At 37.7% G+C, this 72,089-nt stretch overlaps 3 protein-coding genes and 1 pseudogene across 3 annotated transcripts; 3 read left to right on the top strand and 1 right to left on the bottom strand.

The window, feature by feature from the left end:
- Positions 1-4,124: 4,124 nt before the first annotated feature.
- Positions 4,125-7,717, bottom strand: RH1 (RNA helicase 1). Its single transcript, XM_079032160.1, has 9 exons — positions 7,497-7,717; positions 7,136-7,370; positions 6,799-7,053; positions 6,012-6,151; positions 5,553-5,730; positions 5,281-5,468; positions 4,632-4,836; positions 4,431-4,536; positions 4,125-4,343 (listed from the first exon to the last, which is right to left on the bottom strand). Exons 1-9 carry the CDS (start codon positions 7,625-7,627, stop codon positions 4,252-4,254), a joined length of 1,530 nt encoding a protein of 509 aa, XP_078888286.1. The 5' UTR covers positions 7,628-7,717; the 3' UTR covers positions 4,125-4,251.
- A 3,709-nt stretch (positions 7,718-11,426) lies between these two features.
- On the top strand, positions 11,427-13,716 carry LOC145093917 (uncharacterized). The gene is made up of 5 exons (XM_079032162.1): positions 11,427-11,628; positions 12,181-12,295; positions 12,706-12,795; positions 12,871-12,969; positions 13,390-13,716. Exons 1-5 carry the CDS (start codon positions 11,561-11,563, stop codon positions 13,489-13,491), a joined length of 474 nt encoding a protein of 157 aa, XP_078888288.1. The 5' UTR covers positions 11,427-11,560; the 3' UTR covers positions 13,492-13,716.
- Positions 13,717-18,239: 4,523 nt separating this feature from the next.
- Positions 18,240-19,165, top strand: LOC145093918 (enoyl-CoA delta isomerase 2, peroxisomal pseudogene; annotated as a pseudogene).
- Positions 19,166-24,237: 5,072 nt separating this feature from the next.
- LOC145096198 (protein FAR1-RELATED SEQUENCE 5-like) lies at positions 24,238-27,530 on the top strand. The gene is made up of 5 exons (XM_079033960.1): positions 24,238-24,448; positions 24,844-25,684; positions 25,789-25,972; positions 26,188-26,757; positions 26,919-27,530. The coding sequence occupies exons 1-5, from the start codon at positions 24,238-24,240 to the stop codon at positions 27,528-27,530; spliced, it is 2,418 nt and encodes an 805-aa protein (XP_078890086.1).
- Positions 27,531-72,089: the final 44,559 nt, after the last annotated feature.

Genomic DNA, 72,089 nt, shown 5'->3' on the forward strand with positions numbered 1-72,089 from the left:
ACAAGAGAAAGGAGGAGGTAAGATTCAAGCAGATCCAGAGTCTAGAGGCTTCATTTTGAGTTAATAGTTCGAACCTCCTTTAGTTTTAGGGTTGATCTTTAGAGTTAGGGTTTCCTAACCCCTTTGGAGAGTGATTATGTGAAGCAAATAGTCGCTAATCAAGTTTGTGCCTTGGATCTGGACTCAAAGAGGTCCAAAGACCTTAACCCTTGGAGCTTTTTGGGTTAGTATGGAGTTATTGGACTTAGGTTGTCATTTTTGGGACCAAATCTCCTTTTTATGCCTTGTTGTGGTTATACAAGCATCAAGTTTCGAACTTTACGTGACATTCATGCTTAGGAAGGCCAGATCTATGGTTTGGGGAAACAGATCTGACCTCAGGAGGTCAATAGAGTTTATGCATGGCATGAACTCGCCGAGTTGTTCTTGAGACTCGGCGAGTAGGGTTTGGGTTTCACGTAAATTGTTCAGCGAGTAGACTCGCCGGGTTGGGGGATGACCCAGTGAGTCAGGGAGAGTCAAAGGGGGGCTGAGTCAAGCCGGAACTCGCCGAGTTGTTCTTGAGACTCGGCGAGTTAAGTCGTGGTGGCCCCGTGATTCATGCCAGGTGGAACTCGTCGAGTTAGGGAAGTACTCGACGTGTCAAGAGAGGATCCAAGGGAGTCAGTGAACACGTATAGACTCGCCGAGTTGCTCTAGTGCACTCGCCGAGTCCGGTCAAAGTTGAACGTTGACCATTGACCAGATTTGACCAGTGTTGACTTGATAGGGTTAGTCAACCTTAGTTGTGAAAGTGTTAATTAGAGATATATTGTGTTATAGGAGGACTATAGCTCGGGAGATCGAGCGCTAGTGATTTCAGGGATTTGCGAGTTATTGAGATACACGAGGTGAGTCTTCTCACTATACTTTACCTTGAGTAGGTAATCAGAGTTATGTGATAGAGTATTTGTATGCTATATGTATGTTATGTGTTGTACTGCATTATTTCTATGTGATTTATTGTGTGCATGCTTATAGAGTTGGAACCGGAAGGTTCACAGAGTTAGAACCAGAGGGTTCACAAAGTAGGGTCTACGGACCCACAGAGTTATAGCCTCGAGTGGCTAATATGTGCTATGTCTGGTATTTTGGGGAAACTCACTAAGCTTTGTGCTTATAGTGTTTGGTGTTATTTGTTTCAGGTACTAGTGATGACCGTGGGAAGGTGCCGGCTTGATCAGTACACACACGGGATTTTTATGTTATGAGATCTTGGGATTTTTATATGTCAGGTATTGAGTTTCAAACATTGATGTTTTTATGAATGTTAAAATGAATTATGTTTTTATAAAAAGCGAAAAATTGTTTTGAAATTTACGGTGTTACAAGTACGCGCAACGTACTCTTCAGTACACGCAGTGTACTCTTCAGTACGCCCAGCGTACTCAATTGCCATACTTTTTCCTTTAGGGGCTAAACTTGACAACTTGATAAAGAAGAAGTGTTAAAGAGATGCACCTGAATTTCAGAATGTTACAGATGTGTAGTTAAGTATTTTTTCATGTACAGACACATTTTTTCCGCATGAATAAATATAATATGAGAAAAACAAAAAAATATTTAAGATAAAAATGTAAAAGATTTATAAAATTAAGGGTTTTTCTAGCAAAATTTATGTCATAGTAACGTACAAACCTATGATAGCAGTTAGCAAGGGCAAAAGTAGTAAAAAAAACTTGTAAAGTTCTAACTTTAACTAATAAAAAAATGATGTTTAACTAATAAAAAAATGATGTTAAGGTAAGATTGTTATATTTTGCTTTTTTTTCTTTGAAAAACTTAAGTGTTCTTATATCAATATTCATTTCAAGAAAAATGTACTACCTAGATATCTAGATGACTCACTCACTTATTGGTCATCATAATGTTTGAGCATTGGCTGAGGAATGTTCAGACCTATATAGTGTTAGGGTGTCCCGTAACATTTAGGCTCGTAGCATAAAAAAATGTTTTTCTTTTAGGTACAACGCTTTTAAAATATGAGTGTCATTATTTTTTAGTGTCATCATTATTCAAATGTTCTACGTCCTATATTGTATTTGAGACTATTTATCTAAAATTTTATTAGTATACTATGAATTAGTAACACGAATAAGCTAACCCTTTGTTGCAAAAAATAGTTTGGGCTACCTAGTTTGGGCTTCTTGTGGTTTGATATTTTAATTGATAGTTTTGAATTAGCTGTTTCATTTTAATATTTTAATATGTTACTTTATTGGAGTTTGTCACAGATTGCACCTTATATAACTTCTTTGAAAACAAATTGGTGAACGACTTAGGAGGGTAATAAGGTTTTAACTTTGTCCATATTAAGTCGTTAATTTTTTTTTGTGAATATTATACCAACGTGGTTGTTATAACCGTTTAAAAAGGATAATAATGTTTTAATATTGTCCATATTAGGTCTTTAAGGTTTTTTTTTTACATATTACCACCAACATGGTTGTTATAACCGTTTAAAGAGGGGGTAATAAGGTTTTAATTTTGTCCATATTAGGTCCCTATTTTTAATATTTTGATCATTTCATCTAACTCTTTTACAATTTATATTAGTATTTAATTAGATGTCATTTCATCTTATCATTTTAGTTTCCATTCACCACAACCATACATTCAATTGAAAGGTTACATAACAATTTATTTTGTCATTAAAAAAAAAACTAATAATAATCAAAGTCATAATGATTAAGGTTATGTTTAGCACGCCACAATTAGCTGATAAGCTAGTTTATTTTACGATTTTTTTAAAGTTATAATGTTTGGCACGCAAAAAAGCTAGTTCACTAGTTTTTTAAAAGATTTTTTTTTAATTTTCCAACTATACCCCTTAATTAATTAAGAAAACATACTTTTTAAATGTCATTTTATGTCATTATATACATTTAGATAGCTTATAAGCCAGTGGCAGAGCCATTGTCAAAGCAAAAGAGTATCCCGACAGTAATGGGGTAGCCCCGATACGCTATTACTTATTGGGAATACCTCATTACTTGTTAGGGATACTTTTTTACTTTGACCCTGGCTCCGCCACTGGCTTATAAACTATCTGAAATTTATATAATGACATAAAAGAACATTTAAAAAATATGTTTTCTTAATTAATTAAGGGGTATATTTGAAAAAAATTTAAAATAACTTTTAAAAAACTCGTTTAAATAGCTTTTTAAAACGCTAGCTTATAAGCTACTTTTTGGTTTGCCGAATATAACAACTTAAAAAATATCGAAAAATAAACTAGCATATCAGCTAGCTATGGCGGACCAAACATAGCTTTACTCATTAAGACTTTGATTATTATTAGTTTTTCTTTTCTTTTTTTTTTCGTAAAAATGACAAAAAAAATTGTTATGTAACCTTTCAATTGAAACCGTGGTTGTGGCGAATAGGCGACTAAAATGAGAAGATGAAATGATCAAGACATCTAACTAGATACTAATATAAATTATAAAAGATTTAGATGAAATGATAAAATTATTAAAAATAAGGTTCTAACGTAGACAAAATTAAAACCTTATTACCCTTTTCAAACGGTTATAACAACCATGTTGGTGCAATATTCAAAAAAAAAAAATAAATAAATAAAAAAAAATAAAAAAAACACCTAATATGGACAAAATTAAAACCTTAATATTAACAACTTACAAGTTTATTTGTTTTGGTACCGCATATGGTTAATCAATACAACTTTTTCTTAAATAAATTGTTTTATAATATAAATAAATTATTTATTGTTAAGCGGCCGTTGTGTAAAACCGGATTTCAATTGTTTAATGTTTGGCGATGATCACTTTTAATTCCACTTCTTCCACTTTCTAATCTTGATTGGGTTCACATTGTGTGCAAAATACAGTACCATTTTTTATGTTTTCATTACACGTAGAATATCTAAAAATGGAAAATGTTTTAACTTTCTTCGGTTTCTTAGGGTAGATAATGCGGAAGATCTTAATTGCAAAGTTGTGTTAAATAGGGATTGGAAACTATAACATGTTTATGTATATATGAATCAAACATATTCGTCCAAAAGAACAAAATATTCATCATGGAGAACCTTAAGGGGTGAAAGTAATATGCAAATGTAGTTGAGGTAAAAAATCAATTAAAGATGATGAAACAACTGTTGCTACAAAAATCAAAATTTCCTTTAAAAAAAAACATAATAATAATAATAATAATAATAATACAACACTATATATTTTTAAGCATAAATCAGCGTTTTTTCATCTTGCTTGAAGACTTGAATCCAAGCTTACGTTTCTTAAATGCTTCCATTTCAACGTTCTCTTTTAGTTTCTCCAAAGCTTCACACACAAAAACACAACACCAAACTTAAAGCTAAAGAAACAAAGTATAGGATTCAACAAACGAGGGCAAATTCGTAAAATTACCAGCATCATAGGTGGATCTTAGGGATTCAATCGAATCAGATGGAAGTGTATGAACAGGACAAGAATCAATGTCGGCTTTCTTCAAAAGCTTCTTGAATTGCTTCACCTGAAACAATAAGTACAATAACAGAATTAATCTCTCAAATGAATTGAACCAAGGGTATTTTGGTCTTTTTGATTAAATAAAAAAAAAAAAAGTACTTCGTCTTGGTGTAACAAGGTGAAGCAACGGCCTGAATTCCCAGCTCTTGCAGTTCTCCCAGCACGATGAATATATGTCTTGATGTATGGCGGCTTATCATAATTAATTACATTTCTAACCCCTTCCACATCCATGCCACGTGTCATTGCATCAGACGACACCACCACTTGTACTCCACCTTCCCTAAATGCCCTCAATGTCTTGCTATATATAAAAAAAACAATATTTTAATAAGATGAATTAATAATTGAGAAATAAATAAAACTTAGAGTAAATTACACGAATGGTCCCTATGGTTTGGGGTAATTTGCGCGTTTGATCCCTAACATATTTTTTTAACTCGGAAGGTCCCTACTGTTTGTTTTTGTTACGCGTTTGGTCCCTGTCTTACCCAAAACGACTATTATTTAAATAGGAAAAAATGATGGGGCAGGTAAGGTAAGGTGAGAGGGGTGGGGTTGGGGGTGTGTTTATTTAAATAGATTAAAAAATCAAGGGTAAAATAGTCTTTTTATGTATGACAGGGACCAAGCACGTAACAAAAACCAACAATAGGGACCTTCCGAGTTAAAAATATAAACTAGGGACCAAATGCACAAATTACCCTAAACCATAGGGACCATTCGTGTAATTTACTCTAAAACTTACCTTCTCAAGGTTTGATGTTGATGACCCGAATATTCCTTGATTTTAATTCCCAAATCTCCAAAAAACTTAAGCAAAGTGCAAAGTCGGTGAGTCGACTCAACTGAAGAAGTGAAAACAATACACTTTTCCCCTTGTAAATTTTTCAAAAGGGAAACAAGGTAAAGAGGCTTCATCTGTTGTTCACATATCTTCACAATAGAACAAAAAAAACAAATTTAAATTTGTAAAATTATTATTAAAATCTTAACCCATAAAATATTATTATTATATACCAATTTGAAGGAGTGGAGATGTTCTGGAAGCTTATATCGTATGTGTCCGGTTGTCAAGAACAAAGGATGATGCAATTGAAGTTGAGAAAGTTTGGTTGGATCTTGAGTTAATGTTGCGGATAAAACCATCTTCATAAGCCTTGGGTAAGCTTTGTTCTTGAATCCCCTTTCTACACCACTGAAATTACAAGTTTCGTCCTTGTATTATTAAATATTTGTAGAAATGGTCCCTGCTTCCTAATATGTTATTAAATTATTACTGAAATGATGGTGAAATGGAGTTATGGACCCTTCTGAATTAGAAAATAATACAGAAATGGTCTGTGTGATCCTTGCTTAATACAAAATTTACGGAAATTGTCACTATGTTTCACAAAGTTACTAGAAATAGTCCATGTAGTTTAAAAAACTACGGAAATGGTCCCTGGTTAATTGAAAAGTATAAGAATTGCCACTTACATTCTCCTTACAGTCTTCAAGGAACCAAATGTAGAAGGATTGGAAAAAAAGGCATCAACAGTAGAGTTGGTGCATTGAAGAACCATAGGAAGCCATGACTGATATGATTCCCTAAGCAATCTATCCGTTTCATCAACTACCTGAAATATAATGAGGGCATTTACGTCTTTTACATATATGAGAGATATGATTACCTAAGCAATCTATCTTGTCATCATCAAATTACCAATAAAAAATGTCCACTTCACAAGCTTTCTAGACCTATTTTCAATGATAAGGGCGTTTACGTCTTTTACACACACAAGAGATAAAATGGTAATTTTTGTCCCATTGACATCAATGTCAATCCAATATTCCAATGCATATCAAACGCAATACAACTTGTTCTGTTTTGTTTTGTCATGTAACAAAAAGCGCCTAAATTACATGTTTACCCCTCAAGGATAGTCGAATTACCAACACAACATGAATTTTTAACAAAAACTCAAGCAGAAAAATAAGTACATGCAAAAAAAAATGTTCCTTGAAGTCTGGACAAGCTTTCTAGAGCTATTTTCAATGATGAAAATGAGGAGGGCATTAACGTCTTTTACACAGACAAGAGCTCAAGATCCACTTTTTAGGTAGGAAAAGGATAATTTGTCCCACTAACATCAGTGTCAATCCAATACATACCAAACACAGTACAATCTGTTCTGTCAAGTCATGTGATAGTATCGTACATAAGATATGGGGTCTAAATGACAAATTTACCCCTCAAGGGTACTGAAATTACTAAAAAACTTACCAAAAAACGAAGATGCTCGAGTGTAAAACCTTTGGTGTTGTTAATATGATCCATTAGTCTTCCAGGTGTTGCTACTAATATATCAACAGCACTTTGTAACTCAATGGGATGATGATGTGGATCATAACATATACCTGCTTCAAGTTTTGGTCTCTCAATAAGCATTGAGATTTCTTCTGATATTGAAGATTGCCCTACTGCCAAACCAACAGATAACCCCACTGCAGGGGCAATTGTGGCAAAAACATCCCTCACCTAACAAATAAATTTGATCTTCTTTACATTGATTCACTTATGAAAGCATTTTATGTAAATCTGAAGGAAGGATATGTCTAACCTGCAACGCTAAATCACGAGTGGGTAAAACCACTAAAGCTCGAAGACATTTGACAGAACGAGATGAAAGCGTTTGTACAATTGGCAATGCGTAGGCTAATGTTTTCCCACTTCCTGTAGGTGAATTCACACAAAGGTCTCTCTCAAAGGAACCAGGGCCCATGGTTTCTTGCCAAACCGCTACTTGAACAGGAAAAAGCGAATCGATTCCACTATTGCACAAAGCCGCCTCCAGCCTAATTCAATATTCGGAGAAACAGGAATGAAGAAACAATTTTGGACATATTTCGTCGATTGAAAAGTATTTGATAAGCGGCATAAACAAAAGCGTAAAGTAATCGAATGAGAGAGATGTTTGTTACCTTGGATTGAGAAATGGAAGCTGAGTAAGGGGGCAGTTTTCAAACGAACTAACATCAACTGGACTTCGCATCCATGGCAACACTGCTACTTTCTTTCTCGCAATCTGCTGCTCTTTTGCTTCTTCCTCCATGGTTGCAAAAGAGAAGCTGATGAAGCTCTTCGAACCTTGATGGTTTTGAGGTTGCAGTTTACAGAGTTACAGTGGCCGGATGCCCTGAGATCGCTAACATAACCGAGTAAAGCGGCCCTGCCTGCCCTGGTCGTATCCCAGTTTTTGGGCCAGTACCCCGGAGCCCAAAGTGGTTGGGCCTGTAATTTTACTTTAAGGACTATATTTTTGTAAATTTATTAAAAGAATATTTTAAAAGATATTCATCAAATACCATATATATATATATATATATATATATATATATATATATATATATATATATATATATGTGTGTGTGTGTGTGTGTGTGAGAGACAAAAATTGTTTAGAAAACTTTGAAAATATAGATTTTCGAATAATGTCATAAAAAGTCTTAAGTTTGATCGAAAATGTCGGTTTTATCTTCTGACAGATTTTTTGTTTGTTTATATCGCAAACTTGTCATTTTTTGTTATTGGTTTTGTCTTTTTTTTTTATTTGTAATAGCAAGTTTCCAAATTACCATTAAATATTATTTGTGAAAAAAACCCTTTATTTTATAAATATTTTGCAGAAAAGTCCTTAAAATTATTAGCATATGAAATATAAATATATATTCAAAATTCGATAAAACTAAATAGTTTTTTAAAATTTATATATAAAAAGTTTATATCAAATCAATATAAATTTTACCGTACTTATAAAACCAAAAAAAAAAACATATTTTTACCTTTAAGTATGGTAAATTTTATATTAGTTAGATATAAATTTTTGATATTTAAATTTTAAAAGTTATGTATCTAAACCCTAGTTTATTCTTATTTTCGATAGTGATAGTTGCTTCCTAGGGTTTATTGTATTTGTGTTCAATACTTGCATGCCTAATAGTGAAAACATAAATCCTACAAACTAGGGTTGCATACACACATTTGGATTGTATGTTATGCTCAAAACCCTTCAAAAGTAGATCCTTTCAACGCTTCAACCACAGACAAACTAGCACCCGATAGCTGAGGTGCTCGATCCGAAGAGATGATCACACAAGGATAGCCATGACCAATCAGGTCGCTGTTATCCCATAACTACCGGTCCTGTCAGTTCTTTCGAGGAGCCCTCTGGTTAACAAGAAACGAATGAGTATCGTGCCGCTGAGAGGAAGTATGTACGACAGACTGGGTGGACGAGTTAAAGAAGAACTGGGACACCCGGAGTTGAGGAAGTACACCTAAGGTTCGACAGGCCAAATCAAACCCGTCAATCTTGTTAACGACATTAGGAGTGAGATCATCCACAAAGAATCCATACTCACGTATAACCTCATCAAAGAAATCCGATATTGGCAGCCAAAGACTCGCTTCGAAAATCAACACAATGACTCCAACCTTTTCTGTTGGAGGCTGGTTAAAAATAGCCCCTTTCTTTGGAAATTACACTCCGTGTTCAGGCATAAACCCAAACCAAAACTGAAGAGACTCGAACTCTTCTGGTGTCGGGTCACTCCTAAATCGCAAGAACATCATTATAAATCTCGAACAGAAAACAGTTAGAAAAGAATGTCACACAGAATAAGACTAAGACAATTGAATCATATGAGGTACAAAGATCAAAACTTATCCTAGTAAAGGGGAATTTTAAATACAAAGCGGAATAATCAGTTGGTTGTCCCAGTAAAAACCGTCTGCGCAACCGACCCCGTTACGTCAGTAGACGTACTCAAAACCATCCTTGCCGATGTGCCTTGATCTAAGTTAGAACAACTTAGCTACCCAAGGCTAACGCTAACGTTTACTAGCCTATGGGACTTATTAATATATCCCTCTAAGAATACGTTAAAGATAATGGGACGATTATCTAAAGGAAGACCTAGCTAACAGTCGCTACCTAGCTTAAGTACTAGGTCGGGCCCTCGCCCTCGCAACCTCTTACTTAGGCCCTAGAGTTCTAACGCCAAGGTCCGACTCATAACTATTGGCTCCAGTCCATAACAAGCTAAAACAGTACCAACCACTCCCCAGAGTGACACGTGGAGTGCTCAGAGCGCTACTCTTCGGCGGTTCTGCACCAATAGCAGGTAAACGCTAGCGGTGTACGATCAGCCAATGGGATGGCTCTACGCCTTGGCAGTCTAGACAAGACAAAAAGTATTATCGGGGACATGCTCCCCCGATGACAGGTATAGAGGAAGCCCTTCTTCTCCAGAAGAAGGGAACACCTCTCTCTCTCTCTCTATCTTTATCTCAAACTAAACCCTAATTCCCCCCATACAACTATCGACTAGACCGTCAGAGTCTCGTTCCGGGACCCCATCCCCAACGACGAATAATGTTAGTTCTTTCTTTTTTGTGTTCTCAGGCTTAACTCAGGCAAAACCACAACAGACGACGTTAAGCTCGAAGACATATCACAACACTAGTGATCGAAACCTGAGAGAGAGAGAGAGAGAGAGAGAGAGAGAGAAACCAATTTAAGGAGAGAGAGAGAGGTGTGAGGATTTTATGGAGGGGCTCTCCTCTATTCATAGTAAATGGCATCGGTCCAAAATCAACCTAGCTTTCAACCTTATCCAGTCCTGGCGACATGATTTCGTGAAAATTTGAGAGGCGACATATTCGTTAATAAAATCAAATACTAGACGTTTCTCTAAGAAAACGGTTCGATTTCCATTCGCGAAGAAATAGCGTAGCTATCTTAACGAAGCGTTTGAAAGTATTTTTCAGACATTATCCGTTTATAGTCATGAACTTTCACTTCGTAAAAGGGTCGATATGACACGTGACAGAAAAGTTAGCTCTTGAATCAAATACCACATCAAAACCTGATTCGTAATTTATAACTAATTTTTCGATATAGATCGTACGGAGATTACTTAAGGAAGAAGGCGAACCTTAGCCGTTCAATCCTATCCTTAACAACTCGAGGTATTTTCGGGCATAAAAAGTTAAGAACATGGTAATTTCCTAAACTGAATGAGACTCATGAGAAAAGTGACATGGAATAAAAATTCATTTCCTAAGATGCCCCCTTTGCATCTAAAGTCGAGTTTTGACATCTATCAGGCGGTGAACTATTACCTGGTTGTTCATATTTTAAACTAGTCGTATTTTTTGCATATGGACTTCGTTTTCAACATTCTTTATGTTCAAATTTTCATATTTTAATGGACTAGGTGGCGAGCCTATTGATACCCCATAATAATGTCTAATACATATATCTTTTTCAATCGTATGTATTAACTCATTCCTTATGTATACTGAAACTGTTCGTTTATTAGAGATTTATATCAATCCAAGACTTGATTGATATTTTGGATGTATTTCATAGTTTAAAACCCTATAAACAACAAAACCATATTTTTATTACACATTTAGGTCTATTACAACAGTGATTAGGTTAACACTATTCGTTTAACGATAACATAATTTCCACACTTTTCACACATGTGCTTGTGAAGTATGAAAGAAGATCAAATTTGAGTGACACTCAATAAATACTTTAGATAAATAGTGTTAGTTCTCTTTCCATCAAACTCTATCATCGTTCCAAACACAATTTTAATTTACAATGGTTCATTATTTAACGAATTATGCAGCATTCATCTATTGAATGGCGAACAATTTTAAGTCGACTACAAGATTATTATTATTATTATTATTATTATTATTATTATTATTATTATTATTATTTTGGCTAAAGAAATCATATGAAAAATGGTGGAGGGAGGGGTATTTGTGTAAAAAAATCATTTTTAGAGTTCCAAATTCCAATTAGATCAAACCAGTGTCATAAATAGGCTCCTCGCAACTCTGAAAGAACCCAACCACTTTGATTTCTTCTCTTTCATCGGGTTCCGAGCAAGCAGCAGCAGCCTCCCAGATTTTCCCTGAGGCACCCATACACAAACACAACTACAGATTCAAAAACTCAAACACGATAATGGGTTTCTTTTCCTTCCTCGGAAGGCTCCTCTTTGCCTCTCTATTCATCCTCTCCGCTTGGCAAATGTACGTAATCTCTCTTTAGATCTACATCAACCTTTTTCATTCTTAATCTGATCCAATCGCTTGCTACCATCATAATGTACCAAACTATGCGTTGTTGGATCCGCCATCACCATGATTACCGACGAAGTTTTGCGAATTTCATGTTAATTTTGCAAATACAAACACAAATCTAATTCGTTTTTGTGAATGTTATCGTTTCCTGTTATTTAGGATTCGTTACCCCTTTTCGTAAAAACCATTGCTTGTATCGTCTGGCTGTTATTTTGATATATGAATGAATGATTTCCGACGTTTGATTTCGTGTTTAATCGCCATGAAAGGGGCGATCCAGGTGCATAAACTGCTCATCGGCTGCTTCGTTAAGAACACTAATACCTTCAAATTCTTCATTACCCTTTCTAACTTTTCATGATTATAAAACGCTTCTGAAGGGATAGAGTATAGATCATTTTAGAAACTGAAATTGTTTAAGATAGTTCCGTTCCTTAAATGCTTTTGAATGCTCTCTGTTTTATTCAAATCTCTTTAATTTGTGTACCTGTTTTTGAACAGGTTTAATGATTTTGGCGACCATGGTGGACCTGCTGCAGAGGAACTAGCTCCAAAAGTTGCTTCTATTCAGAGATTTCTAGCCTCCAAAATTGGAAATGGAGTGCCAAAAATTGATGTGAGACTCTAATTGCTTATCATCGATTAACTTAAAGTCGTAAACCAAATCAAAGAAAATGCTAAATAAACACCCCACTTAGGTGATGTTTCCATTTTCCTATTTGTTTGCTTATAAATAATGATGTTTGAAAAATCTATCAAGTTATAGCAATTTCATCCAAATTCAAAACAAGTGTAGTTGATACAAGTTCTTAGTAGATTTTTCAATATTGCTACATAAGATTTCTTTTTGAAAGTATGATGCTTTCATAGGGTAAAAAATTTAAGACACAAAGCCTTGAAAAGTTGAAAGGACAATGTAGTTATAGAAAGAATTAAATGAATGTAAAATACTATAATACACAAATAAATGATTGTGTGAAAAATTAAATAAGTTGATTAAAAATTTGAAGATATATATTGATACAGGTTAAGCATGTGGTTTTGGCTTCAATGGCTCTTAAAGGTGTTGGTGGGATTTTATTTGTATTTGGCAGCAGGACTGGTGCCTATTTGCTGGTAATAAATAAATATAATTAATTATTTTTATTAATTTTTCTTTGTTAAATCTTTTTCTTCATTTGCATTTTGCAGATGTATTACATCTTATTTATGACTCCATTGCTACATGACTTCTACGACTATGAAACCGATGATCCAAAATTCCATGTTCTTCTTCCAGAATTCGTGCAGGTTTCTTTAATTTATATATAATATTTTCTATAAGTAGAAGGACATTTTCGTCTTTTGCACATACGAGAAATCAAGAGCAAATCACTCTCTTACCTTTTTGGGTGGGGATGTGAATTGTGATATTTTCATTATGTTTTTGATTCTCCACTTAAAATAAATGTGTTTTGACTTTAATACCCATTGTTTTAATTGAAGAGAGAGAAACACAACAAGGGGTATAAAAGTCAAAACATTTTTTTTAGTAGATGAATCAAAAACCGTAAGTGGAAATATCATTTCCCTTTTGGGTGAGACAAAATTGTACTTTTTGTTCTATTGACATCAGTCCAATACACATCAAACACAGTAAAGCTTGTTTTGTTTTATCGTGTTTTGTGTAACAATAAAGTTATATTGATTTTGCTTTTTTTTTTTTGGCAGAGTCTTGCATTACTAGGGGCACTTTTGTTTTTTCTTGGAATGAAAACAGTGCTTCCAAGGAAGTTAATAAAGAAGAAGGCTATAAAAACAAAGACAATTTAGATTCATGGACAAAATGATTTGGTACTCTTATTATTTTTTGTTTCTAGAATGTGCTTCCAAGGTTCGGATTTTTTGAAGCTCATGTTGTGTAAGCCTTTCTAGAACGTTTTTGGTTCGATGATTTTCGTTGTAATTCTCTTTTGTTCGATGTAATTTCAATTTTATTTATTGCCAAACGTTAATTGGATATTTTTCTTAATGTGGGAAAGGTATTCTTTAGATGGATTTTTTTGTTTTTTGGTTTTGATTCTTTTAAGCTTCTTACAAGTGATTGTGGTTTTAGTTGATGTAAAACCTTGATATGCTACTTTTATTTGGAGTAAATTACACGAATGGTCCCTATGGTTTACGGTAATTTGCGTGTTTGATCTCTAATTTATTTTTTTAACTCAGAAGTTTTCTACTGTTTGTTTTTGTTACACGTTTGGTCTTTGTCTTACTTAAAAAGACAATTTTGACCTTGATTTTTTAATTTATTTTAATAAACACACCTCCAACCCTACCTTTCTCATCTTACCTTACCACCCCATCAATTTATCCAATTTAAATAATAGTTTTTTTAAGTAAGACAGAGACCAATCGTGTAACAAAAACAAACAATAGAGATCAAACGTATAATAAAAACAAACAGTAGAGACTTTTTGAGTTAAAAAAAATAAGTTATGGACCAAATGTACAAATTGCCCCAAACTATAGGGACCATTTGTGTAATTTACTCTTTTATTTGCAATCAAATCTGTTTTTGACATTGCTAAAAAAGTATGTTGTTGTCTAGTCTAATGTGTAATGTCTAAGATAGCATTTGGTATGCAGTTATCAAAAAAATGAACGGAATGGAGCATTATGAAAAAAATCTTAGTTTGATTTTCTTAGACTGATTTTCATTTGGTAAGGAGGTTTTTTATTCATTCATTTGGGAAAAGGAAATGACTATGACCTGTAATAGTCAGTCAAAATGATAGGATTATGATGAACACAAATAATAAGTTTGATGATATGTTACGTACAAAAAAAAAGAACCAAATGTAAACAAAATCAACAGTTGGTTATCTTTTTGTGATATCCAAAAAGTTATGATGAACACAAATAACAAGTTTGATGGTATATTGCGCACAAAAAAAAAACCAAATATGAATAAAATCTACAATTGGTTAATTTTCAGTTATTTTCCCTTGGTCTTGTAACAATTTATTACTCTAGAGTTTTTTGGCGCTCTTGCAAGACACCATTTTATAAAATAGTTATGGTTTTCTGTGTGATTTTATTGGGCTATTTATAATTACTTGTAGAACTTTATTGCAAAAATTCTATAATAATAATAATAATAATAATTTATTAAATAAATATGAAACCCCAAGTATATGATCAATCGGTCCGTTTGATCAAATCAAATGACCTTTTGGTATGAAAATAAACTAGATTATAGCCCGCGTTAAACGCGGGAAACGCATAAAAAAATATATAATCGTTTATAGATATTGTATAATTATTATAAAAAAATATATGGTTATTGGTATTATTGAAATGTATAGAAAATACATTGAAAACGATAAATATATATAATCATTGAAAGATCTCTTTGTAGACATCATTTTTTATTTTATTAGTTGAACGGCTTTCCTCGTCTCATATAGTTATGATATTTATATATTTATAAGCATTTTAATTAGACGTTCCTTGCATAATAATGTTACCTAATTTAAACATATATTGACAACCAATATACCGTTTTTTCTATTTCATTAAATATTGACAACTATTTCATTTATTCAAATAAAGTTATGTAATATAATTTATAAAATGTTAAATGTTATATAGATTTAATTTTAGTATATCATCAATGGAGATTCTTTTCTAAATCATGATTGGTTTATTTTAAATTGATTATAAATATAAATGCTATAATAATATTACAAAATTTGAAATATCTATATTTGTTGTGTAAATTAATAAATTTTATTGTTACTATACAAAGATAAAAAAGTATGTTGATATGATATACAAAAACATAATAATTTCAATGATATTTTAAAATCATACCAAAATTAACCGGATTCTTATGACATAAAAATTAAAAAAAAATCATAATCATCTCTAATATATAAAAGTAACATTTTCGTAATTAATGTTAGTTCCCAAGATAGTTAATTTTTGTTTTGTTAAAGGTACCTAATATCTTTTCATGTTTATTTGAAAAGTTTCAGAAAAGTATATTTCATGTAATTTGTGACAAAGAAAATCGAAATATATGAATACATACATTTGATATAGGAACAAAAAATAATCGAAAAAAATATAAAAAGCGAAAGAAGTTACGGAACTTCTAGCGCACAAGAGCGAATGTTTATAGCAGAGAATGATGATGTAAGTTATAAACAATATTAACGATGTTGTAGGAGAAGGTTTGAAGAAAAGAAACGATTGAAAATAAATGTGAGTCGCGGATTCAATGATGAATCGTATATGTATGTGATAATTTGAATATGATTTTTCGGTATTAATGATTTCCTAATAAAAAAGATTTTATATTAATGGTTTACTAATATAAGCGGATTTATATTAATGGTTGATATTAAGGCCTTGATTGAAATGATTTGTTAGTAATATATTTTTAACATTAACCATATTAAAATCTTAATAACTGGAAATTCAAGATGTAAAATATGGAAAACTTTTATTGGAATTAAATACATTCAATTTCAACGAATGTAAGTTATTGATTGATGATTGGAAAGCATTTATTGGAATTAAATACATTCCATATGGGGAAGATGATGTCAGCAATTTGATCTAAGGGTGAAAAAAATAAGATTAAAAAACAATCAATGGTCCAGATTATTTAAGATGATGTCATAAGGTTTCTCTTTTAGTAATATTTAAGATTTAATAAAATTCAATTGACAAAAACAATTCATATGGGTAACTAAAATGACGAGTTCAAATCAAATGACTTTTTCGTATGAAAATAAATTTAATAAAATTTAATTGACAAAACCGACTCATATGGGTAACTAAAATGACGAAATTGAATTTAAGTAAGTTTAATTAGTTCTAACTTTTGACGACAACCTCTAGACATATATATACTAGGGGTGTTCGCGGTGCGGTTTATCCTCAAACCGCAAACCGTACCGCATATGCGGTTTGTTATTTACGGGAATCGCAGACCGCACCACAAAGGTAATAAACCGCGTTATGCGGTGCGGTTTTGTGCGGACGGTTTTGCAGTTTTTGTGCGGTTTCATAAACATAAATATTAAATTTAGTTTTAAACATAATAAACGTGTGATGCTTTATATTCTATGAAGAAAAGATTAATTGTCTGTATAAGCATCTTCTTTATCTATAACATCAAAATATTTTATAATATTTTAAAATTATAATATAAACTTATGGTACTGTAAAGTGTAAACACATATTTTTGATATAGTTGGTTTCCCAATTTGGCTCATGTTTATCAATCGAAATCTCATAAACATTATTAAGGGTATTAAAAGTGGTAGACATCTAGCGTGTTGTATGTGTGTTTGTGTATGTATATATATATATATATATATATATATATATATGTGTGTGTGTGTGTGTATGTATGTGTATGTAGAAATCTCATATATATATATATATATATATATATATATATATATATATATATATATATATATATATATATATATATATATATATATATATATATATATATGGTATTTTGCAGTGCGGTTTGAACCGCAGTTTGGTAGCTATAAACCGCACCACGAGCGTCCAAAACCGCATTATGCAGTGCGATGTGGTGCGGTGCGGGCGGTTTATGCGGTTTGTGCGATTAGATGTACACTCCTAATATATACCAAAAAAATTTAAGGTATCACCATTACAAAGTATCAAACAAAACTACATGGTTTTCACCTGGTTTAAATTTTAATAAATAAATAAGAAAAATAAGTAAATTTCATTCATATCCTTACAAACTTTTAATATTACATTAATATCAAACTATAAAAATTACATTGTATCCAAACTCATATTTTAATTAGGATTAAACTAATTTAATATTAAAAATATTATCTAAAAATCAAAATATTATATGATATTACCAAACTATCATTTCCAAATCTTTTTTAAAATATTAACCACTCGACCCATGAAGTAAACATCACCGACATCGGAAAACTTCCTAAGTGTTCCATTGTTATCGAATTTGAGTTCTTCATTGTATTTATTTGAAAATATAGTTTCTTCTTGGGTTTGGGGCAATGCATGTGATTTTCAAACTGTCAATCCCTACATATTTTTGCTGAATTGCTTCCTTTATTTTATTTTATTCTAAGTCTAATTAATCTCTCCGTCTACCTCATTTCTGTAAAATGTTATCTTTTTTGAGCTTACACACAATTTATTTATTTTGTAATATAAATTAAGTGTTTGCTTTTATTGTTCTTTTAAGATTTTTTTGGGTGGGGTTTAGTGTAATAGGTTTGTACACCATCGAAATAATATGTGTGCGGACAGAACAAAATTTTCAAGAACTAGTACGACAAATTTTGTAAGAGAAGAACAATTAGGATTTTCTTTCAGATGATTACTAGTTTAAAAAAGAGATATAAGGATATTTTAATAATATCATATGGTATTTTGATTTTTCAAATAAGTTTTTTAGTATTAAATTGATTTAATATTAATTAAAATACGAGTATATGAATTTATAGTTTTAGAATGACGTAATTTTAAAATTTGTAAGGATATAAATGAAATTAATATACACTATCACCATTGAACCGGGTGCAAAAAAAACAACAGATCTAAATTCCGGCCGGCGATATGTGCACTCTAGATAAGAGAGGCAACATCTTCATCCTCACTTTAACCGGCGACGGCGGCGATGAACATCGTCTGAACCCTACTCTCATCGCCTCCATCCGATCCGCTCTTTCCGAAGCCAAGTCTCAATCCACTCGCGGCACCGCCCTTATCACCGTCGCCGAAGGTAAATTCTTCTCCAACGGTTTCGATCTCGCCTGGGCCAAATCCGCCTCAGGAGGATCTCCTTCGGAAGCAGTTAACCTCCTCCGTCACATGGTGGAACTCTTCAAGGATGTAGTCGCCGACTTCATCTCCCTCCCTATGCCAACAATCGCCGTCGTCACTGGCCACGCCGCCGCTGCAGGGCTGATGCTCGCGATGAGCCACGACTACGTCTTGATGCGTCGCGATCGGGGGATTTTGTACATGAGTGAGGTCGATATAGGGATGACTTTACCTGGGTATTTCACGGCGTTGATGAAATCGAAGGTTGCGAGGCCGGATGTCCGGCGGGATGTATTGTTGCGTGGGGTGAGGGTCAAGGCGGAGGAAGCGGTGGCAAAGGGTTTAATTGATTCGGCGTATGATAACGGGGAGAAGGCGGTGGAGGCTGGTGTGCATATGGCGGAGGAGTTGACTAAGAGGAAGTGGGACGGCGAGGTTTACGCCGAGATACGGAAGTCGTTGTACCCGGAGCTGTGTGGCGTGCTCAGCTTGGTTAGCCGGGATCTCGTAAAAGCTCGGCTTTAAGTTTGGGGGTGGAAATAGAAGGGTGGAATTGTTATTTTTATTTTTGTAAGGTTATTTCTGTTGTTGGTGGATACTTGAAGGGATGTAACTGTATAATCTTCTAATAAAAGTATATCGCGTTTTAATCCTTTTTTTTTTTTTTTTTGTTTGCAAGTGGTTAGAGATGAAGATGATAATATTTCATATTTTCATTATCCTTTTTGGAGAAACTCATTGTGAGAGCACTTGCATATATCCTATGAATGATCATATCTTCTCACTTGTTAGGTAGATCATGCAATATATGGGTAATATTAGTAGTCATGTTCATGGCCTTAAGGAGTAGAGGTCACAAATGTGTTGTCTCCATGCGGGTTGAAATAATTTGACTTTAATTGAGACCCGTTTAATTATCATGTTTCGTATTAATGTTTATTTTCTGTTAGGGTTTTGGCGTTGTAAATATATCGTGTTGTATTAGATTGAAAAACTAAATATATTGGAATGGTAGGATCGAGGTAGAAAAAAAAGTGAAAAAATGAGAATGAGTAGTAGTTTGGGAAGCAAATGATCAAAATTCACAATAAGTTTAAAGAATTAGATGATAAAGTCACTTTGAAGGGGAAGTGTGGGAGTGAGGTTATGGATTATAGATGAACTTTTTAGCAGAAAACCGGTTCTTGGTTCCCGAATCTATCAATTTTGGTTTTCTGTTTTTTCGGTTTCAGTCATGTTCGGGTCGGTTTTGCTACCGAATACCTTCTTAGATAACAAATTTCCTACTACAACCGAACTGAAAGCAGTTAGTGGTATTCGGTTCAGTTCTCGGTTTCCCATTCACTCTTTAACTAGTTTTCAGTTAGTCTGGATCCGGAACAACTTACATCCTTATTATCGAATATGCAATTAATTAACGGCTTTCACATTATAGAACGATCCTATCCAAAAAATAATAATTTACATTTGGTTTTGGTTTTAAGCATTCTTAGTTTACCTAAAAGATTTAAAAAAAGCTGCAAATAAACAGATCATTTCTTGTTTTAAGGTTTGAACCACAACTTTACCAATTCTAATTTTGGTTTCGTGTCGTGTCAACTTATCATTAAACAAACTGAAATCTTTGACTTATAGTACCAGTTTGGTGCTTTATGTCAATTTTTTTTTGAAAAAAAAATATCACACAAAATAGTTTACATTTTAAGAATGGTTTGTGGGAAAATATGGATTCGTACAAGATTCTGGATATATATATATATATATATATATATATATATATATATATATATATATATATATATATATATATATATATATATATTCAAGTATTCTAACTAATTATTGTGCGGATATCGTATCCTATGAGAATTACTAAGAGAATAAGTTGTTTAGCAATGCAAATATGTTCAACCTTATAAAAATATCGTCATGTTCATGCATTCTCGATAATTATTATTTATTTTTGTTCCTACACATCGTTTTTCACTCATTTTTATTCTGACAGAATACGACCCAATAAACATTCTGACAAACATTCTAACAGAAATGAGAATAATAATAATAAGTGTATAATAACCTTATAGACGATTTAATTAGTGATAATGTGTGTTAATGACAATAGTTATGTAAGATTAAACGTATTCGCATTGCTAAACAACTTATTATCTTAGTAATTCTCATAGCATATAATATCCGCACAATAATTAGTTAAAATAGAATAACCTAAGTGTGTGTGTGTGTGTATATATATATATATATATATATATATATATATATATATATATATATATGGGTTAGGTTATAATGTGGATGGTAAATATTGTGTGGATGTATGGTTAAAACTTAAATGTGAGCCAATAACTTATCTTATAATTGGAAAGTGTGGTATCTACTCTAATAAATGAAAGTTTTTTTTTGCCACATGTCATCTTCTCTTTCATTTGGACACATGACATTTTCTAGAATTTTTAAATTTTCTATTTTCCACTTGTCATTTTATTGTTTTTTTCATTTTATTAATTAGAATTTCATATTTAATATGTAAGGTAATATATATGTAAGTTATTTATTACAAATGATTTATATGTGTAATGTATTCAATACATTAAAGCCTCATTAATTTTAATAATTCAAGTTTTTTCTTATTTTTCTTATAAATTCAAAATTTTCAAATTGTTAAATTTTCATATTTAATTTTTTTTTCAATTAAACCCATGTAATACATGGGTCTCACACCTAGTTAATATTATTATATTAAAAAAAAACGTTCTAATAGGAATAAACGGTTGCCAAAGGCTATTAATGTAATTTTACATGTGCATTAAACAAGGTAACACCGAATATATTGGGAAAAGCTGATTGCATTCTCCATTAATAACGCACCTAGTAACAAAGTGTGAAGGATGTACCGGTGAAGAAATCAGAGCAAAATTGTTCAAAATTAGGGGTCGATAAAGAAGAATTAATAATCATAGTACATTATAAACAAGAATTCAAGATGTGAGGATACAAAGTGTGTGGTAATTACATACAACAGATTGAAAATATTTTTAAAGAATGACGAGTCGAAGATCAAGTTCAATATTCGATAAGGAATTCAAGTCGAAATACAAGAATACACCCGACACTGCTTTGAATTTAGACGATGTTGATTCGTTGCACCTCCTCAAGGTACTTTTTTTTAGATTTTACAACAACAAAAAGAGTTTGGGTTTTTTTTAGTTTTTCTGTCTGTTCTTAGTTTGGGGTTTGTTATGCATAATTTTCTGGAACTTTAGGTGTGTTTAATATCCCATGTAAGCAATAAAATGTAGTTTATTATTTATGATTAAAAGTTTTGTTTTTTCGTTTTTTAAAACTTCATGAATTTTGTTTTTGTGTCAAAATTCTACTGGAATATAGTAGATTCTGAAAGAATTGATTTTTAAGATTGTTTGTTTTGAGGTCTGATATAATATGTAGAGGATGGTTTATGATTTAAAGTATTTTTTTTAATATTCGTGAAGCATGTGTTGTATGAGAATTCTGGTGGAATTGAACTGATTCATAAAGAATAGTTCATCACAAATGTATTTCAGTATGAACTCTAATGTGAAAAATGTTGGCTTTTTTTTGGTACAGAGTAATTGGTGTATAATGTGATGTAGCTATGTGTTATGGTAGAATGAATGTGCGTTATGATTTTATTGCATAGTTAGTGTGCTGATAATCTGGTAGAATATGTATACTCTATGTCTTATAAAAAAACTAATATTATTGGATGCAAAAAAGAATAAATTTTTTTAACATACTAAATTGCATTGTGCTTTCAGATATGTTAATTTGTTGTGCCTAAATTAATGATTATCTTAACTTCTTTCTGTGTAGGGGCAACCAATGTTCCACCACAATCTACGATAGTGGAAATGGTGCAACAACAAGAAATACATTAAGTTGATGAAACATAAAACGAACAGCCAGTATATCAAATAATTATTCTAATACGAGTGTTAAAAACAATAAGATAAAATATTATGCAATAGCAACACCAGATAAGAAAAAGCCAAAACCATTAAATATATTAATAAAAGAAATGGTTCTTAGGTCCAATAAGAAAGTTGACAAGGTTCAAGCGGTGTTAGAGCAGAAAAAGAATAAAGGAAATGATTGCTTGGAAACTACAATACCTTGAAACAGTTGAAACTCATTCGATTATTCTATATGATTCTGAAGGGATGATTGTTCCAATAAAAATAAAAATAAAAATATCCGATCCTAATTCTTTCATAATTCTAAATGATCAAAATCTGTAAATAAAAATTGAATACAACAAAATTTATTACATATCTGAACGAACTCGTGTTGAGTATCATCCATGTCAATTGCAATGAAAAAAGACCTGGAACCTATTTTGATTAGAAATATATTTGAATCCTTAACATATATATTTGAATAAATCAAAGGATAATAAAATTAATTCACTATTTGAATAACCTTAGAAAAGGGATATTATTATGAATAATATATATTATAATTTATTAACTTCATTAATGAACTAAATTAAATTACTAATGCACCCTTCTTACCCTTTTATATATATATATATATATATATATATATATATATATAATATCTATTATAATTTATTAACTTCATTAATGAACTAAATTAAATTACTAATGCACCCCTCTTACCCTTATATATATATATATATATATATATATATATATATATATATATATATATATATATATATATATATATGAGTAGGATCAAATGAGAACACCTAAAAGGTTGAGAACGCGAGAACACTTATCAGCCAATCATTTTATTAGGGTATTTAAGTAAATTTGTATTTAATGTAATTTTTAATTAATATAATACAATTAATAATAAGGGATGATTGTTCCAATAAAAATAAAAATAAAAATATCCGATCCTAATTCTTTCATAATTCTAAATGATCAAAATCTGTAAATAAAAATTGAATACAACAAAATTTATTACATATCTGAACGAACTGGTGTTGAGTATCATCCATGTCAATTGCAATGAAAAAAGACCTGGAACCTATTTTGATTAGAAATATATTTGAATCCTTAACATATATATTTGAATAAATCAAAGGATAATAAAATTAATTCACTATTTGAATAACCTTAGAAAAGGGATATTATTATGAATAATATATATTATAATTTATTAACTTCATTAATGAACTAAATTAAATTACTAATGCACCCCTCTTACCCTTTTATTTATATATATATATATATATATATATATATATATATATATATATATATATATAAAATATCTATTATAATTTATTAACTTCATTAATGAACTAAATTAAATTACTAATGCACCCCTCTTACCCTTATATATATATATATATATATATATATATATATATATATATATATATATATATATATATGAGTAGGATCAAATGAGAACACCTAAAAGGTTGAGAACGCGAGAACACTTATCAGCCAATCATTTTATTAGGGTATTTAAGTAAATTTGTATTTAATGTAATTTTTAATTAATATAATACAATTAATAATCAATATATTATCCATTATTATTTATCTATAATTAAGGGATATTCCATAGTTATCGTTGAATTGAATATACGATTTCCAGTATACCATTCGTGATTTAGTCAATCGAAATTTGTATCTCTAACATCATTTATGGTTGAAGATAACAACGTAGGAATTTGTTAACAAAGCAATATCGATGTCGGACTGTTTTGATTACAGTAGCGATGATACCGAACATGATGATCAATATGGCGACGAAGCATTCAACAATAATCAATATGATGAAGACGATTTCTATCATTTGGATGATCAATACAGCGGAAGAATTCAATTATCTGATTATGCGAGTGAAGGTAACAATTCAACATCTTTTAAAGACAGATCGTGTATTACAATCAGTATTGAATGTATGTATATGATGAATAAGACGTGTCATTTATTCAGTACATATTTGTATACGATTAATCATATATGTTTTATGGATTAATTAGTTAATGCTGGTGTATATCACAAATCGTTGTACATTGTTTTGTAAGTTTAATACAATGTTTCTTAAGTTTGATAAGCATTGGTGATTATGCGACAACACAATTATATATGATAATGATTTAGATCTTTTGACATAGTTATGTGTATTTTAAAATGAGTAAAAACTTCAACTTTGATTACTGTTTCACACATGTTGATTATGATTAGAAAATTGTTTAGTTTACGGGGACTCCTAGTTTATGAATATGTAATTGATCTAAATTTATATCATGTCTCTCATGTCGCATTATTGTTTTTTGTTGTCTAAAAAAAGGTACAAATCGAACTGATTCTGAAGAGGAATCATTCAATAGTAATGTTGTTGACTCGCCCGATGAGAAAACCAAGTTGTGGAAACCTATTGTTCCTAAAGAATTTATGCCAGATGTAGATGCTACTTATCAATCATTAGAGGAGGCGGTTGAAATGTATAAATTATATGCAGATAAAGCAGGTTTTGGTGTCAGGTTAAATACAGTAACGAGTTTTGGTGACAAAACCATTAAAAAAAGGTATGTAGTGTGCAACAAAATGGGTAAAATACCTAACAGATCAACTGACACTTTGGATCCTGAGGGAACTGGAAGGAATAAACGAAACTCAAACTTCAGAATCAAGGACTGCAAGGCATTGATAAAGTTTGAAAGGTTACATATGCGAACTAATGCTTGTAAAATATATGAGTTTGAAGAGAAGCACAACCACCCCCTAGAAACTAAAGAAGAAAGATGTTATTCCAAACGTGCACGACGACTTAGTTATAAAGACAAGGAGTTTATAGTGCGTTCTTTGCGTTCTTCAACATCTAACATTGGTGCAACAAAGGCACATAAGTTACAAGCTAGTTTGCAAGGAGATTATGAAAACGTTGGCCCTGAAGCAATTGATTATAAAAATTTTAGAAGGAAGATGGGAAACATTATAGGAGACAAGGATGCACAGCTGGTTGTTGACAAAATGAACATGAGGAAAGATGAGTTACCTAACTACACATTTGAGTATAAATGTGTTGATAGTGTGTTAAACGCAGTGTTTTGGGCGGATGAAACCGATAAGTTATATTACAAGGAGTTTGGAGATGTGATCTCATTTGATGCTACATTCCGAACAAATAAGTATGCTCTTATAGTTATCTATTTTTTTCTTTAAATATGAATATTGATGTTTTTTGAGTTTATAATCAATGTTCAATTTGTTTTTAATTACCTTTTTAATACAGGTATGGAATGATTTTTGTGCTGTTTACAGCCATTGATAACCACAAACGTTCAATAAACATTGGAGCAGGTTTGTTAAGCAACGCGTCAATAGAATCTTATCGTTGGTTGCTCGAAGCTTTTTTGAAAGCACATGGAAAACACCCTCAATTATTGTTAACAGACCAAGATCCAGAAATTCTACAGGTCGTTGAAGCAATATTTCCTAGTTTTAATCATTGTTTATGTATGTGGCACATTATGAAAAAAACTACAAGCTAAGGTGTGTATATTTTGGTTAAAGTTAACACGCAACATGTTTTATTCAGCAATGATTTACACAGTTTACGTATTTTTAAAAATGATTAGCATAAATATTGTTTATTTATAGATAATCTTATAAAATTCTAATGTTTTTTTAGGTTTCAGCCGATTTTTTGAAAAACACTGATTTTCGAAAGCGTTTTACTAAGCTTGTTTGGAATGTCTACATCGAGCCTGAAGTCTTTGAATCAAGGTTGAAACTGCTTATGAGAAAATTCAAACTACATGACAAAAGATGGTTCAAATACATGTACAGGGATCAAAAGCTTTGGATTCTAGACTATTTTAAAGACATGCCACTACACGGTCTGATGAAAACTACCTCAAGGTCTGAAAGCGTCAACTCATTTTTTAGTAAATACTCTAACTCTGGTAATTTGCTTATCTATTTCATGATGAACTACGACACTGCAATTGGAAAGAAACGGAATGGTCAACAAAAACTAGAACATGATACAAAAAATGCAAAGCATGAAATGACGCTTCCAAGTGGATTACTAGAACATACAGCTACGGTTTACACTAAAACCGTTTTCTATGAGGTCAAAAAGGAAATATTTAAAGCAGTCTGGTACTGTTCTATTGACAATGTTAAAATGATTGATGGGTGGCAAGTTGTTATGATTACACAAACGGATAAGAGCAAACAGTTGAAGATAAAATGCAAGGTTATATTCATCGTTTAAACGCTATTCATTAGTGATCATACAAGTATATTATATCATTGTTTCTAAATTACATATACTTGTTTCAATATTATGCAATAACCACCAATAATATGTTAATTCAGTCAGTTACTAACATACACTATTTTTATTATACAATGTAGGTTGAACTAAAGTTGACTGAAAAAGAAGTTAAATGTTCATGCAATCACTTCATACGTACTGGCATTTTGTGTCGTCATATTTTTGTTGTATTGAAAAACAACCATGTTGAAGAGATTACAGAGCAGTATATTCTCAGAAGATGGAGAAGGGATGCAATTTCCATCCATTTGCTTGCCATGAAACATGTTGCCATGGAAACAGAAGATGACACCTTTAAACTTCTAACTGAGGCATACAACAATATTGAATACTGCTTGGATCATTTCAAAAGAAGCAAGGAGAAATTTTTGGAATTTGTTGAAAAAACACGTAACTTGAAGCAGGCAGCAATGGAGTTTGGCAGTTCAAACCAAACATCATCTGATAATGATGAAGAAGAAATTATTCAAATGCTTGGAATATGCAGCATTCCTGATGAAATAAATATCCATCCACCTTCATCTATACGTACAAAAGGTAGTGGAACTAAGAAAATAATGGTTAGTGCTATTGAGAAAGTTGTTGCAGCTGCAAAGAAAAAAACCAGAATGTGCACAGGTTGCAATCAATATGTTAACCATAATTGGAGGACTTGCAAAGTCAGACTTGCACGAGAGTCAAAACAACCTTAAAATGGCCCATTCGTTTGCCCATTAAATTTTACTTTTCTATTAGATTTATGAATAAGAATATGTTTCTATGATTTAGTATGTCATTTTATCTTAAAACACCTTCATTATTTTAAACGTTTTGTTTTATTCAACAATTAATAATAGCATAAACAAATCTGGTAATCCTAACAGATTAATGATATTAATAGGCATTTAAACCTATGTTATTTGATTAAAATAGTTTGCACTTAGAATAGATATATTTTTCCTTTGTTGAAATTATAAAAACATCAATCATTATAGACTACAGTCCTATACAATTCAAGCTGTATTCATAGTCTATTGTATGTTGTTAGTAGTATATCATAGTAGACTTTAAACCCTTTTTTATAGTCAATAATGAATAATATCATAAATACATTAATTACTTTCAACATATTAATGATATGAAATTTGTGAAATACTCTTCTGTTAAGTTAAAACAATTTGCATTTACAGTATAATATGTTATGAATAATTAATGTATTTATGCTATTATTCAATATTGAATAACAACATACTTTAAGATATAAAAACAGCAACAATCATTATAGAATATAGATATATTCATTTAAATTATTAAAAGTTATGATTGTATGGTCATAGTAGTATAGCATATTAACAATTGTTTGTTAGTAAGAATCATTGGTGAATATACATTAAAATTATACCAGTCATGTTAATCATCGTTTTTTGACATAATTTAATTTTTCAAAAGTTAATGTAAAATTATAACTATTAAAATATAACCATTCCATTACTAAAAGTACCAAACCAAACGAACTATTGTACGTTTTGCAACCCAAGTTAATATCCTTAGCATACAAAACCATTGTTTTAAAACTATCCAAAAGAAACCATCGAAGTCATAACTAAAATAACTTTTTTAACATAACTAACTAAAATCATCCAATCTCGTGTGAATTTGTTCCTTTGCAATGGCCAACAATTGAGAACGTTGTCTTGAAGGAATCTTGTGGAATTCATCAACCTTTTGGAGCATATAATCTTTTTGCACATTATATTCATGAGTGACGATTTTGTATAAATACTTTGTCCTCAGTTTAACAAGTTGATCATCTTGTGCAGAAGGCTCGTTCTTGAACCCAGCTTTAAACTCATTCATACTTCCACCCATATGCGTTTCCATGTGACGCATCGTAAACACACCACAATCAATGTGGTTGTTTATTGTTCTCCAAGGCATTTCCAGTCTATGTGGCATCACATGTGAAAACATCTCAACTTTTGGATGATTCTGAGATTTTAAGTAATCAACTATGTACTCTTTCTGAAAATGGAAAAAAGATTGTCAACACATATGAAATTTTATTAACTATTTAATGTAACTTTTATTAATCACTTACAATGATTTGGGGCAACTGACCATATCTATCATCAATATGATCATCAACTTTGTTGTTGTCAATGATTACAAATTCTGGGTGTTGTAGATTGATCACAAAAAGGAAAATGTGGAAGGAACGGATGACTGGTAGGAAAAGTTGCAACGTTTATTCATTTACATGTATTCACTTTATTCAATATTCATATTTTATCAATGATAAATAAACACATAAGTAAACTGTTCAGATATATCTCTTACCAATCCAACGTAACGTAGGCTTGCGTCCATATCTTCAATAGAAAGCACCAGATTCTGAATGAATTTATCTTTACATTGACTTTCTATTAAATCACTTTCAAGATATGAATTATGTAATCCATTTTTAAAAACTCATTAGCTTATTTATATGTTGTATTTAAAAAATAGTATAATCAACATTGATCAATATTAAATTATACCGTCACATCTGTCTTGCAATAAACTATAAGAGGCGATTCAGGTGCACGCTTACTTTCATCAAGATTCAACACTTGACTCCAACAATCAATCACATGACCAAGTAGTTCACATGTTGGAAAAAAAACTTTCCATGTGAAATCTCTCAGCAGAAAAACCATCCAAAGTGTGGAAAACTATATCATTGCAAAAGACGTGACCAATTAATACTAATTTTAATAAGCAACCAACAAAATTAAGTAATTTTAAACATATTTTAAATGCAACTTACTTTGGCTCTCCATGGAGAGAGAATATCCATTCTGCTACACTGTAACACCCAAAAATTTCAAACCAATTTAAAATTTTTATACATATCAAGTTCATTAAAAACATTACAACTTTGTTTTCAAATATTAGTTATCAGAGTTTTTCCTAGAAACATAAGTATAATAGGAGGAGCTATACGATCACGCCTTCGCCTTGCCGCGATCCTCTAATGTACCTGAAACAATAAACTGAAACTGTAAGCTCGAAAGCTTGGTGAGTTACCCCCAAAATACTGATACACATATAGTCCACATAGCAATATCAACCTTAACATATCATATCAATAACACATAACAACACGTAACGGGTCCACATCTTTACAGACTGGAATACCCTTGGGCCCACAGTGTGAGTCTGGAATGCCAGCCGAGCCCTCAACTCACAACTGGATTGCCACCAAGCCCTCTGTACGAGTCTGGAATGCCGACCGAGGCCTCAGCTCATATCTGGAATGATCCCGAGTCCTCAATATGAGTCTGGAATGCTTACCGAGCCCTCAGCTCATATCTGGCTTACTCCCGAGTCCTCAATATGAGTCTGGAATGCCTACCGGGCCCTCAGCGCATATCTAGCATACTCTCGAGTCCTCAGTATGAGTCTGGAATGCCTACCGGGCCCTCAACTCATATCTGGAGTACTCTAGGGTTTGTTGGCTACCGCATGGAGCAGTACAACCTCAACCTAACCCACATAACATATAACATAACTACTGAGCATGCAATAATCATATAACACCACAAGTAGTCCTACAGGTCTACCTAACTGGCATAACCACTAGCATGTAACACTAACTCATACTCAACATTTAACACTACTAGGATAACATATCCAATGGGCCGGCCTTGGTGCCTTAGACCCCTTAGTATAGTGAGGATAACTCACCTGCAACTGCCGACTTGAAGAAATAAGACCACGCTGCTCCGAGCACGAACTCCACCATTGATCATCACTAAATAAACAAACCAATAAACACCAATAATTACCAAAAAACCCTTGGAAGTCAAACTGGTCAACCCTTGGTCAAAGTCAAAGTCAAAGTCAACCTTCCTGGTTGACTCTACTCGCCGAGTCACCCCTTCGACTCGCCGAGTTCCCTTATCCAGAAAACTCTCATAACACACTTAACTCGTCGAGTCGCCCCAAGACTCGCCGAGCCCAATGATCAATGAGTTCCATTCTGACCAACTCACTGGGTCCCCAACCGAAGCACTAATCCAAGGCTTTAACAGAAAGGGATCGGGGTTCTACGACCCGTCGCCGAGTCCAAGAACAGACTCGCCGAGTCCAAGACAATCTTCATCTGACTTGTCGAGTTGTTCTTCCAACTCATCGAGTTCCTGCCCATCTTCATACAACTCGCCGAGTCTACCCGTGTGACTCACCGATTTACTATGCAACTCAAGTCTGATATCAAGCCCAACTCGCCGAGTCATCTCCCAGACTAGCCGAGTCCACACGTAACATCTTCGTTCAGACGATTTTAGGCTATTTCATTGCTTCCAATACATAGATCTGGACTCCTAGGTCCAAATTCACATGTAAAGTTTCCAACTTTACGTGCATGCAAGGCTCAACAAGCTCCAATCAAGCTATAAGGAGGTTTTTGGGACAAAGATACTCTAAATCAAACCCCATGGCTGATGCTTTAAGATTTCATAGTTCACTATTAACCTAGATATGAAGTTGCAACTTCAGCTCTAATCTCTAAACCCGAAATGGGTTCCAATCAAGCTAAAATTCCCAGAACAACAACCAAGAATGGATCTAGAAGGAGAAAACTCAAGGTAACGACTTGTTACCTCAAAAATGTGCCCAAGAAAGAGTAGATTTCGGATCTACAATGGCCTCCGAATGCTAGCCTCTTGATCTTCTAACTTTCTCCTCTTAAATTCTTCTTCCAAGCTCAAACTTCAACAATGGAGGCTCACACACACTAACTAGGGCTTCTGGAACTCAAATGGGTAGCAAAGAGGCTGAGGGTGGCTATAATGGGCTTTATATATAGCATAAACCCCAAATTAGGGTTTTTCTCCCTTCAGCACCAACTCGCCGAGTCCAGCTGCCGAGTCGCCGAGTTGGTCACTTAACATGCGTCCAGAATCGCGACCCGACTCGCCGAGTCGACCTTCCATACTTTCACTTAGAGCCCTGAACTTGTACTTATGAACTCAGGGTGTTACAATTCTCCCCCACTTAAATTAGGCTTCATCCTCGAAGCCTGCTGTGGTACACCATCCAGATAACCCTCCCACAATGCAACTTCTGATCTCGAACCGAACCAGATTCTTCCAACAACTACTACCGAAACCCTAACAACCCAACTCTTCTCTTGCAGTGTCCTGACCACTGCCTCAAGCCGACTACCAGTTTCTTTCTCTGATAACAACATTTATCAACCACTGATCACCCGATGATATTTCTATCATTCCCAATCACAACCAACGCTTGAGTCATACAAAGCTAGATATCACCTTGGACCACCGGGTCTTGACCCAGTATTATCCTGCTATCTCTCGTCTATCTGATGCCACTTCTCTCAACTTGCACCGATGGACTCTCATCCTGTTTCCTCCCTGAATCCAACTCTTCTCTTTCCGTGCTGACAGGATGACTCATCCTTCAGCTCTTGCGCTACTCCCACTCACACTTCCCTATCACGGTTTCTTGGTCCTTGACCTACGACTGTAATATCCTCATACAGTCCTCAGCACCGGTTTAGACTACTCCCAAGTCTGTTAACCTGCTGTCTTACCTTCCTCTATCCCAATCCCCAATCTGGGACCACTATCCTCCTCCTCTTCCAAGGAGACTAAAAAAAACATGCCTACGCATTATCCAACATTGCCACAACCTCAACGGGCATCCTACCCATAAGTGCTTTCATATATCTGGTACAACCCCAATGCTTACTATCAATAACTGAAGTACTTTCGATCATCCATTTACACTATTGCTTTCCTTTCAGAGGACCAACACTCCTTCCGGAGCTACATACCTTCCCTTTCCAGGAAATCTACTCCCCAACCCTTACCGCACTTATAAGTGCCACTGAGCTAAACTCCACTCTACACTATCTATGTAGAGCAACTGTTATTCCTGAACTCCCATATATTCCGAATCCGATCACATACCAACTAGGCCCACGCATGGCCTCCAGCCAACACCATCATCATGATCAATACTTGGGGCCAGACCATCTCGATTACCATTGCATGGAGACATATTCACTCATTCTCCTCATATTGATCCACTAACACATACCGAGTCTTTAGCATGACTGGACCACCTTTCCAGGCCTTCAGCTTATCTGGACCACTCTCAGAACCTTCAACATGTCTGGACCGTTCCCCGAGATCATAATACCACTATATATGAAATTATGGTCTAAACTCATAACTTGAAGCTCAAGGAACTACCCTTGTATTTCACACAAATCTTGTGATTCCTTGCAGCCGATTACGGCTCGCCCGAACCTCAATAATGTTTCCATTCCGAAAGCGCTCCAACAGAAGAATGAACTACTAGGATCACTAGGCCCACAACCTATGACTGGAATACCCCTACAAGGCCCTCAACATAGGTCTGGATTGCCTCTGAGCCCGCAGCATGAGTCTGGTATACCCCACCTGGCCCTCAGCTCATGACTGGATGCTCCTGATTAACTATCAACCTTATCCAAAAGAGAACCTAGCCAACGTCCTTTACAACGCCAACCTGTGCTACCATGTTCAAATCCCACTATGCATGATCCACCTATAGATCAAGTTGCTTATCCAAGCAAAATCCTGCAACCCTTGGTCGCACTCGACCCCAAAATAGAATGATAGACGAACTTTAGATCCAACTTGCAGACTATAACCCAGACCTGATCACACGTACATTGAATCGACTCTAATCCCATCATAAATACCTTCCATTACACATGAAGAGCGACTACCATGAACATTATTGGGAGTCCTTAACTTCACATTTACTCGCCACAAAGCCCATACTGGATCGAGACTGATCCGATTCTACCAATACAGACTAGTCTGAGAAGACTTCCACAATTATCCCGAAGGTTACCGCAACACGAGTCTAATACAAATCAAAATTCTATTTCACCATTGGGGAGAAACATACCCCAAAGACTCTGGAAGCATAAACACACTGCATAAGGGAATGGGTGGCACGGTCCAAGCTTCGCAACTGTCGCCTCTTGAATCCCATTTGGAGAATTCCTGCTCCCTGAGAATTACCAATTCTCCCCCACTTAGGACACTAACCACCACCCACTGGTGTGAAGCCCAACATAACTTAGCTGACAGTCCCTGAGGCTTGAAAGATCCCACTCTCAAATCTTGAAGTCCAAAGATAGATGCTCTACTAATACTTCAACAACAAGCTACATCCCTTGGCGCTCTCATACGCCAATTAATAACGACTACTAAAAACCATTGAATCTTGACAACGTCGAATAACTATTCCATAGGACTCTGTCCGCAACCTCCCACATAATACCCTTTTTCCCAAAGTGCTCCGACAAGTCTCCCACCCTCGGCTCTAGAAATACTATCATTTAGGGTCTCGCACCCTGACTTACTCACCAGCTCGATCATCCATATCTGAACTACAGTAGCCGAAGCAACCTTTGCCCTAAACCGGGTTACAAACTACTCCCAAGACATAGTTTCTAGTCCCCAAAAGTGCAATAGATCGTACAATCAATCCTTTCAGCCCGATACAAGAGATCCAAGGCGAACCGGACCTCACAAAATACTCATGCCACATCGACCCACCCATGCTCACTAGCGCTGAAATACTGTCGCCAATCATTGGGACTAACTAACCCGAGCTGGAACACAACCTGATCCTAGGGTCGCAAGCATGCTCAATACTCGGAGATCGAACAACTGAAAGAGTATAATCCTTGCCCTAGGAAACGACATTCTTATCCATCTATTATCCATTCTACTTCCAGCTACAACACTCTAACTGATCATAATCATCGCTCCCTTTTGGAGTCCCTGCAACTCGAATCCCGACCTCAAGCAAGACCCCTGAAGCCTCAAACCAGGAAACTAATATACTAACTTCTCCCGCTCAACCCACGGAGTGCAACGAGTATGGAACATTTCCCCAATCCCAAGTAACTGCAGCCCACTGCACACCAAAATATGTCCTAGTGACAGGTCTCGGTACTGCAATCTCGACCGGCTCCTTCCTCCTGCCATCGTTACAGCTGATGCAGCTGCTGCGGTAGCCATATCAGCAAGGCTACATAGCGCTCATCGAATTACTCAACCATGGCGGTCTTGTTAGACCCAAACATCTTCGGGATCTGACCCCGAACAATCCCAATCACCTCCTCCCAGATGATCTCACTAACACGATCCTGACAATACTGACGTATCCTGACTGACAACTCTCGATCCTGACCTAGATTTGGTCTCAAAATGCCTTGTAATCACCATTCTGGAAATACACCCAAAAGATCTTGAATAACCCATATGCTAACAGCGAACCAACTCCCAACCAACCCTAGGGGTTGTGACTTCCTTGCTACGCGTATGGGTCCTGTGCTTTCAGTACTATGGGCCCATACTACCTTCCACACCTACCCATATTTGTCTCATGTATCACCACAACACCCTGACAATATATGTAAACATAGCGAGCGCTTAATCCTCAGTCCTAGAGGAATACTAACTGTCTCACAACTGATCTACCGACCTCACATAACCCACCTATCCATGAAACTTCCACCAACCCTGCATCACTAGTGTATGCTAGCCATACATAACGCTAGACCCCATAGACTTTCGAATATCCAATCCTACCTAAGCTCCCAATCAAAAAAGAACAGAACATAAGGCCAAATTAAACATTCTCAAGCTATAAGATCTTAATTATGTATAACCGTGATGCATACACTAAGCAACTATAGTAACGATGTCAATCTCATATAAAGGAAACCCTAGGCTAGCAGACATCATGTAATTAGGATATTCTATCATGCAATTCCTGAAGATCCCTAGCCTAGCACTAGCATGTTGTTCTAACATATCACATAATCAAATAACTGTATGGTATTTTTGATGGGATTTGAGCATTCTAACACTTCCTAAGTGTACATGCAACCCTAATAACCTTGGATCTATGTTTTTCTAATAATCATGCAAAGTTGTTTTCCAAGGTTATGAACCTATCTAGCATACATGGGGTACAATTTTCTTTGTATAAAAGATAGAACTACATACCTTGTTGTTGAAAGTGTTCCTTGAAACCTTGTGAGCCTAGCACCTCAAGTGTGATGCCTCATGTGACATCCCCATTTTCATGGCCAGAAAAGACCGATTTTGTTTATGCTTTATAAAAAAATCAGAGTACTTCTTTTAATAAAAATGTTGCGGATTTTGTTCCCAGTAAAACATGATAAATACGTTATCAAAACATTTTCGAAGAAACGTATTTTATTCATTTTAAAACGTTTGGGATGTCATCGTCAATACAGAAACATAAGCTTAAACGGAACTTACATTTATTTACACTAGTGATCTACATCTCTTTAATCTCTCAGTGTAATGTGACTTCATATTAATACCTGTCATATAAATAAACTGAGTGGGTCAGGTTGGGAAACCTGGTGAGTACATAGGGTTTTCAACCCACAATAATATAATTATTATGTTTAAACAATCAAACAATCAACCCAATTACCCATCCCCATTATCTTTTTTAGTCTTAAGGATCTACCCTAAGAATCAGCTATTCCTCGTTTATTTATTCCTAAGAATCATCCTAAGGAATTGGCATGGAGTACATCATTACCAAGGCTTATAGATTATAACTGGTGAACACGTAGTCCAAAGCATCTGGTAAACACTTAGTTCAAAAGTAACTAGTAAACACACTTAGTTCAACATACTTAGTGAACACACTCAGTTCAAAAATACCTAGTGAACACACTCAGTTCAAAAATACCTAGTGAACACACTCAATTCAAAAATACCTAATGAGCACCTAGTTCAAAAACACCTACAGGTTACGGGCCTATTAGCGTTCCACTGGACTGTCTAGTATCGTCCATGGTCGTCATCTATACTCCACTAGATGACTGGATTACTGTCAACATTGATGTATTTCATCGTGTTATCACACAACAATTATTTCATTTATCCATGTTTTACCCAACATAATTTGTAGATATAAAATACGTATACAATTTAAATCATTCAAATCATGTATAAAAATCTTTCACCCATCATAGACAGCAAGTATTTAGACAATATGCACACATAGCACGTAATTTATATTAAAATACTTCATATCTATGTGTAAGATGAAAAGGGACTATGCACTCACTTGAAAGGTGGTGACTCAGCACTCGGACAGCGCTTCGATACTCTCAAAACAATTTTCCTTCGTTAAAACCTAGTACCAATACCACTAGGGTTTAGTCTAACGATAACTACGACAAATTAATAGCCTAGCTATTATTTTTATTATATAAGTGTTAAATAACACTCAATATAACTCATAATAATAGCCTAAATAATTATTTTAAAGTCTTAATAACATTACTATAATTATTTGAAAGCTATATGAAAAGTTGCGTAAGCGTAACTCACTTACAACGGATTTTAAAGAAAATCGGACTTTATTTGGAGCAGCGTTTCGAAACCGAAAGACTCTTTTTCTTTCGGGACTCCGAGAGCCTCGGGGCTTCCTTCGGGTGCTAGGGAGGTTCCCTAGGGTTTAGGAGGGTTTAGGGGAGTTAGATAGAGAAAGAAACTAGAGAGAGAATTGAGAAATGTGTGAAAAAGTCAGAACCCTCGCCCCCCTTTTATACCCAGCGAGGCCTCAGATTACGCTGGGCGTAGTCCCTGGCTACGTTGGGCGCTCCTCGGATAAGGATGCCAGCTCGCACCAGCTGGCTTGCACCCAATCTCGGACCCGGACAAGATCAAGTTGTTGGATTAATGTCTAAGTCCATAACTATAATTGGTAAGACTTGACCCGACCCGGCATGGAACATTTGGGTTGCATGGCATCGTGCACTTGGATAGACTAAATGAGAGAAATAAGACACTTATGGTTATTAATATATTATAAGTTCTAGTATATTAATAATAAGAATAATAAGATTATTTAATTAGTATTGATCAAGAATTAATCTAGGATTAATTAAGTGATCAAAAGAAGACTAATTAAATATATGAGTTGATTGTGCAAATCATCCATACTTATATAGTGGGCTAATGCTCCACGGATTATCTAGTTGGGCTAAAACCCATATGATGCTCCATGGTGTTTTTGTACCCATGGATCATGGAAATGAAAGGCCATGTCAATTAGGGTTTACATGGTGTAACCCTAACTATATATGCATCTTATTCTTGACCAAAATCGGCCACTAGAGAGAGTAAGAAAGGGCTAGCCGATTTTCATGAAGTGTAGAATTCTCTCAAGTTATTCCAAGTGTATTTGGTGTTGTGTGAACCATTTGAGGTGTCACACTTGAGGCACTTGGCACTCAAGCTTCATGAAGACTTTCTACATGAAAGAGGTATGTATTCTATCTTGTTATATTCAATGTTTTGTATGCTAGATTAGGATAATACCTTGGATGTTCATATTTGTATGTATAATAGAGAAAACATAGATCCAAGGTATTTAGGGTTGCATGTACACTTAGGAGTGTTAGAATGCTCAAAACCCAACAATGGTATCAAAGCCTAGGCTTGTTTTCTTGTTATACTTGCAAAAGGAGCTGAAAAATCGAGTTTTGATGTTGTCTGCCCAGCAGACTCGCTGAGTCCATGAATGGAATCGCCGAGTCCAAGACAAAATGCATCCAACTCGCCGAGTTGGTTCGTGCACTCGACGAGTTGGACCCCCAGACAGCATAAATTCGACTTTTTTGGCTGGAATTGGACTAGGAACATTACCCTAAGATGTTTTTGGACTTATAAACTTGTTTTTGATGTGGTAATGTTTATGCTAATCCAATTTCAAAGATAATTGTCAATAGATTCATGTTTTGTAAGTGCGGATGATTCTGCTGTCAGCTGGGACATCAGCGTACATGGTCTCCGAAATGGAACCATTGAAAGGAAATTTCGATGCATCTGAGACGATGATCTTCGTGGTATGGAATGTACCGATCGAAGACATCGATGCGCCGGCAACAGTGGGGACATCGTGCTTATCCATCGCCCACTTAGTGATGAGGGTCCAAAACCTTGCATACGACACCTCAGAATGTCGTGAAGAAGAAGACAAACTTTGGATGAGTTGTTGCCAGAGAACCAACCCATAGTCGACGTTGACGCCGTTGTAAACTCCGTACATAATGGAGAGGAAGAGTCGACTGGAGCCATCTGAACCTGAGCTCCTTTCTGATAGACCCTTGAAAAGCACAGTGAACATACCGTTCCACTGTGGCGGCAAACACGACTTTTTGAACTTTGCGATGGAGGAGAGCGCCTCCGTGTACCCCATATTGTAGAACATGTTGTAGAGGTGCCCTATCGAAATCGTCTCCGGATTAACCCTTGAAGGGTCAGCAGCAAACCCTAGCAATGAGCCAAATCGTTGCTTGGAAATAGAGGCTTTGTGATCAGAAACCTCGAAGAAGATCCTATCGACGACTTTATCATAATGTGCAGTCGCATAAATCTGCGATAAGAGCTCCATGGGCACCGATTCCACCCTAGAAAGTGCAGGAGCTATGGGCGAATATTTCAGACACTCGATGATTGGGAACATGTAGGAGTCGTATGCCTGAGGGGTTAAATCGATTACCAAACACTGTTGAGGGCGAATGGGAAGGATGTGAGAGGTAGCATGAACAGAGGATGAATCTGCCATTGTTGAAGTCGGGAAGAAGATGATGAACAGTAAGGGTTTCAGGGAATTTTTGCTCTCTTGGGAATTTTGATGCAGTAAAGAGGTAAATGGGAGAGGATGTCGCCTTTTATAGTGGGTGTAAGGAGAGAGAAAAATCTGCCCAAATCGTCTATCGAAATACGAAGAGTTTTCCGGAATGACTGAGGCGTGACAGTTAAGGTAAGCGATGATCACGCATGAGAGAGAGTGTCAGATTCCTTGGAACACGCCTCCCATCAAGCGCCGTTTCTGATAAACCATTTCAAATCCACACGCGCTTTTCTGTGCTTTTTAGAGAGGAACCGTTTCAAATTCGTACACGCGTCTGCAACGTCATTTGGAGATTGGACGTTTCAAATTCGCACGCGTTCCCTTTTTACCGCCGTTTGAAATCAAATTAATTAGACTCCCGCCCGAGTCAGCAACCCTTCATCTTATCCTTGTAACGACATCTTTTGAATAATACTCCCACGTGGATTATTTTTGACCACATCTTTATAATTAACCACCGATCCAAGGAAAAAGCCTGTAATTAATCAGTACCAGAATTTTGGAAAATCAAAGATTTTCATGCTAAGAGTGTAAAAAGAAAAGAAATAAAGAAAATCTTTTTAGGAATAAATGTGATGTCAATAAAGACACGAAACAAATGATCCCGGGCACGAATCTCTTCCTTCAAATTCAAGAGAGACCTTAAAGTGTTAGTGTGGTTTCCCGTTGAATGACGATCAAACACTTATTAATAAGTGTTGAAAGGCTTCTTTTAATTAGGCTCCTTAGGGTGGCTTTAGCTTTGATTCAACAGTCCTAATCTTGAAATAAGATAGAAATTGAACAAAGTACTTGTGAGACCGGTGTAGTCTGTTGAACAAGTAGGTAGGAATTAATTTTAAAGTGGCTTGGAAAATATAAAATCTCAACAAAAAATTAAAAACTGGATCCCAAGGGAAGAAATGTTATGGTGTTTAACAATTTCATAGGAATCACACAAAATAAAAATTTGAGATTTCATGAAGATACATCCGTCAATTCTTTGGTGAAAACTTGAGCAAATTAATTGTTCACCGTCAATTCAGATTTGGTATTGAATTTTGGGTTTCACTCAGCTCGTAGTGGCACGAAACTAAGATCATAAACACAGTGTTTGAGTAACCATAAACCTCAGTGGTAATTTTTGAGAGTCTCAAGGGTTACGTTGGTGAAACGAATTTGATGGAGAAATGTAATTGAGATGGTGTAAGAAATCAAAGTACCTCTGCTGCGAAAAGAAGGACCAAACAGAAAACTCTTATCTCATATGAGAAGAGAGTTAGGTAGCTCACGATTAGAATAAGTGTGGCAGCCTAATTGGGAAGACGAGGTTTGTATATACCAAGTCATTAAGGCTATTATTCAGAATCTGATGAGGCTTTGGGCACATACAGCAGCATGCTTCTAGGGACACTTAACTAATCCAACAATTATTTCCCCATAAACGAACGAACACACAAATAAAAATTAAAGACAAAAGGTAAATAAAGAACAAAATATTTTTGGAGTTTTTGATATATATAAAAAAAAATAAGTGATAAAAAAAAAAGACTGAGAAAGAAAATAAAAAGATAAAAAAAACTTTGGTAAATTTTGGAAACGAACCCAAGCGTTCGGTTGATTTCGGTTGAGAAAAATTTTGAAAAACCGAACCCGAGCGTTCGGTTGGTTTCGGTTTTGAAAAATTTTGGAAAACCGAACCCGAGCGTTCGGTTGGTTTCGGTTCTGAAAAATTTTGGAAAACCGAACTCGAGCGTTCGGTTGGTTTCGGTTTTGAAAAATTTTGGAAAACTGAACCCGAGCGTTCGGTTGGTTTCGGTTTTGAAAAATTTTGAAAAACCGAACCCGAACCTTCGGTTGATTTCGGTTTTGAAAAATTTTGAAAACCGAACCCGAACCTTCGGTTGATTTCGGTTTTGAAAAATTTTGAAAAACCAAGGAATTTAGACTTGCAAAAAGAAAATATTTTGAATAATAAGATAAACAACTTTGTACAAGAAATATACAACCAAGAAAACTACCTTCGAAATGATGAGTGAGTGCAGATGATTCAACCGAACCCGAACGTTCGGTCTATTTCGCTTCTGACGTTTGAGTTTGAGAGGTAGTTTGTGGTACTGACTCTGATTCCATCATACCTAGACCTTGTAGTATTTTGTTGAATGACGCTTCAGGAAGAGTTTTGGTAAAGACATCAGCCAGTTGATCAGTGGTCCTAACAAAGTGTACTTCAACGTTTCCATCTTCCACATGATCTTTGATGAAGTGATACCTTAGTGCTATGTGTTTGGTTTTGGAGTGTTGCACTGGGTTATGACAGATCCTAATTGCACTTTCAGAGTCACAATATAGTGGGATCTTTTTCATATTGAATCCATAGTCTCGAAGTTGACTCTGGATCCAAATCACTTGAGAGGTGCAGGATGCAGCTGCTATGTATTCAGCTTCAGCAGTAGACAAAGACACACAGGTTTGTTTCTTTGATTGCCAGCTAACCAACTTCCCGTCAAGGAATTGGCAGCCGCCAGTGGTGCTTTTCCTATCGAGTCCACAACCTCCAAGGTCTGCATCTGAGTAGGCTTGAACGAAGAAGCCTGAGTTAGAAGGATACCATAGACCTAAAGAGGTAGTTCGCTTGAGATATCGTAGAATGTTCTTCACTGCAAGCATGTGAGGTTCGCGTGGGTTTGCCTGAAATCTAGCACAGTAACACACAGAAAACATTATGTCAGGCCTGCTAGCAGTAAGATACATCAGAGAGCCTATCATTTGACGATAAAGTGTGATATCAACAGCCGGTTTGTCCAAGGATGGGGTGAGCTTGGTGCCGAACGCCATGGGAACTTTGACTTTTGAATCTCCCATCATGCCAAACTTTGCAAGAAGAGTCTTCGTGTAAGCTTCCTGATTAATAAAGATGCCTTCGGGTCCCTGTCTAATATTTAAACCAAGGAAAAAGTTAATAGGACCCATTGAGCTCATTTCAAATTTAGTCTCCATCAGCTTTCTGAATTCAGCTGTTTGGCTCGGATTCATTGAGCCAAAGATGATATCATCGACATAAATTTGAACGATCATAAGGTGGTTACCTTCCTTTTTACGAAAGAAGGTTGGGTCAACCGAACCTTGTTTGAATTTGGACATCTTTAAAAATTTAGTCAGCGTTTCATACCAGGCTCTCGGTGCTTGTTTCAGTCCATACACGACTTTATCCAAAATGTAACAATGATTAGGATACTTTTCGTTCACGAATCCAGGAGGTTGCTCCACATACACAGTTTCTTCGAGTTCTCCATTGAGAAATGCACACTTAACGTCCATTTGGTAGACCTCAAAGTTTTTGTGGGCAGCATAGGCTAGAAATATTCTTACAGATTCCAGCCTAGCTACAGGAGCGAAAGTCTCTTCATAATCAATCCCTTCCTCCTGACAGTATCCTTTCACGACCAGACGAGCTTTGTTTCGAATTACGTTTCCTTCCTTGTCCATTTTGTTCCTAAAGACCCATTTAAGACCAACAACCGAGGCATCTGGAGGAGTTGGAATAAGGCGCCAGACTTTGTTCCTCTCGAATTCGTTCAGTTCGTCTTGCATAGCTTGAACCCAATCGGAGTGATCAAGAGCAGTGTTAACTGTCTTCGGTTCAACTTTTGATACGAATGAGTTAAACATGCATAATTCAACTTTGGAAAATAAGGAGGTCTGTTTTGCCTTGAGTTATGATCGGGTCAGAACCTTTTCAGAGACATCACCAACAACTTGAGAGACAGGATGATCTCTGGTCCATTTGGTGAGAGGAGGGTAGTTTGGATCAAAGGTTGGATCCAGTTCAGCGTTTATCATTTCTTCTGATTCGGACTGGCTTTCATAGTCGTAAGTCATATCAGCTTGCTCTCCCTCGATAGATGAGCTTTCAGGAGTGTCTTGAGAATCTTGAGCTTCAGAGGTTTCTTGTGGTGTGGAGCTTTCGGGCAATGATGCACCTTCGGATGGTGAGGCACTTTCGGTTGGTGAAGTGCTTTCGGGAGCAGTTAGAGACCCTAGCTCCCCCTCGACATGTGAGGTCATCTGAGATGACGACGGTTGATCCTCCCCCTCGACTGAAGCATTGTGTGATTGAGGCTCGTCAGAACTTGATCCTCCTTCATTCATTCTCCTTGCAGCATCTTCAACAATTTGTTTTATGTGATCTACCTTATTGTCTGCTGCACCTGCTTCTGAGAGAGTGGCTTTCTATGGTTCGTCAAATAGCTCCATAAACTTCTCGAATAGATTAGCGATTGAGACCGTGACTTGGCCAGTTTGAGGAAAGATTTCCCCAGCTGTGTCTTCATTGGACTTTTGCTTTTTGACATAGCTATCATCAAAAGTCACGTAGTAAGTCTCTTCAATTTTCCTCGAACGCTTGTTTAATACCCTGTACGCTTTAGAAGTGAGAGAATAGCCCAGAAATATTCCTTCGTCGGCTTTGACATCGAACTTGTTGCGGTGTTCTTTAGAGTTAAAGATGAAACACTGTGAACGGAACACATGGAAAAATTTCACATTTGGCTTCCTGTTGTTGAGAATCTCATAAGGAGTGAGTGTGAATCGCTTGTTGAGATATGACCTATTCTGTGTAAAACAAGCAGCAGAAATAACATCAGCCCAAAAATATAAAGGTAAGGAAGCGAAACTTAACATGGTTCGGGCTGCTTCACACAAAGATCGGTTTCGTCTTTCGACAATCCCGTTTTGTTGAGGTGTGTAGGGAGCTGAGAAGTTGTGTCTGATTCCCTTTTCTGTCAGAAATTTTTCGAAATCTGTATTTTTAAATTCCAGACCATTGTCGCTCCTGATATTGCGAACGACCTTCTTCAGCTGTACTTCAATCTGCTTAATGAACACTTTCAGCTTGTGAGTCGCTTCAGATTTAAGCTTCAGAAAGAACACCCATGTAAAACGCGAAAAATCATCTACAATAACAAGAATATACTTGCTACCGCCGATGCTTTCGATAGATGATGGACCACATAAATCAATATGAAGTAATTCAAGTGGTTCAACAACTTTAGTGTTTATTATAGATGGATGACTTTGACGACTCTGCTTCCCCATTTCGCATGCAGCACACAAATGATCTCTATCGAACTTGAGCAATGGAAGACCTCGTACATGACCTCCAGTGACAAGTTTGTTGATGTCCTTAAAGTTAAGATGAGAGAGCCTTCGGTGCCACAAACAGCTTTCGTCAGATTGTGCTTTTGATAACAGGCAGATAGCTGGGTTTCCTTTGATGGGTTTGAGGTTTAGGGGAAACATTTCACCTTTACGCTCCGATTTGAGAATAACTCTTTTCGTCTTCTTCTCAATTATTTCAGAACCCTCATCGTCGAATGAGACTTTGAGACCGGTACCTCCAACAAGCTGAGATACACTGATGAGGTTGTGTTGTAGCCCTTCCACGTATGCAACCTTCCTTATCGTGAAATCACCATTAGTAATCATTCCATATCTTTTTATGGTGCCGAAGGAGTTGTTTCCAAACTTGACGTTTCCACCATTTGAAAGAGACCTGTATTCCCTTAGCTCTTCCTTCCTTCCTGCCATGTGATGCGAGCAGCCACTATCAATGTACCATTCTTCGTCAAACTGCTCGTCACTGATAACCTGCAAAAATTAAGCAGATTTAGGAACCCAAAGTTTCTTTGGTCCACGTGAGCCTTTCACAGGAACAGGAATAGTAAGAGAGATGTCAACAAGGTATGTTCGTTTTATTAGTGTTGTTTCATCTTTCTTTTTGATGGTAAAAACTTTAATTTTATTTGGATTCGGTGCTTTCGGTTTAGACTCTGGTTTAGACGCTGAATCCTTCTGTTTTCCTTTTTGTTCAGCTGATGATTGAGATTTTTGAGAAGGAACAGAATGGAATTTAGAACGAGGTGGAGAAGAGTTAGATGAGTTTGAAGAATTGGAAGAGTTAGAATGAGAGAGCTTAGATTGAGATGACTTCTTGGCTGGAGACTCTAGGTGACCCTTTTGCTTTTGATCATCAGTGGGACCGACCCTAGAGTTTGGATTTCTTTTGATTTCAGAACCGAACCTTTGCTTTCGGTTGGTTTCGTTCTCTGAACCGAACTTCTGCTTTCGGTTGGAGTCATTCTCAGAACCGAACCTTTGCTTTCGGTTGGGATTATTTTCTGAACCGAACCTTTGCTGTCGGTTGATGTTTTTCTCCGAACCGAACCTCTGCTTTCGGTTGTTGTTGCTCTCTTGCGTTTTAACAGGATTTTTCTCTGACTTTAAGTTCCTGTCTTGATGTGAGAAATAGGCATTTTGGGATTGCCAAAACTGTTTTCTTTCAGAGAGATTCTTCCTATATCTCTGATTCCTTTGACGTTTTTGATTTCTCATCTGCTTCGGTTGATGATGGATGTTGGCTTTCGGTTTTGGTTTTTCTATAGCTGGTTCACTCTAAACTGATGAGGTTTCACTTGAAGATGTGACTTCTTTTGCAGGACTTCCTTTTTCTTGAGGAATATCTTTCGTACCGCTAGTACTTGGCACATCGAAGTTATCAGGTTTATTCAAAGGTTCTGGCACGTATCTACCTTTGCTTTTCCATGAGGTCCTTTCATACAAACCTACTGTTTCATCAGCATTATCGATTGGAGCTGACCAGTAGAACTCATCGCATCCATCAGCATTGTCTTCATTTACAATAACTGTGAGTTCATCAGTCTGATGTACGGTTACGCCTGTGACCTTGTATACTAGATTTGGAGTGGTTCTAACCTTTTGATATACTACGGCCTTCTCTGTAAGAATCGGGGACTTTTGTTGGGACATACGAGCGAACTCCACTGAATTTTCTGAAATTAGATTCTTGTGGTTTTCAGGTTCGCTTTTTACAAATTCTGAACAGTCAACCGTGTCCTCTACAGAAATTTCACTCATATTGTCGTCCTCATTAAGCTCAGATGCATTTTCAACATCAATTTTATTTTCTGAGCTCAAGTTGGAGTTTAAGGAGTCAAATTTTTGTATGGTTTCGATTCTCAGTTTCAGTTTATCATTTTCATCCAAAAGGTTTTTAAGCATGTCCTTATGGTCCTTGGACTTAATAAAAGATTCGATTTTGTCCAGTCCGTACATGTACGTCGGATTAACGTCCTCAGATGATATAACACTCTCACAATTATACGCTTCAGCATCAATTTCATCCTCCTTAAACTCAAGGAAGGGCAAAATCATGCGATAAATCTTTTGTCCTATTTCACAATCCAAATGAAGCTGAGTAATATTAGTGTAAAGACATTTAGCAATCAAACAAAAAACATTTCGCTGTTTCAAAAGCTTTAAATTGTCTCTTTGTAAATAAATGTTTTCATCTTTTGTTTTGATTAATTCCGACTCCTTCAGTTCAATCCATATGTGCCGTTCCTCACTCTTCGAAGACACCCTGCTTAATTGGTCAGTTAGGTTAGAATTGGTGACCCGAGTTTGAGTTAAACTACTATCTAGATGAGAGATTCTTGAATTAACACTTTTTAGTTCTTTTTCATATGAGCTTTGTGGGACTTTAAATGAGACAAAGATGGATTGTACCTTCTTGATCAGTTCGTCAAGTTCGTTGAACTGCATGCTAAGCGGCTTAGCTGTAAAGCACAAATCCTGTTGCTCCTTCGGTTCATTATTCCCACCATCAGTATTATATCCCCTCATCTGAGATATGTCATACACCATCAAGCATCTTCCTCCACTGCTTTCTTCTTTCGCCACATAAGCCTTTGCATGAGAAGGCTTCCTCACTTCATCATCTTCAGAGTCGGTTGACCAAACCTCCACGCCACCGAACTCATTATCAGCAACCGAACCCTGCACAATTAGAGCATTCATAGAAGGGTTAGCGGTAGATTTCTTTTTCCTGATTTCATCAAGCTTTTTCTGCAGCAAAGCTTCTTCATCCTTTTCCTCATCCTTCTCTGCCATCTTTTTGAGGACACAATCCTTTGCATAATGGTTCTTTCCTCCACAATAATAGCAGCTTACTCCGGAATCTCCTTCAGCCTTCGGTTCCTTCTTTGATTCTTCAGCCTTCGGTTCTTCTTTGACCTTTTTTGAGCTATAACTCCCCTGCCGGTTTCGGTTCTTATTAGAGGGGAATCTCTTTTTGATGAACCTCTTGGGGTTCGACACCATCATAGCAAAGTCCTCAGAAGTAAGGTCATAGTCCTCCAAGTGGAGGTCTTCTTCATCCATCATAGCTTTACTTTTGGACAGGAGGGCTAACGAACCTAGGCTTGAAACCACATTCTTCTCCTGCAACACGATCTTCTCCTGAGATTTCAAGATGCCCACCAGTTTCGCCAAAGAGTAGGATTTAAATTGCTCGTGCGCTTTAACTGTGGACACAACTGCTCTCCACTCAGATCTGAGACCGTTCAAAAATGTAACCTTCTGCTCAATAAGCTTCCTTTCAATGTCATGTTTGATCATCTTGCTAAGAAGATGATTGAAGCGATCGAACATTTGGGTCACTATTTCTTCGACTCCTTGCTTGAACTCACCAAACTCGGACAAGAGTAAGGTTTGAATGGAGTGTTCAAGATCTTCGTCTGTAGAGTACAATTCTCGTAACCTGTCCCATATTTCTTTTGCCGTCGTACATGAACTCACCAGTCTAAAAGTATCAGATTGAAGAGCGAATCTGATCAATCTTAACGCCTTGATATTGCGTGGAAAACCCTAAATTCGGGACATGGAGCCTATATTCGGGACATGGAGCCTATATAAATGTCTTAATCTCCTTCCTAGGGTTCCTTACCGCCTCTTTAGCCCTGGATACCAAACCCTAGCCGCCATATCCCCTATTTGAGCCTTGGAAGGTGCATTAAAGCTTGGAAAAGGAAGAAGGAACTCGGAGGAGCAAGAAGGGGCTATAGATATGGGATTGTGAGTTCATTCTGAGCACTTGGAGGTAATAAACTAGTTCCTGGACCCTTTTTGCACCTAGATCTATGTGTGGTTGTTGGGGCTCTTTAGCCATAATGATATTATTTTGAGTTAGAAGCCGGATCTGGAGTTGCTACTTCAGATCCAAGTGTGTTTATGGACTGGAGAAGCATAAAGTATTAGCCCTTGAGTCGATTTTGTAGCCCCTTGGCCTTAAACCCTAGTTTATGGTGCTTTTTGCCTAGATCTCCATCTCTACACGTAAAGTTTGCAACTTTACGTGGGGAATATGCTTGGGAAGGGTAGATCTATAGTTTGGAGTCCATGCATGACTCAAAAGTCCTCTGCATGTTTGGAGATCTGAATGGACTCGACGAGTCCTTTGAGTGGACTCGGCGAGTAGCATGAAGATGAGGAGGAACTCGACGGGTGGGATGAACAGCTCGTCGAGTCGGATGATGTTGGGCATGAACTCGACGAGTTGGAAGAACAACTCGGCGAGTTGGATGAAGATTGCATGGTACTCGACGAGTCTGTTCTTGGACTCGGCGAGTTAGGTCGCGAAACCCCAAACCCTTCGAGTTGAGACTCGAATCAGTGAGCCGGTTAGAGACTCAGCGAGTTGGACAGGTCAGGACTCGGAAATCGTTGGACTCGGCGAGTCATGGACTGACTCGGCGAGTCATGTCGCGAATGGAAGGACCCTGAGTATATAAACTTGGCGAGTAGGGTTGACCTGGAAAGGTTGACTTTGACCAGGACCTTGTCTTAGACCAGATTTGACTTAGTTAATTGTCGAGGGTCAGTAAGACTAAGTGTTGCATTGATATTGGTAGTTCGGGGAGCGAGTGGAGCTGAAGTTCAGAGAGTTTACGTGCAGCAGCTAGTGGGTTCATCAGCCAGTACAGGTGAGTTTCCCTTTGTATGAATGGGTCTACGGCCACAATGCCGACCCATGTAGTTATAAGTAGAAGACCCGGGGGTTAGCCCTAGGCACAGTATGCTAGTATGATATTCGGACGAGGTCCAATGATAGAGGGCGGGTGCCCAAGGAATGGTTTATGTGATAGTTTATACTTGTTGTCTGTGTGATACTTGTATGTGCCTGGTAGGGAGGTGAGTGTGGGTGAGGTCCCGTATCTCACCAATAGCAGAGTGTGGACGGTGTTCCACATCTCAGTAGCAGCAGTCTAGGGGCGAGGCCCAAGTTAGGAAAGGAGTGAGGGTGGGCTGGGCCTGTATCTCACTATCAGCAGGAGTATGGATGAGGTTCCATGACTCATCAGTAGGAGGACACGAGCGGGGCCCAGAGATAGGTGAGGCCTTAGAACAAGAGCCGTTAGTATATGTTTAGCTTATGTGATGTTATGTGATATGTGTATGTGCTATTATATGTTAGTGGGCGGGGCCCTGTGACAGGCGAGGCCTAAGTGAAACAAATCTGTATCCGAGTGGGGCTCGAAGCCAGGCGTGGCCGTTGTAGCGGGCGAAGCCCGAGGTAGGGGGCGAGGCCCAGGAGAGTGGGCGTGGCCTAGTATGTGCAGTATGTGATTATGCATGGTATGTGGTAGGGTGGGGAACTCACTAAGCTTCGTGCTTACGGATTTTAGTTTTGGTTTCAGGTACTTCCGGTAGCTGATGAGGGAGCTCGGGGTGATCGCATGGCACACACCATAGATTTGTCAGCCTGGGAATGCTTACTCTGATAATGAACATGTGTTTTGAAAACTAATACTTTGATTATGTTTTGAATCGATGATTTTACTTTAAGTAATATTGTATTAAAAGAAATTTTTAGTATTAAATTTTGGGACGTTACAAGTTGGTATCAGAGCCTTGGTTTGAGGGATTCGGGCATACTCTCGGGTGTGCATGAACTCAAACTGAGGGGTCGGATAAAAAGTTTTCAAAAGTGAAAAGACAGTTTCGTAAAAAGAATTTTGAGAACGAAAAACAGTTTTAGAAAAACAAAAAGAATCCAGAAAGAGAAGAATTTTGAAAAGAGAAAAAGGGGTGTGGTGCATGCAATCAGCCGAGCTCAAGTAAGTACCCCAAAATACCCATACAAGTTTATGTTATGATTATGAGTTGATAGAACAGCATGCTAGAATAGGACTAAGGATCTAGGGATGATGCCTTATGTGCCTGTTATTTGTGCTTTTGAGCTGCATTGTAGTGCTGATTAGACAGTAGTAGGATAGCCTGTTTAGGTTATGCCTGAGTTATGAGTTTGTGTTGCATGCTAGTTCAGATTCTTGCTATGTGGATATGATTGCTTGAGTATGTTATGGTTAGATTTTCCCTTGTTCGAATGCTGCTTGCTTTGTGCATTGTGGGATTCTGAGTGATGGGAGTTAGCCATTAGGTGGATACGACACGTCACATGCGATCAGGGTTGAATAGTATCAGAGTGCTGGTTTTGGTCCTATTGCGCAGCTCTTGTTTGAGTCCAACCGTTGTAGGGACGAGTCTTTTACTTGAAGGATTATCTGAGCCTCGTCGCATGTGATGGTATCCAGGTGATGGCTAATTGGCATCCCAAGGAGACCTTCAGCAGCTGAGGACTGGTTTGAGTCGAGCCAGAGGTTTCCCTAGGGTAAGCCTAGGATGAGATAGTGCTGGGAGCAGTATTAGTGGATAAGGGACCTGGTGGAGTCAAAGCAATTCCTGAGGAAAGTACGGATAGATGTGGAAGGTAGTATGGGCCCGTACTACTGAAAGCAGAGGATCCATATTCGATTCGGGAAAGGCCGAGACAAGACCGGGAACCTGGTAAGGTATGTTTGGTCTCGCATCAGTGATGAGTATTCTAATAGTGGTTGTGGTATATTTTCAGCATGGTGACATTGCGAGAGAGACCAGCGGGCAGATTAGGCGCCGAAGAGGGATTGGGCTCGGGTTCAGGGGCCGAGCAGCTCGAGGAGCGGATGAGAGAGTTGATATCAGCTGAGGTTACGCGCAATATTCTAGCTCAGACTCCTGTGATCTTTGGCACGGTCAAGGAGGGTATACTGGAGATCTTGGATGAGAGGCTGGGAGCCTTCCGTACTGAGATGATGGCTTTGTTGGGAGCGCGTACCTTGACATTTCGAGAGTTCAGGGCTTGCAGGGCAGCAAATTATCATGGGGCTAGGGACCCCATTGCTTGCAGCAGATGGTTGGCTGATGTTGCCAACGCTTTTCGTACGAGCAAGTGTCCCGAGGGGGACAAGGTCAGACTCGCTTCCTGTCTTCTGAAGGACAGAGCGAGGGATTGGTGGGAGGAGATTGTTCATTCTTTGGGGGATGATGCCGCATTGGACGCGATAACTTGGAGCGATTTCTCGGCCAGGTTCAGGGCGGAGTTTTCGCCGATGATTGAGGTGCAGCAGCTGGCACGAGAGTTTCAGGATTTGACGCAGACTACTGAGACTGTGGTGGAGATCACCGCCAAGTTCAGGGAGAGGGCTCTTCTTGTACCGTAGTATGTCACGGATGAGGAGATGAAGAAGGATTGGTACCATGAGATGTTGAGGGATGACATCATGGAGTTCATGAGCAGATCCAGCTGTAAGACGCTGGAAGATACGATTTCTCGGGCTAGAGAAAGGGAAATTGATTTGGAGCAAATCCGGAAGAGGAAGCCAGATGAGGTTCAGGTAGCTGCGGGTTCGGGCAAAAGGCCCAAGGGATCGGATTTTAGATCGAGGGATCATCAGGACCACAGTCGGTGCGGAAAGTGTGGCGGGGCGCACGGGGGCGCGTGCAGGAGTGGTAGCGGTGGTGAGTCTGGCTGTTTCAAGTGCGGTCGGACTGGTCATTTCAGCAAGGATTGTACTGTTACCACCGCGCAGGGATCAGACTTGTTATGTTTTCATTGCCATCAGCGGGGCCACAAGAAGGCCCAGTGTCCTAGTTTGTTTTCGGCAGGACGGGTGATGGCACCCACCCCTGCAACCTTGAGGATCACGGATGGCCGTCAGGGCCGGGTAGAGGCACCTGCAGCAGGGAGCAGGGCTTTCAGATGACGACCTTGGAGATGCGAGCAATGCCGGACATTGCAGGTATGCAATTTCCCCATTTTCAGTTCTTTTATTTGTGCATGATTTTATTGTTATGGTCCTGCATCATTATCGGTATGAGTATTTTATTGTTGAGCGGTTGATTGTGATCGAGTTATATGCCATCTGCATACCTTGGATATTCGAATGGTAGTGAGGGGATGTGCCCTGTTGGAGAAGGTTACATAGGATGCAGTAACTGTAGCATGATTAGAAGAGACCTGGTATGTCTCGCTAGATCGGAGTTGTATAGTGTTAGAGGTGGATTGGTTAGATCCCTAGCTATGGTAAGCTTGGGTTCCTCGGCAGATTGATTATGGAATGGTAGCAAAGATCGGGATCTCTTTTGAGTATTGAGCAGCAAGGGGTAAGCAGGATCGAAGTGGGGGAGAATCCTCCGAGTGTGCCCAGAGAGGAGCACGCAGACCCAGAATGAGTGCGTGACCTCCGAGATGGAAAAGAAGTAGTTCAGCGTTTGATGGTTTGAGGATTCAGGGATGGGAGTTTGAGAAACTCCCCATCAGCTAGTGCGTGTGATGGTAATGGTTAGTTCATGGTTGGGAATTCGGGTTGTGGATCGCCCGTAGAACTCGAGGGATTCAGAATGAGGATCTTGAGAGCTAATGGCACATGGGTGCCTTCGTGATAGCAGCCAGTGGTGGAAGTGTTGTAAGACTACGGGGCAGCTGTAGCATTCACTAGCAGTCAGCAATGGATGGTGATGTAAGACTATGGGTAGGTCGTAGCATTCCTTAGTAGCTTCGTTATCGGAATTGGGGCGAGGCCCTTATTTCCTAGTGATTAGATGGGGATCTGGATGGGTAGTGGATGAGAATGATAGGGAGTTGCCTGTATAGCCCTAGCGAGGTGAGACCTTGGGAGAGGCCGCTCCAGGATATAGTTGGGTGAGACCCGTGGGCGAGGCCCGTATGAGATTAGCAGTGTAGATGAGACCTGGGAGCAGGGTTGCTCAGTAGTATGGTTGGGTGAGACCCGTGGATGAGGCCCGAGCGAGAGTGAATAGACTAGTGGGACTAGACGGATAGAGGCGGGTGGGACCCGTGGGCGAGGCCCGTGAGTTTTAGCAGCGCAGGTGGGACCTGGTAGGGACCTTAGTGTCAAGGTAGGGGATCGGGGATCCCAGGTTTGTAGTGCCTGAATAGCAAAATTGATTGAGCAGTTATAGGTGGTCGAGGTTTCTTTGGAAGTCGCTGAGAGCAACTAGTGATGGTGTTGGGACTAGCTACCGATGGGAGCCGGTAATCCAGATATTGATAGGTTGGTAGGGACCAGAGTGGTCTCAGTTTATCCGGAAGGCAGATGAGGAATGCCAGAAATATCCAGTCAGTAGTAGTGCGGGTAAGCGGGTTATGGTGGAATTCAGTTAGTTGAGTCGAGGGGTGCTCGACACCAAGTTATGACAAGAGAGGAGTGTCAGTGGTTACTGGCGGTGATGACCCGTACTGGATTTAGCGGGAATAATGGATTGGTGAAGATAGGATCTTCACAGTGACAGAGGAAATAGTTGTTTTTGGAGCATCGCCTTGGGAAGGCAAGGGAATCGCGTGAGGAAAGAAGGGGGTGAACCCCTATGGGTTCAGTGCAGTACTTGGTGAGTACCAGAAGGATTGTCGGTTGAGTAAGTTGTGTCTCCAGGATGTTCAGGGTCAGGATTGACCCGAGATGATTATCCGCAAGGAGTGATGCTAGTCAGAATGACCAGGTGGAAGACCAGCAAAGGTAGGCAGCTGGTGTTGGAATAATTGGTGGGGTATTTGAGGCAGATCGCAGGCGGTGGGCCATGGCAAACTTCGAGGACGAAGTTTAGTTTAAGTGGGGGAGAATTGTAACACCCAAAGTTTTGAAGGCCAAGAAAGGAAAGAAAACCTTAATGTTAAGGGGCGACTCGGCGAGTCCAAGGAGGAACTCGGCGAGTCAGAGCGGGATCCGGGCCGAGGAGTAAGTGACCGACTCGGCGAGTCGGCCAAGGTGACTTGGCGAGTCTGGTCTGTGCGTGGAAAACCCTAAATTCGGGACATGGAGCCTATATAAATGTCTTAATCTCCTTCCTAGGGTTCCTTACCGCCTCTTTAGCCCTGGATACCAAACCCTAGCCGCCATATCCCCTATTTGAGCCTTGGAAGGTGCATTAAAGCTTGGAAAAGGAAGAAGGAACTCGGAGGAGCAAGAAGGGGCTATAGATATGGGATTGTGAGTTCATTCTGAGCACTTGGAGGTAATAAACTAGTTCCTGGACCCTTTTTGCACCTAGATCTATGTGTGGTTGTTGGGGCTCTTTAGCCATAATGATATTATTTTGAGTTAGAAGCCAGATCTAGAGTTGCTACTTCAGATCCAAGTGTGTTTATGGACTGGAGAAGCATAAAGTATTAGCCCTTGAGTCGATTTTGTAGCCCCTTGGCCTTAAACCCTAGTTTATGGTGCTTTTTGCCTAGATCTCCATCTTTACACGTAAAGTTTGCAACTTTACGTGGGGAATATGCTTGGGAAGGGTAGATCTATAGTTTGGAGTCCATGCATGACTCAAAAGTCCTCTGCATGTTTGGAGATCTGAATGGACTCGACGAGTCCTTTGAGTGGACTCGGCGAGTAGCATGAAGATGAGGAGGAACTCGACGGGTGGGATGAATAGCTCGTCGAGTCAGATGATGTTGGGCATGAACTCGACGAGTTGGAAGAACAACTCGGCGAGTTGGATGAAGATTGCATGGTACTCGACGAGTCTGTTCTTGGACCCGGCGAGTTAGGTCGCGAAACCCCAAACCCTTCGAGTTGAGACTCGAATCAGTGAGCCGGTTAGAGACTCAGCGAGTTGGACAGGTCAGGACTCGGAAATCGTTGGACTCGGCGAGTCATGGACTGACTCGGCGAGTCATGTCGCGAATGGAAGGACCCTGAGTATATAAACTCGGCGAGTAGGGTTGACCTGGAAAGGTTGACTTTGACCAGGACCTTGTCTTAGACCAGATTTGACTTAGTTAATTGTCGAGGGTCAGTAAGACTAAGTGTTGCATTGATATTGGTAGTTCGGGGAGCGAGTGGAGCTGAAGTTCAGAGAGTTTACGTGCAGCAGCTAGTGGGTTCATCAGCCAGTACAGGTGAGTTTCCCTTTGTATGAATGGGTCTACGGCCACAATGCCGACCCATGTAGTTATAAGTAGAAGACCCGGGGGTTAGCCCTAGGCACAGTATGCTAGTATGATATTCGGACGAGGTCCAATGATAGAGGGCGGGTGCCCAAGGAATGGTTTATGTGATAGTTTATACTTGTTGTCTGTGTGATACTTGTATGTGCCTGGTAGGGAGGTGAGTGTGGGCGAGGTCCCGTATCTCACCAATAGCAGAGTGTGGATGGTGTTCCACATCTCAGTAGCAGCAGTCTAGGGGCGAGGCCCAAGTTAGGAAAGGAGTGAGGGTGGGCTGGGCCCGTATCTCACTATCAGAAGGAGTATGGACGAGGTTCCATGACTCATCAGTAGCAGGACACGGGCGGGGCCCAGAGATAGGTGAGGCCTTAGAACAAGAGCCGTTAGTATATGTTTAGCTTATGTGATGTTATGTGATATGTGTATGTGCTATTATATGTTAGTGTGCGGGGCCCTGTGACAGGCGAGGCCTAAGTGAAACAGATCTGTATCCGAGCGGGGCTCGAAGCCAGGCGGGGCCTGGAGCGGCGGGGCCATTGTAGCACTTTACTCATAAATAAACACAACTTTTATTCATCATCAAATGTCAATTAAAATTTACAAATTTCATAATTTATCTAACTACTAAAACTTATATCATCCTTCAGCCCTATGCTCCAAGCATGCTGGAGATGCTTAACCCTACTCAGTCCCTTCGTGAGGGGATCTGTTGGGTTCTCATCCGATGATACCCTCTTTGCCACAAGGATTCCTTCTTCTATGCGATGTCTAATAAAATGATATTTTATGTCGGTGTGTCTGGATCTCCCGTGATCCCTTGGTTCCTTGGCTAAGGCAACAACACTTTCACTATCACAGAAAAATTCCATGGGCTCCTTTATAGCTGGTACTACTCCAGGGTCCCCTATGAAGTTCTTCAGCCATATAGCCTCCTTTGCTGCCTCGCTTGCTGCTATATACTCTGATTCATAAGTGGAATCAACCATTGTCTCCTGATTGGAACTCTTCCAAGTGATCGCTCCTCCGTTTAGGGTGAAGACCCAGCCCAACTGAGAGCGGAAATTATCCCTATCAATCTGGAAACCAACATCACAATACCCTACAACTCTCAAGTCATCACTCCCACCAAGGGTAAGGACCCAGTCCTTAGTCCTCCGTAGGTACTTGAGGATATTCTTTACCGCAGTCCAGTAAACCTTGCCAGGGTTCCCCTGATACCTGCTAACCATGCTCAAGGCAAAGGCTACATCAGGTCGAGTACAAGTCATAGCATACATGATCGAGCCTACTGCCGAAGCATAAGGCACTCGACTCATTTTTGCTATCTCAACCTCAGTACTAGAGCTTAGTGTCTTACTCAATCTGGCATTACTCTGGATGGGTAACTCTCCTTTCTTGGAGTTCTGCATGCTGAATCTCTTCAACACCTTGTCCAAGTAGGTACTTTGACTAAGTCCAATTAGGCTTTTACTCCGGTTTCTCAAAATCCTTATCCCTAGAATATAGGCAGCTTCTCCTAGGTCCTTCATAGAGAAACACTTCCCAAGCCAGGACTTAACTTCCTGCAGTGTTGGGATGTCATTTTCTAAGAGTAGTATGTCATCCACATACAATACCAAAAAGCTAACTATACTCCCACTAGCCTTGACATACACACAAGATTCATCTTCACTCCTAGAAAAGCCAAATTCCTTGAATTTCTCATCAAAGCAAAGATTCCATCTGCAAGGTGCTTGCTTTAATCCATAAATGGATTTCTCAAGCTTACACACTCTATTAGGGTACTCGTTACTGACAAAACCTTCTGGCTGACTCATGTAAACATCTTCAGTCAACTTTCCATTAAGGAAAGCGGTTTTGACATCCATTTGCCATATTTCATAGTCATGAAATGCAGCTATGGCTAACATAACCCTAATAGACTTAATCTTGGCTACTGGAGAAAAAGTCTCATCATAATCCACTCCAGGAGTTTGAGAGAATCCCTTTGCAACCAGTCGAGCCTTATAAGTGTGTACATTACCATCCATGTCGGTCTTCTTCTTGAAGATCCATTTGCACCCTATAGTCTTACGACCTGGTACATTCTCAACCAAGTTCCAGACTTGATTGTCATACATGGATTGTATCTCGCTATCCATAGCCTCTTTCCATTTAGCAGACTCAGGGCCTGCCATGGCTTCCGCGTAGCTGTTAGGTTCATCCAGACCTACTAGTGTCTCATCACTAATAAGTGTCTCACCTTCCGCAGTAATATGGAAACCATAGTAATTCTCAGGTGCTTTCCTAACTCTCGTGGAACGCCTCAGAGGTACAGACTCGTCAATCGGCTCAACAGGAGTTCCCTCCTCAAGTTGAGGGCTAGGGTTTGAAGTTCCTTCACATCTTGACTCTTGAAGTTCTTCAAGGTCAATTTTCCTCCCACTGTCTCCTTGGCTTATAAACTCTCTCTCTCTCTCTCTCTCTTTCTCTCTCTCTCTCTCTTTCTCTCTCTCTCTCTCTCTCAAGACTCCTCTTCTTGCTACAAAGACCACATTATCACTAGGTCTGTAGAAGAGGTAACCAAAGGATATTTGTGGGTAGCCGATGAAAATACACCTCTCGCTTCGGGGTTCTGGCTTATCATGAGACTCGCGCCTCACAAAAGCCTTGCAACCCCAAATCTTGATGTGGTCTAGTTTGAGTACTTTACCAGTCCACATCTCGTGAGGAGTTTTGGCAACTTTCTTTGTAGGGACTAGATTAAGAATATGGGCGGCAGTCTCTAAGACATACCCACAGAATGAGATTGGTAGCGAAGCTCAACTCATCATGGAACGAACCATATCCAACAAGGTTCGATTACGTCTCTCAGCCACACCATTCAACTGCGATGTCCTGGGAGGTGTTAATTGTGAGACAATCCCACATTCCGTAAGATAGTCAAGGAACTCTGAACTAAGATACTCACCACCTCGATCGGATCGAAGCATCTTAATGGTCCTGCCCAATTGATTCTCGACTTCCTGTTTAAATTCCTTAAACCTTTTGAAAGTCTCTGACTTATGCTTGATTAAGTAGACATATCCATATCTACTGTAATCATCAGTAAAAGTCAAATAATAACGATTAGCATCCCTTGTAGCATGTTTGAGTGTTCCACACACATCCGTGTGTACAAGATCCAAGAAACCTTCACCCCTCTCACAAGAACCTGTGAAGGGTGACTTTGTCATTTTTCCAAGTAAGCATGATTCGCAACTATCATCTGACTTTAGGTCAAATGACTCCAAGACTCCATCCTTTTGGAGTTGGCCTATGCGTTTCTTGCTTATATGTCCAAGACGACAATGCCATAATGATGCTTTATCCAAGTTATTATTATTAAGAGAATCAATACACAAAACATTATTTCCTAAGTTATCAACCACAGATACAATTTCATACACACCATCACAAGATAATGCTTTAAAATAAAGAATATTATTAAAGAAAGCATTAATCGAACCAACTTCATTATCAAATGAAAAGGTAAAACCTTGTTTATACAATGCATGAAAGGAAATAATATTTCTTGCCATTTCTGGCGAATAACAACATTTATTCAAATCTAAACTAAACCCACTACTTAGCGATAAAGTATAAACTCCAATCTTGGTGACAGGTGAAGCTTTCCTATTTCCCATGATCAAGTTTATTCTTCCTTGCTCCACATTCTCACTTCTTCTTAGTCCCTGCAGATCAAAGCATATATTAATACCACAACTGATATCTAGGACCCATGAGTTAGAATGGGGTGAGTTATTAGATAAGATAGTGTAAATACCTGCATGGTTGGGTTTGACTTTCCCAGCCTTCACATCTTGCTGGTACTTTGGGCAGTTCCGCTTCCAATGTGCCTTTTCATGGCAATAGAAGCATTCAGCCTCTTTTGGGTCAGAAGAAGGAGTGATGAAACCTTTCTTGGTTCCACTTGAAGAAAAGCCATCAAGGGTCCTAGCCTTGGTACCCTTCGAAGAACTCTTTCTCTTCTTCCCTCGTCCTTTCCCGATTGCCAAGACAGGGGCGGAGTTGGTAGGAGTAGGAGTAGTAACAACCGCCTTACCCTTAAGACCACTTTCCGCGGTCTTTAAGAGTCCTTGAAGTTTGCTGAGAGTGACCTCTTCCTTGTTCATGTGGTATGTCATGCGGGATTGATCATACATGAAGGTAAGGAGTGCAAAATGATATCTATTGCTAGCTCCTCGGGGAAGTTCACATTAAGCTTCAGCAAGCGGTCCACAAATCTTTGCATTTTCTGCATGTGGTCTGTGATGGGTTCACCATCCTTCATTCGGGTTGTTATCATGGAGGAGATGATTTCATACCTCTCTTGTCTTGCACTTTGATGGTATCTTTCCATCAAATCTTGGTGCATTTCAAAAGGGTAGAAGTCCTCGTAGGACTTTTGAAGGTCGGTTGTCATAGTGGCCATCATGATGCATGGCACCTTGGTGGCATCCCTTTCATATGCCCTAAAGTCAACGATCTCTTAAGGAGTAGAAACTGTCTCATCAATCTCCTTAATCTCCTTATCGAGGACATATTCTTTGTCCTCGAAGCGGGTAATCATTCAGATGTTTCTGATCCATTCATTAAAGTTGGATCCATCAAAAGTGACTTTCCCACACAAGTTCATTAGAGAAAAGGAGCCATTAGGATTAGAGCCAGAAGCAGCAGTGTTTGCAGACATCTGAAAAGAAGAAAAGTTTACTTTAGAAATAGAGATAGTCCTTAATAAAACACCCAAATGTAGTATTAAGGCTAGGACCCAATCACAATATATTATACTTAGAAGAGGTATGTCGTAATCTAAGTAATAACATATTTGAAAGGTAGGTGAATGACGATTCACAATATATTATACTTAGAAGAGGTATGTCGTAATCTAAGTAATAACATATTTGAAAGGTAGGTGAATGACGATTCACCAATTTCCACCAAAGCCGAAATATTAAAAAATATTTAATTTGGTTCTTAGAAACTCCTAGATTCTTTTGAGATTTAATGAACTTTTCAAAGGCATGTTTCAATCTTGAATGTGCCCTCCAAGTTTTGTGACTGGGATGCCGAGGATCACAAAACGAGGTGTGAAGTGACCATGCAAATTACTTGGTACCCTTAATGTATTACCCCTCAATCAATGTGCCGGTTAACCACACATGCTCCATCGATACTATGATAAACATTAAGTCACCATTTACCTACCTTGTTAAGTTCAAGTTAGTGTGCCGGTTAACCACACACGCTCCACTAACGATTTAGACAAAGTGTAAAGTATAATTTCATGGATTAGCACCTTATTCACATTTTCCTAAAGTAACTAAGATTGGGTATTTAATAAAACATTTAGTTACTTTATAATTATCATTATACTTTTAATGAGAATTTATAAGTCCTTGTCCTACCCGTTCGGCTAACGACCCTCCACCAGTCAAGCAAGCGGTGGGTGAGAGTGGACACCCATTAAGTTGCCATTTTATAGGCAACAACCTTATACCCACCTTATAGACTGGCTTCGTGAATGAGGCGTACTAGCGGTAAGACGACTTTGATCTTATACATATATATATATATATATATATATATATATATATATATATATATATATATATATTATTATTAACTTATAATATTATAAGTATAAGGGTTGAATTTTAACTTTTAAAATTCTAAGGGTTGGAACTAAAGTTTTAATCAAGACTTTACTTGTTCCAAAACTTGAGGGCAAGTTTTGTAAACTTTCAAAACTTTTCATTTCTTGTAACTTATGAGTTAATTAGAGTATTAAAAATGAAGACTCCTCATTTTTATAACCCATGTGTTCTTTTAATGGTTTTAAAATCAAACTGACTTTTGGTTTTCCATAACTTGAGGACAAGTTATGGACTCCATTAAAACACATAATGATCATGAATTAATTTATCACATAGGTTACAAACAATTCCTATGATCATCTAAACATCATAAGATCAAGAACATGAATATGAACACTTTCATGAATCAAAAATTACACTTAAAACTTTGTATTTTTTTTATAATTGTCATTGTAAATGGATTAGCATGAACATTACACCATCTAAAACAAGTTTTCAAGTACAGAAATAGTTTAGGGTAATGTTTCTAGTCCATTTCCAACAACAAAAGTCGAAAATCTGCATTCTGAGGCTCCTACTCGTCGAGTGCACGAACCTACTCAGCGAGTAGGATGAATTTACACATGAACTCGGCGAGTCCCCCCATGGACTCGGAGAGTTCATCAGGTAGATTGCACAATATCGACTTTTTTCAACAATTTTGCACAGATAACAAACAAACAAGCTTAGGCTCTGCTACCACTGATGGGATTTGAGCATTCTAACACTTCCTAAGTGTACATGCAACCCTAATAACCTTGGATCTACGTTTGTCTAATAATCATGCAACGTTGTTTTCCAAGGTTATGAACCTATCTAGCATACATGGGGTACAATTTTCTTTGTATAAAAGATCGAACTACATACCTTGTTGTTGAAAGTGTTCCTTGAAACCTTGTGAGCCTAGCACCTCAAGTGTGATGCCTCAAATGCTTCTCACAACACCAAATGCAAAGAATAAACTTGAGAGAATACTCTAACACATGCAAAATCGGCCAAGCCCTCTTATTTCTTAGTGTAACCGATTTTGGGGAGAGTGACATTGCTTATATAGTGTGTTGCATTAGGTAAACCCTAATGTTCCATGACTCTTCATTTCTTGATCCATGGGTTAACTCCATGGAGCATCCATGGAGCATCTTATGGGTGGAACCCAACTTGATAATCCATGGAGCATCTTAGTCCACTATATAAGATATGGAAGATTTACTTAATCTACCCATATATCTAATTAGTTATCTTTTGATCACTTAATTAATTCTAAAATAATTCTTCATCAAAACTAATTAAATAATATTATTAATATATTAGAACTTATAATATATTAATACACCATACGTGTTATTTCTCTCATTTAGTTTATCCAATTGCATGGTGCTATGCAACCCAAATGGACTATGTCGGGTCGGGTCAAGTACTTACCATAAATAGTTATGGACTTAGACACCTTATCCAACAATTTTGGGGTCTACTTACTGGCTCCGGCTGATTTTACACCCCGCATCCTCCTTTACTTATTTTGAAAACCATTTAAAACCATTTTGAGAATCTTTCCTTGATTTGAGACCGGATTCACACGAATGTTCCTCCAATTCACTCAAACCAAGGCTCTGATACCAACTTGTAACACCCAAAAATTTCAAACCAATTTAAACTTTTTATACATATCAAGCTCATTAAAAACATTACAACTTTGTTTTCAAATATTAGTTATCATAGTTTTTCCCATAAACATAAGTATAATAGGAGGAGTTGTACGATCACACCTTCGCCTTGCCGCGATCCTCTGATGTACCTGAAACAATAAACTTAAACTGTAAGCTCGAAAGCTTAGTGAGTTACCCCAAAATAACGATACACATACAGTCCACATAGTAATATCAACCTTAGCATATCATATCAATAACACAGAACAGCACGTAACGGGTCCACAGCTTTACAGACTGGAATACCCCTGGGCCCGCAGTGTGAGTTTGGAATGCCTGTCGAGCCCTCAGCTCACATCTGGATTGCCACCAAGCCCTCAGTACAAGTCTGGAATGCCGACCGGGCCCTCAGCTCGTATCTGGAATGCTCCAGAGTCCTCAGTATGAGTTTGGAATGCCTATCGGGCCCTCAACTAATATCTGGCTTACTCCCGAGTCCTCAATATGAGTCTGGAATGCCTACCGGGCCCTCAACGCATATCTAGCATACTCCCGAGTCCTCAGTATGAGTCTGGAATGCCTACCGGGCCCTCAACTCATATCTGGAGTACTCTAGGGTTTGTTGGCTACCGCATGGAGCAGTACAACCTCAACCTAACCCACATAACATATAACATAACTACTGAGCATGCAATAATCATATAACACCACAAGTAGTCCTACAGGTCTACCTAACTGGCATAACCACTAGCATGCAACACTAACTCATACTCAACATTTAACACTACTAGGATAACATATCCAATGGGACGGCCTTGGTGCCTTAGACCCCTTAGTATAGTGAGGATAACTCACCTGCAACTGCCGATTTGAAGAAATAAGACCACGCTACTCCGACCACCAGCACGAACTCCACCACTGATCATCACCAAATAAACAAACCAATAAACACCAATAATTACCAAAATACCCTTGGAAGTCAAACTGATCAACCCTTAGTCAAAGTCAAAGTCAAAGTCAACCTTCCTGGTTGACTCTACTCGCCGAGTCACCCCGTCGACTCGCCGAGTTCCCTTATCCAGAAAACTCTGATAACACACTTAACTCGTCGAGTCTCCCCAAGACTCGCCAAGTCCAACGATCTCTGAGTTCCATCCTGACCAACTCACTGGGTCCCCACCAAAACACTAATCCAAGGCTTTAACTGAAAGGGATCGGGGTTCTGCGACCCGACTCACCGATTCCAAGACAATCTTCATCAGACTTGCCGAGTTATTCTTCCAACTCGTCGAGTTCCTGCCCATCTTCATACAACTCGCCGAGTCTACCCATGTGACTCACCAATTTACTATGCGACTCAAGTCTGATATCAAGCCCAACTCGCTGAGTCATCTCCCAGACTCGCCGAGTCCACACGTAACATCTTCATTAAAACGGTTTCAGGCCATTTCATTGCTTCCAATACATAGATTTGGACTCCTAGGGCCAGATTCACACGTAAAGTTTCCAACTTTACGTGCATGCAAGGCTCAAAAAGCTCCAATCAAGCTATAAGGAGGTTTTTAGGACAAGGATACTCTAAATCAAACCCCATGGATGATGCTTTAAGCTTTCATAGTTCACTATTAACCTAGATCTGAAGTTGCAACTTCAGGTCTAATCTCTAAACCCAAAATGGGTTCCAATCAAGCTAAAATTCCCAAAACAACAACCAAGAATGGATCTAGAAGGAGAAAACTCAAGGTAATGACTTGTTACCTCATAAATGTGCCCAAGAAGGAGTAGATTTCGGATCTACAATGGCCTCCCGATGCTAGCCTCTTGATCTTCTAACTTTCTCTTCTTAAATTGTTCTTCCATGCTCAAACTTCAACAATGGAGGCTCACACACACTAACTAGGGCTTCTGGAACTCAAATGGTCAGTAAAGAGGCTGAGGGTGGCTAAAATGTGCTTTATATATAGCACAAACCCCGAATTATGGTTTTTCTCCCTTCAGCACCAACTCGTCGAGTCCAGTTGCCGACTCGCCGAGTTGGTCACTTAACATGCGTCCAGAATCGCGACCCGACTCGCCGAGTCGACCTTCCATACTTTCACTTAGAACCCTGAACTTGTACTTCTGAACTTGGGGTGTTACATTCACGTTTTTCTTGTCGTGGAACTCCTTTGATGATATCAATAGCCTGTATAATGTAAGGAGATTTCAGATATTCTGATTTCATGCGAGGCCTATACAATCTTATATTAAACCCTTTTTCATCATTGTTGAATGGTACTATAGACAAAGGAATTGGAATTTCCATTCTAAATGGTGGTGTAGTCTGAAAAGATTTTCTTCCAAATCTATTCACAAAGTCTACATATTACTGTGACATCTGAATACTACATATTGCTATCGGGGAGTTGTCAAACTGTTTGTGAGATGTTGCTAGAATTAGTGTACATTCAATTTCAGCCGCGTTATCATACCACCATTGAGATTGTTCTGGTTACTCTGATGCGGAAACTTCATTCGTCACACCCCAAAACCGGAACGGCAGAAACGTTCGGGGGTGGAGGACGTCATGTTTAGTATCACGAGATATGTATATGGTAAGCAAGTAATGACCAACCATTTCATTTAGAAAGAAAGTGTTTACAATATGTGTGTTCACAAAACATAGAAGTCATAAACAAATAACAAAACAAGACTTGAAGCTATAATGTTCCATCTTCTGAATTCCAAGCACGAGCACCTGTCTAGTAGTCTCCTGAGAATACAAGTTATTTGAAAGAGTTGATCAGCAATTAAGCTGGCGAGTTCATAAGATTTTAGTGATGTGAGTAAGCTATAAAATGTGGTTGAAAATGTATATGCACAAGTGATGTAAGCTATAAGTTCTGTTTTGAAAAGTTCGCCTGATCCTCTAGAAAATCCTATATTTCCTACTTGAATGAAAGTTCAGTAAAATGACACTACAATCCTTTATATGGGTACTAAGTGAGTACAAGCTATATATACTCAGAGTAAACAAACAATCGATTATGCGCATGTGCCCTAAGCTCGCAACCCAATGGGGAACAGAAAGTAAGGCGAATAGCACACATTCAATTGGTTGTTAGATCGTTGTCATATATAACCCTGGTGTATTCACTTGTTACTCATGGAGTTATTTGTAATGGTTCCTTTATATTTAATGAAAAGTTCTTTTAAGAAAACCTATATTTCTTATAGTAAAATATTGACCACAGTGACTACTTTTATAATAGCTTTGTTTATATTGCTATATATAATCTGATATCGAGTAGAATAGTTAATTGGGTGAATTTGCCCTAAGTCCACAACCCAACGAGGACAAGAAGTAAGGCGGAAAACACACATTTAACTATCTATTGGGTATTAGTTTTATATATAAACATGGTGTATAAACTAAGGTGTTATAGAGTTTTTCACCTAAAGTCTTTAAGTGTATACTGGCTTAATAAAATGGATTAAGCCCTTATCTGGGAAGTTTCTAGTTTTGTATACCAAAAGTAATGACTTTGAAAATTAGGTTTTGTACCAGAAAAGTTGTGCTTTGACTCTGTGTCCTATAACCTGATCCATACCTGGTACCCTTATGATTACTTAATGTATACTAAGCATAAATATATATAGATTCGGGTAGATAATAGATTGGGTGAACTCGTTCCAAGCCCACAATCCAACGAGAACAGGAAATGAAGCGAAGAGCACACATCCTATTAGCTGTCGGAGTCTATTAGTATATATGTATCCTATATTGTATACATTAAGAAATCATAAGATTAGCGTTATGGTCCTAACTTTTAAAAGTAGCCTTCTACCAAGACTCAATTGTTTTGAAAGTAGCCTTCTACCAAGACCCGACTGTATGACTATTAAGTCTAACTTACCTCATCGATTATGTGTATATGACACATGGTAAAGGTATTAATAATATTGACACTGGAATTTTATATCCTTCTGTAATTGCCGTATTGACAGTGTAAGTACTATAGTATTTGTAATAAGTGACTACTTTAAGTACTATTTTGCCTTGATTGAGGGTTAAGGCATAATGTGATGGCTAGATCCTATGCTAAACGCTCCTTTGTCAAGGGATTCTAGGAACTACACGTGACCCCTGCATGAGTGCAAGTCACGAACATCCACATTACTATGATCATGTATACCCAATATAACTATCACAATGTAGAAGTGATTCATTGGTATAGTTAGATCCTGAAAACATTCCATGCTATAGCACCTTATTATGTTCTGTTCTGTTACCGTATATTGATATCATATCTATGTAAATGTATTCATGTAAGCGTATCTATGTAAACGTATTGCGTTAGTATAGACTCATGAACTGGACTGACTCTTTGTCTGCTTCATTGTACTAGAAGTAATGAATAGCATTCTCCTAAACTATACCTATAATAGTTTACTAATGCTCTACTTGGACTGTTACTGAAAATACTCGTTTCTCTACTAAGTTATGCTTGAACTTTAAAAACGGAGTTTTGTATAACTATAAAGTAACATAACCTTTAAAAGAGTTTTGAAATATTTTGACAACTTATAAATAACATAAGTAACATATTGAAAGATGTTTATAACAAACATTTACACAATTATCATAGTGTTCAACCTGTATCCCCCCTTAAAACAGTTAAAATAGTTAAAAGATTCATTACGGGGTATGAACTCACCTGATGTGGGTGATTCAAACGGGTATGCGCGTACGGATGAGAAGTTCCACGAATGAAGTCCCGAGACACAACAAGTCCTAAATGACATATAAGGACACATATTTACATGAATATAGTGTTTATAAACAACTATATGAAAGGAAACACCTTCCGGGACGAGGAAACACCTTGGTTAAGTGTTGGAATACATGTGATTCAACAAAGGGAAGTGAAATGGCATCTAATGGTGTTTATGGTTTTGTAACCAACTCCACTTGAGTTTACGGTTGTAAACCCATAAGTTTATGCTCATAAACTCATGGTACTTTGACCACTTTGTGCTTTGAGGTCCTAGAAGTCATTTTGAAGCATCCTAGCTTCAAGTCTTAGCCTTAGGAAGTGATTAGGGCAACATATCACCCCTTTATGGGGTTTACGGTTTTTGGACCATTTGTCTTTGGGTTTACGGTCGTAAACCCAAATGGTTTATGGTTAAATGATGCTCTCAAGTCTTAAACACTTCAAGGTAAAGGTCTAGGCTAGTTTCTAGGCTTAAGGAAAGAATTTGGGGCATCAAAACATGCATTTGGGATGTTTACGGTTTTAGGAGGTTTCCTAAACCGTAAACACATATACATGGGGTATTTTGGTGGTTTTCATGTGCTAAACACATCAAAGGAAGGTTATAGTTTTGTTTCCAAGGTTTGGCAAGAGAATAGGGACACTTTAGCACCCTTTTAGGGTTTACGGTCCAAGAAGATTCTTGGGCCGTAAACACCTTGCTCTTTGTGATCTTTGGGTGTTTTCTTGATGCTCCTAAGGTCTAAACATGTCAATGGTAGTTTCTATGTTTGGTTCCAAGGTCTATAGGGACATAGGGCACACTTTTTGCCTCATTTTTTAGTGTTCACGGTCCAAGAGGATCTTGGGTCGTGAACACCTTTTCCTTGGGATATTTGGATGATTTCCATGTTATCTAGGCATGTAATACACTTTAATACACTCTAGGGTTGAAGTACTTACAATTTGGGATGAACGGTTGAAGATCCTTGGGAGAGAAATCGGGTTTTCTCTAGTTGAAATGGAAGAAATAAACCAAAATGGCTAAGTCTTACTTATATAGTCTTGAGGGTTTACGGTCCCAATACCATCTTGGACCGTAAACTCCAAGCTCTTGAATTTTTGGGCACTTATTGCTACATAATAAAACCTAGGGTATCCTCTCTCCTGATATCTTATGAAGTACCAACTTTAAAACACTCAAAGTTATTCCAGAAAGCTTGAAAGTTAGCAGACACAGTTTTGACTTATGTTGAAGTGAGTGGTTGTACAGAAAATAAATTTTTGGGTTGTCACATCATTAAACAAATCATTTACTTTGTTTTTCCATTCTTTGACCAACTGATTCTCAGGATATTTCTTGACAGCATCATTTATTTTGTCTTCCAACACTTTCTTTTGTTGCACTAGCATGTCGTGCATCTCCTTTATTATTGAAATAGTTGTCTAATACGGTCACCACAATATAATTACGTTACAAACCAAATAAAAACATTAATATTTCATTTAATATTAATTAATACTATAGTAACTCATAATTCATGTGAATAAGTAGTAAACTACCTCAACACTTTCCCCACTTCCACTAAAAATTTCCTCTCCTTGATTTCCCTACGAAAATTAATACACTATTAGTTTTTGTACTATTACCTTATTATTTATTAATGATTATATTATATTAATACCTTACACCTTCTATCATTAATTTTCACACCTCCTGCATCATTTCCCTGTCAACATTTATGAATATAATTAATTTAGATTATACAAAATAACAACTTTTAAATTTCATATGCATTATTCAATATAATAAAATACTACGTGAACTTTTTCTTGCCCTACATTACTAGTTCCCGATGCTTCATTGATTACTTGAAATGGTTCTTGCAATTCACCCATACCCAGACCTATTGTCCTACACTCTACTCTTTCTCGCTCACGCAGTTTATCAACATTCCAAAAACATATTGCTGGTCTGCCTCGTACAATCTTCACTGAATCGCATCGAACACTTTCTACGTATAACAACTACAACAAAGACAAATAAATAATGTATTAATTAAATACACTTTAATGAATCTGCACACATAAGTCAACCAATATTGAATGCCAGCTGAATTTAAAACAACTCTTACCAACAGTAATATAATTGGCCCAACATAGAATCCTTTTTTGCTGTTTGGATTCCATGCACTTTTTGTCTCCTTAAGGCAATCAAAAACATATACACACCAATCAATGTCACTTAGATACAGGTCTTTCGTGACTTTTGATAACATGGACAGGTCACATGTTCCCATGCTCATCGACTGACCTAGTGTATTACACATCAGGACAAAGATGTTTACTTTAAAGAGTGAATCTGCACGTGTGGTTTGCATAATAACTTGTTGAACTGCCTTTGTTCTAATGTTATCTTCATCATCGAGTTGTTTCTTCCAAACAGTTATCGTATCTTCTGTAACTTCTCTATCAGCCATGGACTTTATTGTAACATATCACAGAGGCAGACCCAACATTTCGTGAATAACATGCCGATTAATTGGTATCTCTCCATGATGAAGGTTGAGTACCAACCAATCTGCATCAAAATTTCTTACTACATAAAGCCCCATAATTGATGCACACCCATCCACTTTCATATTCAACAAATTCCCCAGACCAATAGAAGAAATATACGCTTCCTGTTCCTTGCTAAGGTTATGCATACAACTATACAAAACATTTGGAGATGTCCATACTTGTATTCAACTTGCTTCTACTGCATCATTTCCTACAACTTTAGGCATTTTCCTTGCTTTCACTACATTTCCTTCTTTATTCTTTTGTCTTTTAAATTTCTTCACATTTTCTTTGTCATCATTTTTGAAGTAATTATAATGCATTCTCTTTTTCCTTGTAAGCACAGGTTTAGCATCTTCAAAATGTAACATCCCGAAATATCAAGAGTAGAGTTGAAGGGCTAAAAGAGTAAATTGGGAAAGAACGACTCGGCGAGTAGAGTCGCGACTTGGTCGCGTGTTAAGTAGCCGACTCGGCGAGTTAGTAAGATGGACTCGGCGAGTAGGCGCTGAATGGAGAAAACCCTAATTCTCGGGGTTGAGCCCTATATAAAGAACATTATGTTTCCTCCCCAACCTCCTTATCATCCCTTGAGTTCCAGAAACCCTAATTTCCGGGAGAAACCCCATTGTTGAGCAAATTGGAGCTTGGAGAGGTGGTTGTTGAAGAGATCTTAAAGAAGAAGAGGCTTGGATCAAAGGGCTTTGCAAGGATTCGGGATAATCTTCTCTTGGAGCTTCCTTTTGAGGTATCATTCCATTGTTTGAGCTGCTATTGTCTAGATTCTTCATTTTAGGGGTGTTAGAGATCATATCTTTTGGTGTTTTAGAGTTTAGAGGTTAGATCTGAGGTTGCTACCTCAGATCTGGAATGGAGAAGGGTTGGAATGCCTGAAAATCCCTGTGTTTGAGTGTGTAGTGAAGCTATCATGTCCCAAACCCTAGCCCTAAAGTGTAAAAGGCCTAGATCTCTTTGGATTCATGTAAAGTTTGCCACTTTACGTGATGGATGGGTTGTAGGAGGCTAGATCCATGTTTTAGATCAATTGCATGGCCTGGAATGCTTCTTTATGGATTCAGACCGGTGGTACTCGGCAGTCACATAGGTGGACTTGATGAGTTTCTTGAAGATAGGATGGAACTTGACGAGTTGGAAGAACAACTCGGCGAGTTGGATGAAGATGGCCTGGAACTTGGCGAGTTGTATGAACAACTCGGCGAGTAGGTTGAAGATAGCCTTAGACTCGGCGAGTCTGTTCTTGGACTCGGCGAGTCTTGTCGAAGAGTCCCAATATTTCCTGGTCGAGTCGAGAATCGGTGAGTCAAGGGATGACTCGGTGAGTTGTGTGCGAGTGGACTCAGAGTTGTTGGACTCGGCGAGTCTCGGGGTGACTCGGCGAGTTAGGTCGCGGATTGAGGGAAGTTCTGAGCCTGGGGACTCGACGAGTCATCGGGTTGACTCGGCGAGTAGAGTCAGTCAGGGGTTGACTTTGACCTTGTCTTTGACCAAGGGTTGACCAGTGGTTTCCAGGGGAATTTTGGTAATTGTTGGTTATTGTTTTGAGTTCAGTGCCTTGGTGGTTGTCCTGTGGTGGAGATCGTATCAGTGATCGGAGCAGCTTGGGTTATCTGTTCAGTCAACAGTATCAAGGTGAGTTATCCTCACTATATCAACAGGGTCTAAGGCACCAAGGCCGACCCTTTATCGGATTGAGATCTGGGTACTTGTTGTTATGTTATTGCTGTGATATGATTGCATCCTGGTAGTTAGGATGGTATATGTTAGAGAC

This window comes from Lactuca serriola, chromosome 3 (assembly GCF_051521515.1).
Source record: "Lactuca serriola cultivar US96UC23 chromosome 3, Lser_US96UC23_V15, whole genome shotgun sequence".
Taxonomy (NCBI): domain Eukaryota; kingdom Viridiplantae; phylum Streptophyta; class Magnoliopsida; order Asterales; family Asteraceae; genus Lactuca; species Lactuca serriola.

Coding starts and splice junctions, on each gene's coding strand:
- RH1 (XM_079032160.1), bottom strand. CDS start 7,627: ATGGAGGAAGAAGCAAAAGAGCAGCAGATTGCGAGAAAGAAAGTAGCA. Junction 6,152..6,798: donor TCGAGCATCTTCGTTTTTTG/GTAAGTTTTTTA, acceptor ATTATATTTCAG/GTAGTTGATGAAACGGATAG. Junction 4,344..4,430: donor AAGATCCACCTATGATGCTG/GTAATTTTACGA, acceptor TTGTGTGTGAAG/CTTTGGAGAAACTAAAAGAG.
- LOC145093917 (XM_079032162.1), top strand. CDS start 11,561: ATGGGTTTCTTTTCCTTCCTCGGAAGGCTCCTCTTTGCCTCTCTATTC. Junction 11,629..12,180: donor ATCCTCTCCGCTTGGCAAAT/GTACGTAATCTC, acceptor GTTTTTGAACAG/GTTTAATGATTTTGGCGACC. Junction 12,970..13,389: donor TTCTTCCAGAATTCGTGCAG/GTTTCTTTAATT, acceptor TTTTTTTGGCAG/AGTCTTGCATTACTAGGGGC.
- LOC145096198 (XM_079033960.1), top strand. CDS start 24,238: ATGTCGGACTGTTTTGATTACAGTAGCGATGATACCGAACATGATGAT. Junction 24,449..24,843: donor TATTACAATCAGTATTGAAT/GTATGTATATGA, acceptor GTCTAAAAAAAG/GTACAAATCGAACTGATTCT. Junction 25,973..26,187: donor AAGATCCAGAAATTCTACAG/GTCGTTGAAGCA, acceptor ATGTTTTTTTAG/GTTTCAGCCGATTTTTTGAA.